Source organism: Orcinus orca, chromosome 13, assembly GCF_937001465.1.
Source record: "Orcinus orca chromosome 13, mOrcOrc1.1, whole genome shotgun sequence".
NCBI classification, from domain to species: domain Eukaryota; kingdom Metazoa; phylum Chordata; class Mammalia; order Artiodactyla; family Delphinidae; genus Orcinus; species Orcinus orca.
Window position 1 is genome coordinate 76,425,889 of NC_064571.1, and position 60,948 is coordinate 76,486,836.

Genomic DNA, 60,948 nt, shown 5'->3' on the forward strand with positions numbered 1-60,948 from the left:
TTCAGGTTTCTCATCTGTAAAAGTGGGGTGATACTCGCTAAAATAGTAAAGGATTAGATGGATCAATGTTTGCAGAATGCTTAGAACAAGGCCCACCACTATTTTCACTCTATGTTCTGTATTGGTTATTATTATCATTAGTACTTTCACTATCATTTCTCAACTCTGATTATGGTCATGGTTGTAGATTGAAGCTACCATGGGTCCCCAATTTCCCAGGAGCCAGGACTTAGGGGCCCAGAAGATGATGGCCTCCTTAGGCCCTGGGCTTAGGGATGGGTCAACACCCAGCTTGGCTGGAGAGCAGAAGAGGGACCCGCCCACTGCTGGGTCCCCCTGGAGGGGAAGTGTTGTTGCCCATCCACACCAGACAAGGGCACGAACTCTGGAGCTCAACAGATGTAGTTTCAAACGCTGACTCTCACTCAGCAGCCCGTGACCCTGGGTGAGCTACTTTCTGAACCTCAGTTTCCTCATCTCCAAATGGCGGGAAGAGCATTTTCCCCGTGGACACAGCTAAACTCCTGGCCCAGCACCCTGTTCAGTAAAAGCAGGTCCTTCACCTCCTGTCCTTTCCCTACCCTCTTAACTCTGCAATTTGGGGCTACAGAGGCTGTTGAGAGTTTTGGATTTAGGGAGCAGACACTCATTTCCCTTCACTTTGTCCCTCAGGACGAAAAGCTGCAGGTCAGAGTCACTTTGACGAAGTGAGGAGCCCTTTAACTTTCTTCATCAGGATCTCAGAATCCTGAGGAAAGGCATCTTTGCTGCGATGTGGAGTGTCTACGTCTGATATTCTGCTTTGTTTTTTACTTAACCCATGGATAAAGATATGCTGGTGGTATTTTTTGTCAAAGAATTCAAACAATACAGGAGTATTTTGCGTAAAAAGTGCAAGTCCCGTTTTACAATTACCCCCTTACAATTACTTACCTTTCTTATACCAGAAAGCACTGTTAATTATTTGAAGCACTTTCTCCTCTGCATTTGCAGGTATACGTAAGTATCATTCTACTAATACGGGTCCTACTGTGTATATTATTCTAAGACATCCTGGTTTTGCTCAATAATCTTCAGCCATGTGGAGCCGCTTCCTTCTTTCAAGGGCTGCCGATTATCCATTTCTGTGGATGGACAACTCATCGACCAGCCCCTCTATTTTGAGGCATCTAGGCATCTACACGTTTTGCTCTTATGAACATTTGTGCGTGTCTTCATGCACGCGTGTAAGCATTTCTGAGCGTTTCCTAGAAGTGGAATTCCTATGCGAAAGGACTGAAGGAGCCACAACTCACCCTACACCTGATCTCCATACTGGATTTATTTTTACTGATAGCATTTACTATAAATTATAGTATAGACTTACTCACTTATTGTCTGCTTTTCTCACTAAAATATAAGCTTCATGGGAGCAGATGTCTGCTGTCTGATTCACTTCTGTGCCCCCAACACTTAACTACAATAGTATCTGGCACGTAGCGGGACTCAGTAAATATTTGTTGAATGAAAGAACAGATGAAAAGACATGTACATTTTTTTTTTTTTTTTTTTTTTTTTTTTTTGCGGTACGCGGGCCTCTCACTGCTGTGGCCTCTCCCGTTGCAGACCACAGGCTCCGGAAGCGCAGGCTCAGCGGCCATGGCTCACGGGCCCAGCCGCTCCGCGGCACGTGGGATCTTCCCGGACCGGGGCACGAACCCGTGTCCCCTGCATCGGCAGGCGGACTCTCAACCACTGCGCCACCAGGGAAGCCCGACATGTACATTTTAAAATTTATTTATTTTATTTATTTATTTTTGGCTGCGTTGGGTCTTCGTTGCTGCATGCGGGCTTTCTCTAGTTGTGGTGAGTGGGGGCTACTCTTCGTTGTGGTGCACGGGCTTCTCATTGTGGTGGCTTCTCGTTGAGGAGCACGGGCTCGAGGCATGTGGGCTCAGTAGTTGTGGCTCGCGGGCTCTAGAGCACAGATTCAGTAGTTGTGGTGCACGGGCTTAGTTGCTCCACGGCATATGGGATCTTCCCGGACCAGGGATGGAACCCGTGTCCCCTGCATTGGCAGGCGGATTCTTAACCACTGCGCCACCAGGGAAGTCCAACATGTACATTTTTAATGTTGATAGGTGTTGCCAATTTATTTTCCAAAAGGCTGACGAATTTATACTCCACTGAGACAGCAAGCGGTTGCTTCCCCTCACCCTTGGCAACGCTGGAGGTTATCAACTTTTAAAGTAATTTTTCTCATCTATAGAGGACAATGTTGCCTCCTCTTTTCTACCGTTGCTTGCAAAGTTCCTCCTGAGTTCTGTTGGCCTCTCACCGTGAGCGGGTGTGAACTGCCAGACTGATTTGGGAAGCTCTGTTTGTTCGCAGTGAGCACGCACAGAGGCACAAGCCTGGAAGGTGCAGGGAGAGGTGGGGAAGGCTGGGGCAGGGAGCAGGGGGTAAGGGGAGCTGCAGCCCTACGCGCAGGGAGGAAGCGGTCTGGACAATGTCACAGCTGCTGCCACAGCAACTGTGGGTGGATGACGACAGCTGCTACACAACTGGAGACAGAAGAGAAGCTGCCCTGGGTAGGGGCCCTTTGGGAGCCAAAGGGCAGGGCCAAGCATCCGTCAAACGGGATTGTGTGTGGGCGGGAAGGGAGGCTGCCAGGCCCGGCCAGGCCCCTTCTCCCAGAGGGATCGGAGGTACCAGAGTGCCTGGCTTTGACAAGCTTTGAGTCATTGACCTTCATCTTCAAAGGTCCTTCCCAGAGAACTCAGTGTGACTCTTCCCTCCCAGAGGGATCTGGTGTGACTACGAATGTCTCAAAGCTTCATTCTCGGTCTGAGCCATCTTCCCTGGCCCCTTTTGCATGTCACAGTGGCTCCCCAAGGAAGGAGAGCTGCTCTGAGGATCTGGGCCTCAAAGCAGAAACACCTCAGGGCCACAAGGGACCCTGTACCTCTTCAGTGTGCTGTCTGCTGGGGACTCCCAGGTCCAGGAAGAAAGGAGCAGAGCCTCTCCCTCTCCAGCTCTGCCTGGGAATCTGCAGGTCATGAGACTGGGTTTGACCTGCACAGCTGACCTGGTTTCTTCAAACTGTCCATACCATGGGAAGGATGGTATAGACTTAGTTTAAAAGAGACTTAAGAGATATAATGACCTAATGCAAAGCATGGATCTGGCTTGAATTCTGATTTGAGTAAACCCGCCACAAAAGACGGTTTTGCTAGCATTGCAGAAATTTGAATGGGACAGGGTATTAGACAAATTAAGGAATTGTTAATTTTGATGGATGTGACAATGATACTACTATGTAACAACTCTTTGTTTTTTTTAGAGACGCAGAATGAAATATTTAGGGGTAAAATGCATGTCAGTAGTCTGCTTTAAAATACTTAAGCAAAAATGTATGTGAAGTGGGCTTCCCTGGTGGCGCAGTGGTTGAGAGTCTGCCTGCCGATGCAGGGGACACGGGTTTGTGCTCTGGTTTGGGAAGATCCCACATGCGGCGGAGCGGCTGGGCGCGTGAGCCATGGCCGCTGAGCCTGCGCGTCCGGAGCCTGTGCTCCGCAACGGGAGAGGCCACAACAGTGAGAGGCCCACGTACCGCAAAAAAAAAAAAAAAAAATGTATGTGAAGCAAATGTTGCAAAATGTTAATAATTGTTATATCTAGGGGGTGGGTATAAACTGTCCTCTCAACTTTCTGTATGTATGGTTAAGTACTTTGATCATAAAATTTTTAAAAAGAAGAAGAAGGAGTAGTTGGAGGACGGGAAAGGTGTGTGACTCTGGACGAGGCTGGAGCTTAGCATATAGAGCCTGGGGTCAACTCTGGCCACTGACCACTGTGAAGACCCAGCCGGAGAGCCCTAGACAGCAGTCTGACCCAAGAAGAGCCTCAGGGTGAGGCTGCCTATTTCTCCACGAGTCATGAGTAAGCACTTGGAATTTGGAAGGACCCCTCCACAGTGGGCCTGGTTTCCAGAGCTACGGAGCTGGGTTAAGGCATCACAGACTTCCAGTAGGGTCAGCCCTCTCCTGGGAACAGAGACGGACACCCCAAAGCCAGCCTTGGAACTTCCTGTCCTAAGGATCGGAGGTCCTCGTATTAACAGGCCGCTCCTGGTGCAGTCCTGCCTGGAGATGGCCCTCCCGCGCTCTCAGAGCTGGCGCCCAGCAGGAATGGAATCACAGTCCACGGCTTTGGGGGCCTCCTTTCCAGGAGCCCCAGCCAGGCACGTGATCAGCAATGGTGCCTTAAGAAGTAGCTCATCGATTCTGGGCAGAAACGCTGAGGGCCTGGCTCAGCAGGCCCCCCCAGGAAGCTGCAGCCCATGCCATCTGCAATACCGCCAAGCATGAGTTAGCCTGTCTGGGTTTGCAAAAATCAAGACCACACAGCCCCTCCCAGACGTCAGAACCGGCCCACGAGAGCACTGGGGAGTCATTCGCAGCCCCGGCGGCAGGAGCAGGCTGGCCAAGCTGGGTCTTCACAGGAATAGGACACTCCTCATCGGACTGCTGGCTTCGAGCCCTCCTGGAGAGAAGATAGGCACACTCCTGTTTGGGGGGCTTTTGGGGGTTTCTGATAAGACTTTTTAGAGAAGCTTTAGATTCACAGCAAAACTGAGAGGAAGGTGCAGAGTTCTCACGTATCCCCTGCCCCACACAGGCACATCCTCCCCGGCCATTGACGCCCCCCACCGGAGTGGGGCATTTGTCACAGTCGATGACATTATTATAGCCCAAAGTCCATAGTTGACATCAGGGCTCACTCTTGTGTTGTATATTCTGTGGAGTTTGACAGATGTAAATTGACGTGCATCCACCTTGTAGTATCGTACACAGTATTTTCTGCCCTAAACATCCTCTGTGCTCCAGCTTACATCACCCCTGCCAACCCCTGGGATCCTTTTACTAGCTCTATGGTTTTGCCTTTTCCAAAATGTCATAGAATTGGAGTCATACAGTGTGTAGTCTTTTCAGATTGGCTGCTTTCGCTTGGTAATATGCACTTAATTTCTCTCCATGTCTTTTCATGGTTTGATATTCCATTTCTCTCTAGCATTGAATAATAGTCCATTGTCTGGATGTACCAGTTTATGTATCCATTCATCTACTGAAGGACAGCTTAATGCACACCCCCTGTTCACCATCTCCTGTCCAACGCACCTGTAAGCTGGCATCAGCCCTGACGCCCTCAAGGTAGGTAGTGTGAGTTCCACGGGGATCTCCATACCAAGAGCCTGAAGGTTAGTGAGATTTCAGAGGTGAGGACACCGTATTCTATCCACTCAGTAAGCATTTACTGAGTGCCTACTTACTGCTGTGATCCTCCCGGTGTCAGGCTGAGGGCCACAGAGATGAATACATTGTGAGCTCTGGGGCTTCCCTGGTGGTCCAGTGGTTAAGAATCTGCCTTCCAATGCAGGGGACGCGGGTTCGATCCCTGGTCGGGGAACTGAGATCCCACATGCCACGGGGCAGCTAAGCCCATGTGCTCTGGAGCCCACACACCACAACTAGAGAGAAGCCCGTGTGCCACAATGAAGAGCCCGCGTGCCACAGCTAAGACCCAACGCAGCCAAAAATAAATAAATACTAAAACAAAAAAATACACTGTGGGCCCTGCCCAGGGAGGCCTACAGCCCATGGGGGAGTGGGTTTGGGGCAGAACGTTCCCAGCTCAGCGTGGGGGTCAAAGCACAGGATTCTGTTCTGTGGGGCTGAGCAGAGCGGGAGTACCTCTGCAGCCATGACCGGCAAGGCTAGTCGGCTCCTGGGGCGTGGAGCTCTAACAGAAGTTACAGAGCAGTTGTCCTCAAAGTGTGGTCCCCAGACCACCAGCAGCAGCATCCCCTGGGAACGTATTAAAAATGCAAACTCCTGGGACTTCCCTGGTGGCACAGTGGTTAAGAGTCCGCCTGCCAATGCAGGGGACATGGGTTCGAGCCCTGGTCCGGGAAGATCCCACATGCCACGGAGCAACTAAGCCCGCGCGTCACAACTACCGAGCCCACGCTCTAGAGCCCACGAGCCACAGCTATTGAGCCTGCGCTCTAGAGCCCGTGCTCTGCAACAAGAGAAGTCACCACAATGAGAAGCCTGTGCACACCACAAGGAAGAGTAGCCCCCGCTCGCCGCAAATAGAGAAAGCCCGTGCGCAGCAACGAAGACCCAACACAGTCCAAAATAAATAAATAAATAAATTTATTTTTTTTAAAAATGCAAACTCCCAGGCCTGGTCCCAAGCCTACTGAATCAGAAACTGTGGATGGAGCCTAGCCAACTGTGTGTTAACAAGCCCCCCAAGGGATTCAAATGCATGTTAAAGTTTGAGAACCACAATACAGAGAGATAGGAGAGTTCTAGGGATGAATTTCACCTCCTTGGGTTGGGAAATGAGGGAGTTTTGAGAAGCAGATTTCACTTCAAGGGGAAAATGAACTTTCTGACAGCTGCTCAGCAATGAACCCCAAAACCTCAATCATGGTGAATTCCCATTCCTATAAGTTTGGAACACATGCTGGGTATATTAGCCAGTATTTGGGGTTCCAGTAGCAATTTCAATGGCGGGAGGCTCTCCACTCCACCACCACCAGGCAATGCTCCAAACACCAGCTGTTCGTCCTACAATTCAACTCAATTCTGACACTAGCTACCTGTAGATAGCATCAGATTCCACAGGTTAAGGGCTCGGTCCCACGAGATTGTGCATCCCCTCCCCCCAACTTCAGACACCAGATGAAACCCAAACCTGTACTTCTGACCAACTGGCTATAGACCAGAGGTTTCAATAACTGCCCCCTTTGGGTTCGATTAATTTGCTAGAGCTGCTCACAGAACTCAGAACAACATTTTACTTACTAAATTACTGGTTTATTACAAAGTTATATAATTCAGGAACAGCCAGGTGGCAGAAACGTGTAGGGCAAGGTATGTGGGAAGGGGCGTGGAGCTTCCCTGCCCCCTCCGAGCGTACCACTCTTCCCGAATCTCCACGTATTCAACAAGCCAGAAGCTCTCTGAACCCTGTCCTTTTGGGTTTTTATGGAGGCTTCATTACATAGGCATGACTGATTACGTCATTGGCCATTGGTTACTGAACACAATCTCAAGTCCCTTACCCCTCCCCCAAGGTTGGGGGATGGGACAGAAAGTTCCAACCCTTTAATCCCCTGATTGGTTCTCCAGGCAACCAGTCCCCAACCTTAGACGGGGGTCCAAAAGTTGCCTCAATAACATAACAAAAGCCACCTTTTCAGCTTTCTGCATTTATGAAATTCCAAGGGACTTAGGAGCGCAGAGGGGCCAGGAATGGTGAGGAAGACCAAATATATATCTATTTCTTATTATAAATCACAATATCACAGCCAGGACAGGCTATGCTATACTGTGGTAACCAACGGCTTCCAAATCTCAACAAGTTTACCTCTAGCTCACATAAAGGCTGCTGGAGCTCTGGCCTTTCTCCAGGGCACTGTCCTCCATGCCGTGTCTTCATGACCCAGGTAGCTTTGATCTGTGGCCCTGCCATCTCAACACACACTTGGCTGCACCAATGCTGAGAGGGAAGAGGGACATCAGAGAAGATGACTTTTCGGGGCCTCTACTTAGAAGTGGAACACACGTTCCTTGTGCTCGGCCCTTCCAAACTGCAAGGGTGCTACAAAGTGTGGGATCCCACAGCTCCCAGAGGAAAGGAGAAGCTTGTCTACCACGAGGACAAGCTTCCTTTTAGAGGCAGCCGATGAGGAAAAAAGGAAGAAGATGGATGAGGAAGAAGAGGCCGCTGTGCTGGAAGAAGATATATTACTTTAATAATCTCTTCCAAATGTGAGGTCCTATTTTTCTCTGATGCTTTAAATGTTCTAAGAATGCTTTAAATTGCTAAGTGCTTCTGTTTCCATGAGGTTCCATGGCTCCTGGAAGGTTTACTCATAATTTAGCCTGTAACGCTACCACGGCAGCACCCACAGGTCCCAGGATGCTGGGCTTCCAGAAAGCAGGGTGCCGTGGGTGATGCTGGCAGGGAGAGCCTGAGCTCATAGGTCTGGCAAACCAGGTGAGGGGCTGGGGCTGTGACAATTCAGACAAGTCCAGGGCAGGAAGCAGCCTTGTCCCCAAGTTGAACTAGAAAGAGGAATGACAGTTATCTCCTCTGGAAAGAAAAAGAAGAATGGATTCAATTCCACATCCCTGGCCCTGTTCCAGCCCATGATTCAGTGACTGTGGAGCAGGGTAGCAGCTGCTACAGCGCCAAGTGCCTAGGTGCCAACGTAGTGCCAACCACAGGAATATTACCCCTCTACCCCGACCCCTATCCCCCTACTCCTTCAGAGCAGCCCCACAACTGCACTGAGGGCACAGAAAACCAGGGGAGTGAACGCCCCATGCCGGGGGGCACCCTTCTCCTTGCAGCAACCTAGAAGGAGACTCCAGGGTGCAAGAGAGGAAGAGGAAGAGGTTGAGCCAATCAGCACAGGCTCCTGAGGTGGACAGGTCCCCCCTTAGAAAGGAGAGGTGACCCCTTGCCCAGCTCTCAGCCCCGGGGGTCCACATGCATCCTTCCCCTGCCCGAGGCTCTGCGTTCTCTGAGCCCATTTCAGTTGAGTGTCACCATTAGGGGAGCACCTCCAGAGAAGTCCCTAATGGGGCCAGAGCCCCTGGTGCTGATGGGGAATTCTGCTTCTTTCTCATGGAGACAGATGGGACTGATGGCCATTGTTCTTAGGTTAAGTCACTGTGCACTTTGCTGAAAGATAAATTGCATATCCGCCCCGAGGGAGAATGAATCACATCAATAACTTCCTTGCTTAAAGCTCATTTATTTAGGATCCTGCTTGAGGTTGTTTTTTAATAGATAGATTAGGGAGTAATTTTTTTAAAAAGACGAAAGGGCACAGAAATTGGGTTTCCCTTTGGCTTAGAAGATTTTTCCTCGGAGAAAGTAATAGTAAAAAGGGCTAGGGTCCTCCTTGTTTGTTCAGACCGTGGCTTGGGAGTCCTAGTTGACAAGAGGTGGGGGAGGGAGGTGGGGAGAAGGGCAGGGAGGGAGAGGGAGAGAGAGATTGAAAGAAAGCGATACAGAGAGCAAGCAGCAGCCCTGCAGCCCAGTGTCAGGCCTTCGGGCATCCACTCAACCCCTTCACCAAGCAAACGGGTGCAGTGGGGGAGAAGATGCACCTTAGAAGATCTGCATGGCACAGCAGGGGATGAGCCCCTTTCCCGCGGCTGCCTGGGGCTCCATCCCCCAACTGCACTGCCCCTTTCACATTTCAGTGTTTTGCAGGCTCCCTGAGCCTCCACATCATGGGGCACCCACAACCCACACTCAAGAAGGAATGGACATGAGGATGACCATCTACGAGCCAGGACCCAGGCATCAGGCTGAGGCTCTGAGTTGCTGCTGTGGATGCTAAACCAGCAGCCCTCAGGCGCCTGTCCCACAGGCCCGGAGACCTGGACCAAGCCAGACACCCAAGAGGGGGCCACGGGCATGGAGGGGAGGGTCCATCAGAGCACAACCACCTAGCCTCAGCAGGAACAAGCCCTGCATCCTGCCCAGGAAGCTTAGGACCCAGGCAGGACCGTTCGCCTCTCCTGGCCTCGGTCCCCCCCGGCTGTACAACACACAGGGTGGGCGCTAGTGTGGCTAGGCCTGCTGGGACACCTCACCTGACTGGTAAAAGGCTGCACCAAGCAGTTTAAAATGCAGCCCAATCTGTCAGCACTCCCTGGGCATCTCGGAGGAGCAGGCTGTCAGATCTGATGAAGCTCGTCCTCCCTCACCTGGAAGCATGTCCAGAGCTGGACACTTCCCTCTGGCTGTGCTCCCGGGCAGGAGCCAAACAGGAGACAGGAAGTGGGTGTTTGTGGGGAGGCAGGCCGGCTGCAGGGCTGGGCAGAGGGACAGGAGCGAGGTTGCCTCTTGCCGATGCCTGAATTCTTAAGTGTCTTTCATTTCCTAAAAGGTACCAGAAAATGGAGTATCCAAACCAGCACCTCAAAAGCACAGAACTGGGGCTGCCCAGGTGTCCATAGCTCCGGGTTTGGGCAGATCCTTCTTAAATATCACCACCCTAGTCTACAACCTCCCTGCCTTACCCTCCCCCTCCCTCTTCCCAATCCTCCTTGCTGACCCACACCACCACCTGGTCAACTGTCCAAGGCAGGTTTAAAGAAGCTGCTCAGACTTCTAGAGCACAGAAAGCACCTTCAGGATGCAGATATAAGAGGAGCTGGAAATCACCTCCACTGAGCCCTTTCAAAGAGGAAGTTCAACCATATGACCCAGCAATCCCACTACTGGGCATACACCCAGAGAAAACCGTAATTCAAAAGACACACGTACCCCAACGTTCATTGCAGCACTATTTACACCAGCCAGGTCATGGAAGCAACCTAAACGCCCATCGACAGACGAATGGATAAAGAAGATGTGGTACATATGTACAATGGAATATTACTCAGCCATAAAAAGGAATGAAATTGGGTCATTTGTAGAGACGTGGATGGATCTAGAGACTGTCAGACAGAGTGAAGTAAGTCAGAAGGAGAAGAACAAAGATCGTATATTAACGCATATATGTGGAGCCTAGAAAAATGGTACAGATGAACTGGTTTGCAGGGCAGAAATAGAGACAGATGTAGAGAACAAACGTATGGACACCAAGTGGGGAAGGTGGTGGTGTGATGAATTGGGAGATTGGGATTGACATATATACACTAATATGTATAAAATGGGTAACTAATAAGAACCTGCTGTATTACAAAAAAATGAATAAAATTAAATTAAATTAAAATTAAAATAAATAAAAGAGGAAGCTTACAGAACACAGGGTTTTCCAGCTGGAAGGAACCTGTATGTTGACTCAGCGCAGAAATCTGGCCGTGGTCTCCCCATAGGCCGCAGGACCCGCCCCCCCGGGCTCTCCGCCCACCCAGGCTCCTTATTGATGGCCCTGTCCCGAAGTGCGTCCTTCCACAACCTCACATTGGGGACCAAGTCGGTACTCCGTCCGATACCATGTGAGGCCAAACCCTCCGTAGTCAGGAGGCCCTGGTCCCAGGCCCTTCACATTAGAAGGACTCATCGGCCAGAAATTCAGCAGGAGACCGGGGTGGGGGGCAGGGAGGGGCGGGGGAGGCTGGGCTCATCAGGAGAGTGCCGGAGGGAGGCCCTGCGCGCAGGTCTGAAGGCTCTATCCACCCAGGAGACTCAGTTATTTCTCCCCTACTACTCAGCTGCCCTAGGAGTAAAGCTCTGAGAGGGAGAATTCCCTCGGGAGGGGAGGGGCGGGGCGGGGAGGGGCGGGGAGGGGAGGTACCCGAGGTCAGCTGAGCCGCTACGTGGCCAGACACGGCCAAGCATCTCCACAGACAGAGAGCTGCGTGCCGGGCTCAGCTCCCCATTGCTGTTTATCCTTTAATTACACAGCGGGAGCTAAAGTGCACGTCTGGCCCAGGAGTCACTGCTTCGTCCAAAGCAGGTGTCTGAGGAAGTTACCTGTCTCAGCCAGCCCAGGCAGAAGGGGGGTGAGGGGCAGGCTGGCACGGCCAGACAAGAGTCTGGGTGCACTCCGAGTCCTATCGCCAGCCCGGTCTGCTTCACAGCCACCCTCCCCGACACACCCCCATCCCCCCACTGCTGGGAGCTCGTGCCTGCACCATTGTCTCAGTTTCCCCAGAACTCAGAGTGTAAGGTTAGCTCTGGCTGCCATAACAGAATATCATAGACAGGGTGGCTAAAACAACAGACATTTATTCCTCGCAGCTCTGGAGGCTGGGTGTCAGCATGGTCAGATTCTGGAAAGAGCCCTCTTCCTCCCTTGCAGATGCCCTCTCACTGTGTCCTCGTATGGTGGGGAGAAAGCTAGCTCCAGTCTCTACCTCGCCTTATAAGGACATTAATCCTACCGCAGGGGCCCTGACTTCATGGCCTCATCTAAACCTAGTTATCTCCCAAAGGCCCTACTTCCAAATACCATCTCCTATGGGGTTAGAGCTTCAGCATATAAATTTGGGGGACACCTACACTCAGGCCATAACAGCCTGTGGCTCTTTCTTCCCAAACGCACGTCTGTATCCTGGACCCCTCTCCTGAGTGCCAGGCCTTCTACTTGTTCTACCTGGTGGACACAGGGAATCCGAAGAAACAAGGGGCAGGGTCAGAGCAAGCCCAGATTCAGGGCCATCCCCAGAGCAACAGCCCTCCTGACACTGGCCACGCTGATAATTCCCTAGTGCACTTCCTACCAGTCCCATCCTCAAACTACGTCCTAACAGCCTGGCCTTGTATGATACACACACAACTTCTTTTTTGCTGTCGTGGCGGGTATGGAGGTCCTCTTAGATGCCACTCGGACATGGTCACAAGTGAGCAGGGGCATCCCTGGCCTCCCTCGGGCTTTGATCTCCCGGAGCCTGACTGCCCTGCTCCTTGCTTGGCTATCACAGCAGCAGTTGGATGAGATGGTGCATGTGTGGGCACCTCACACTGGGCTTGGCCCCTGGAGAGTTTGCTCAGAATAACTGTCCACCTCCTCTCTGACTGCCCCTGCCATGTGCCCATCTTCCCAGGTCCTGGGAGGAGCAGAGACAGAAGCAGAATTGGTGGGTTCCTCAGTCTGAGCCAAGCCCTTAGCAACCCCATCAAGTCTCTCTCCTGCGTTAAGTCCAAGTTTCCATGACTGGCTTGGGCTGGGGTGCTGTCGGGCACCACTCCCCCTCTTGGAGCCTCCTACCCCGCATGAGTGAAATGCTCCTCCCACCACCAGGTTTAGGGTTCTCAAGAGAAAATGTCAACAGACATGCCTCAAACTGATGGGCACTTCAGTTTCCTCTTGGCTGTCTTGGGAAGGTGAGGGACCAAACAGAGAGGCCAAAGCAGCCCCAGAGAAGAATGAACGAGTCCAGGGTCTGGGCTTGGTACCCAGACAGGCGGGCAGGAGGCCTTTCAGAAGTGTCTGGAGCCCAGGCCCTGGACCCTGCTGGGAGGAGGGGTGTTGTGGTTTCTGCTTTTACTGAAGCAGCAAAGGCCAAGGAGTAGTTTAGTTCAGGGCCCTCCCCGCCGCTGAGCCTGGCAGAGTGTGTCAGGGACTCCCCTTTGCCAGGACACACCCGTGGCCTTGGGAGGCAGAAAGAGCAGGGTGTAGTCCTGTGGGTTTCTGTGTCTGCCTTTTAAAAATAACAGCTTCGGCTGCAGCTGACACCCTGTGTCCCTTGTAAGTCCTTCTCTACTGTGGGTCTGCTTCCCGCCCTGTCCCATGAAGGCTGGGCCCGGGCATCCCTTGGAGCTGTAGGGACACCATTCCGGATCTGTTTCAACTTAAGAAAAGTTCAAGGGCATCATGACCAGATATTTGGACACACATACATCAGGACACATACCACACACCGGCAGGCACCCTCACACACACACACACACACACACACACACAGATCACAATTCACTTTTCTAAAAAAAAACTGAAATGGATCTCAAATGCGTAGGGCCACTAGCATTTTGAAAAACATTTTCTTTCCTCTTTTTGGGACTGAGGCCAGGGGACACTGTTCCCAGAGAACCAAGTTAGGGTCATATAAGTCTCTTTTTTCCCTTTCGATGTATTACTTTCCTTAAAAAGGAAAGGAAGTTGGATTAGTTTATTCTCAACAGTGAAAAATGCTATCTCTTTCCTCCAAAGTAGCTGGCTCGATTCTATTCAATATTTGGAGAAGCCAAATGTGCCAAATCTTCATGAAGAGATGAAGGGAGAAGCTTCTCGTTTCTAGCCTGGCCCTATAATTTACAGCACAGAGGACAGGCAATGCTGCTCCCCGAAGGGACACTTCTTGGGACACCAAGCCTGACCCTTCCAGCTTAGTTCTGGGGAGACATGTAGACTCCCGGAAGACTGAGAGAACACATCTAAATGACAGTTCAAGGGCAGAATGAAGGGCTATCACAGGACAATGGGGTTTCATTGTCCCATAAAGGGATAATGCAAGACCTCTCAGAAGTGACAGGTCACTTCAGGTTGGGATGTTTGGGGAAGACTTTACGGAGGAGATAAAATTCTGGCTGGCCTGAAATATGTGTGCTATTTGGACAGGTCAAGAGAAGTGAAGAGGACATCCCAGGAGAGAGGACTGGCCTGAGTAAAGGCAAGGAGACCAGGACACTTTGAAGGGTCCCCTGGGTTTGGAGTCCAGAGAGTGGACCAATTGGACCACAGAGGAACATTCTTGGGGAAATAATGGAAGAAGAGGGGTTGAACTTTATATCCAGGAGGCAAAGGGGGTGGAAGGAGAGGCATTAGAGATTTTTGAGTAGGAAAGAGATACAATCAATATTTTAGGACAATAACGCTTAAGACACCAGCAGGTGGCCTGAAGGGGACAAACTCATCAAGCACTTTCACACACAATTCAAGCTGAAGATTTCTCTTAAAGGTTCTGAGCAGCCCCAAAGTCAGCTTACAGCCGAGGCTTGCCTGGAGCTAGGGAGACAGATGAGCAAACTCCTAAATCATACTCCTCTTTGTAATAGCTCTGGACGACAGTTTCTTATCTGTCTCTTCATAACTTTTATTGAATTAGTATGGAAATACAATGTCCACTTTTTTTTTCATTCAACATTTTAAACGAGACTCTAGATCCACAAAACCATCATCATTGTATTTTTCATTATGACAGGTTTGATGTCAGCTCTCCTACTAGATGGTAGGCTCCTCCAAATGCAGAAACTTTCATCTGTGTCTCCCTGACTAGCCCCTAGCACAGAGGCCAGCAGAAAGAACTAAATAAGTAACCAATTGTGAAATCATGTAATGATATCTTTTTTTTAATTTAATTTACTTTACTTATTTTATTTTTTGGCTGTGTTGGGCCTTCATTGCTGCACTCAGGCTTTTCTCTCTAGTTGCGGCGAGCAGGGGCTTCTGTTCGTTGCGGTGCGCGGGCTTCTCATTGCGGTGGCTTCTCTTGTTGCGGAGTACGGGCTCTAGGTGCAAGGGTTTCAGTAGCCGTGGCACGCGGGCTCAGTAGTTGTGGCTCGTGGGCTCTAGAGCACAGGCTCAGTAGTTGTGGCGCAAGGGCTTAGTTGCTCCATGGCATGTAGGATCTTCCTGGACCAGGTATCGAACCCATGTCTCGAACCCATGTCCCCTGCATTGGCAGGCCGACACCAGGGAAGTCCCAGGTAATAATATCTTCATTACCACACTGTTTGCTCTGGTCAAGGCATTGTAAATCATTGATTGTGCTTTAGGGGTTAAACTATAAAAGAGGATATCCTTCATTTACCTTAAAAATAAACTTCGACTGTCAGGCCCTCTAATCTGCAAATTATTTTTTTAAAGAAAAGGCTAACTCTGGGCTTTCCTACTAAAAATATGTTTAGCAAAACTTTGTGGCAGAAAATGTCCTGTAAATGGGTCAGAGCCTACAGTCCATCAGATGGATCCCAGGATTCAAGCCATGCTGACTGACGCCAAGGACACAAGAATGCCTGTCATTCCTTCTGGGGACACCAGCCTCTTATAGACACTGAAAGTGCTTACGGAAGCCAGCGGGTAAATCTGCAACCCCCAGCTAATCTTGTAAAACATCTTTGTCACAGGGGGTGCCCCCCAGAAAGTGGACTCTGGGATGGAGAACAGTGTGCAGGAAGTTTCCCAGGGAGCGCCTTCAGGGTGACCACCTATGTGAGAAGGAAGGAAACAGGGCTGGGCAGGGGGAGAAGGTGGGCTGCACTGCAGTCCCAACAAGGCCTCAGCTGACCCCACAGGGAACTCTGAAGTTGGGGTAGCCGTCGGAGCTGTACCCAGCTGAGGCAAGAGCCAGGCCTGTCTACCTTCCCCCACTGATCAGTCACTGGATGTGGGCTGTGCCCTAGAAGGGGCACAGCCATCAGCAAGGCAGCTGCCTGCAGCAGAGGGCAATTCCCAAAGAGGCCGTCGGCCAGCTGCAGTCCCAGTAACCGGGGGTGAAGTCCTTCTGTCCTGAGCGGGGGTCGGGTGGAGCACAGCAACCACCGTGGTCTCGAATGATCTGTGCAGGCACCCGGGTGCAAGTAGGACAGCCGGATGCTCAGAGACCAGAGAGGAGGAAGCAGTAGAGTGGCTGGGAGACAGATCTCGAGCCACATCTTGGCCCTGCCACTTACGATCTGTCAGCTTAGATTAGTATCAAACTTTCTGAGTCTCAGCTTCTTCATCTGTAAAATCCACCTATAATATCCACCTTATAGGGTTTTTTATGAGGATCACAGAAGTATAAAAAATGTCCTGGCATAGTACTACAAATGGTGCTGGTGAATGGGGACCACAGTCATTGTCGTTATTTTAGCAGCTGCAGTGTCAAGGGTGATGCCCTGGTATTGGTACCAGATGCTCTCAGGTGGGAGCTATGCCAAAGTCTGGGTCAAGAGCCATCAAGTATACGGACCGTTGGGCTCTAGGGGTCTGTGAGGATGGCTAGTCATCTCCTTACATCTCAGGCCAGTGTCCTGCTGGGATCAAAGACACTGCTGTAGGCATCGTCAGGAACAAAGGACAATACTGGGAAGGGGTTTTGGCTGTCCTCACCAGCAGAGCACATGGCAGCCTCCATGTGTCAGGCACCACGAGGCTGGCCTTGGAGGCGGGTGGGGCATTCACTCTGCAGGCCGTGGGCGTCCCCCTTCTGTTGGCCTGTCCAAGGGGTATGACCACATGACAGGTTAGAAGTGTTTGCGTTCACTGTTTCCTCTTTCCAACAGTCAGCATGTAGAAAACCATCAAGCAGGGGTGATTCCTGCGCATATGGGAAGTTCAGGATGTCAAGGCCACCAGGAGTGGATGCCAGAGCTTTCATCCTCCATCTGATTGTGAGTTTCCCTTGAGAGCTGGAAGCACTCGACCGGGCTGAGATTACTCGTTCTCACCGCTCTCCTAGACTAGAAGTCCCATATGGTACTGCACAGGCTCTGGAATCAGAAAAGTCTGATTCCTCAGTTTAAATCCTGTCTTCATCCTTCATCAACTACGGGACCCTGGACAAGGGTCAGCGACCTCCAGGAAATCCACCAGGATCACACCTGTAGTTGAACAAGTTGGGTTTATTACTCATTGCAGCAAGAGAGAACGCACACCAGGGGTGTCCCAGTAAGAGGGTGTTAGAAAGAACCAATTACAGGGTTTGGATTTTGTTGGGCGGCTTGGGGTGTGGGGGGGTCTAAGGAAGTGGGAGTTTGGATGTTGTTAGAAAGTGGAACAAGTCTATGATTGGGTATCTCAGTAAATCTTTCTACAAGGAGGGCTACGTCGAGGATCACGCTGTCAAGAAGCTGCTGTCACTCTTTCGGGGCACAGGGGCAGAGGTATTTTGTGGGTGTCACAGCGGTGTTTTTGTCTGTGCTTAGACAAAACTACAAGGAGGTCTTGCTGGGTCCATCTTAGCCTGGTCTCAGGGTGCCCTGTGAGAGGCTGGTATCCTGTGAGATTGTTTATGTCCAACAGGAGAAGAACACCGCTGGCTGTGAATGGGAGTCTAGCTTCCAAATGTCAGGGGCTGCTCTGTTTCGACTTCTCGCCAGGTTACTAAATCTCTCCATGCCAAAGTTTCTCCATCCGTAAAATGGGGGTAAGAATATCTACCCAGAGGGTGGTTTTGAAGAACAAATAAGATAACGCAGAGCTGAGAGCAGGAGCCCACCGTGTGCGTCTCCGTGTCACCCCCTAGAATATCACAGCTGCTGTGTGGTAATATGGCAGCTGCTCAAACACTCGTTTTATAGATTAAGAAACTGAGACAGAAAAAGTCGGTGCTTTGGGGTGAAAATCAGAGGTGAAATAGCCATTCACCAAAGCTGCAACTGAGATTCCCACCTGGAGTCACGGCCCAGGCCATCGGCTCCGGCACCTGAAATGGATATCCTAACTAGCAGCAACTAACAGCTGAGTGTCAGGGTCGGCCCACACTGGGGCCGGAGCATTGCCCTGGGGAGGAAGGGGCGTGGCCACCGTGGGACCTGGAGAGCAGTGGTCACCATGGGGACGTGATGCCCGAGTTTCACTTGGCAGCTTTCACACTGAACTTAGGGAGAGTGAGTGGCCTCAGATGTGGAATCCGGGGGGTAGCCCGAGGAGCACAGAGTACGGCATGACCCTGAGCCAGGGACAGAGTCAAAACCAACTGCTTCTGGTTCCCACACGTAATCTTGTCTGATAATAGTAGAGTTAATCACAAGTGAGATTTCCAGAATAAAGACCACCCAGGCTGAGTTCCCCAAATTATACCCTCTCCCTGGTAACAGCCGAGCTGTTCGGGACCTGCCTTATAACAGCATTTCTATGAGGACCAGATTGAGTGCCGCCTCTCATCTGGTGGAGCAAAAAGAAAATTTTACACTCTGGTGGCCCGGCTTCCCCACCTTGGGGCAGTGGAAAGGCATCAGGCATGGAATCGCAGATCAGTGCCTTCTCAGCTACGTGGATTTGGAAATGCATTCAGCCTTCATGTGCTCAGCTGTAAGATGGGAATAACAAAATGTCACCGTCCTTCCTATCGCCCAAGACTGCTGCAAAGATCAAATGCCATATTCACATGTGAGCAAAGAGCTCTAAAAAGAATTATAAAATTTTAAAAAGTAAAACGTTTCCTATAAAATGACTTTTAACAGTATATAAAATGGATTTGAAGCAAAAATGAAAAGGTCATGTTTTAACTAGAATGTTCTATGGTGATATCATTAATGCTCTTCCACAATGTTTGCTAATGATGGTTATTTCAGGACCCCGGAATTTTATTTATCTTTTTTATTTATTTATTTATTTTTGGCTGCGTTGGGTCTTCGTTGCTGCTTCACATACTTTTTTTTTTTTTTTTTTTTTTTTTTGCTGTACGCGGGCCTCTCACCGTTGTGGCCTGTCCCATTGCGGAGCACAGGCTCCGGACACGCAGGCTCAGCGGCCATGGCTCACGGGCCCAGCCGCTCCGCGGCACGTGGGATCTTCCCAGACCAGGGCACGAACCCGTGTCCCCTGCATCGGCAGGCGGACTCTCAACCACTGCGCCACCAGGGAAGCCCTCTTTTTTTTTTTATTTCAACTCAAGAAACATTTATTGAACATCAACTTATGCAAAGTACTGTAAAGTAGGATGATCATTCCTGCCCTAAGAGAGCATACACTCTAGATTGTCTTTTTTTTTAATAGATCTTTATTGGAGTATAATTGCTTCACAATACTGTGTTAGTCTCTGTTGTACAACAAAGTGAATCAGCCATATGCATACATATATCCCCATATCCCCTCCCTCTTGAGCCTACCTCCCACCCTCCCTATCTCACCCCTCTAGGTGGTCACAAAGCACCAAGCTGATCTCCCTGTACTATGCTGCTGCTTCCCACTAGCTAACTATTTTACAGTTGGTAGTGTATGTATGTCAATGCTACTCTCACTTCGCCCCAGCTTCCCTGTCCCCTCCCAGTGTCCTCAAGTCCATTCTCTATGTCTACGTCTTTATTCCTGCCCTGCCACTAGGTTCATCAGTACCATTTTTTTTTTTAGATTCCATATATATGTGTTAGCATATGGTATTTGTTTTTCTCTTTCTGACTTACTTAACTATATATGACAGACTCGAGGTCCATCCGCCTCACTACAAATAACTCATTTTCATTTCTTTTTATGGCTGAGTAATATTCCATTGTATATATGTGCCACATCTTCTTTATCCATTCATCTGTTGATGGACACTTAGGTTGCTTCCACGTCCTGGCTATTGTAAATAGAGCTGCAATGAACATTGTGGTACATGACTCTTTTTGAATTATGGCTTTCTCAGGGTATATGCCCAGTAGTGGGATTGCTGGGTCATATAGTAGTTCTATTTTTAGTTTTTTAAGGAACCTCCATACTGTTCTCCATAGTGGTTGTATCAATCTACATTCCCACCAACAGTGCAGGAGGGCTCCCTTTTCACCACACCCTTTCCAGCATTTATAGTTTCTAGATTTTTTTTGATAATGGCCATTCTGACTGGTGTGAGGTGATAACTCATTGTAGTTTTGGTTTGCATTTCTCTAATAATTAGTGATGTTGAGCATCTTTTCCTGTGCCTTGTGGCCATCCATATGTCTTCTTTGGTAAAATGTCTATTTAGGTCTTCCACCCATTTTTTAATTGGATTGTTTTTTGATATTGAGCTCCATGAGATGTTTGTATATTTTGGAGATTAATCTTTTTTCTGTTGTTTCATTTGCAAATATTTTCTCCCATCTGAGGGTTTTCTTTTCATCTTGTTTATGGTTTCCTTTGCTGTGCAAAAGCTTTTAAGTTTAATTAAGTCCCATTTGTTTATTTTTGTTTTTATTTCCATTACTCTAGGAGATGGGTCAAAAAAGATCTTGCTGTGGTTTATGTCAAAGAGTGTTTTTCCTATGTTTTCCTCTAAGAGTTTTATAGTGTCTAGTTTTACATTTAGGTCTTTAATCCATTTGGAGTTTATTTTTGTGTATGGTGTTAGGGAGTGATCTAATCTCATACTTTTACATGTAGCTGTCCAGTTTTCCCAGCACCAGTTATTGAAGAAGCTGTCTTTTCTCCATTGCATGTTCTTGCCTCCTTTCTCATAAATTAGGTGACCATATATGCATGGGTTTATCTCTGGGTTTTCTATCCTGTACTATTGATCTATATTTCTGTTTTTGTGCCAGTACCATACTGTCTTTTTTTTTTAACATCTTTATTGGAGTATAATTATAATTATTTTATAAATTATAAAATTCTTTACTAATTTTAAGAATTCTGTATCAGTTTCAAATAAACTGCCTCCGAGTAAGCAGTATAAAGCAGTATATAGTCATCCTCGTCCCTTGGTATCTGAGGGGGATTGGGCACAGTAGCCAATGTCTCTGCTCCTCAGGGAGTAGGCCTGGTGACAGCAGCCTAGGTGGCAGCCTTGGGCTGAGAGGAGATGGAATCAAGACAGGGCGGTTGCTCCTAAAAGGGTCTCCCAATCACAAGAGGGTCCTCACCCCGAATGAGGCAGTGGCTGAGTTCGACGGGCTTTTCCGCTTCACACAGACCGAGGGCTGAACAGAGCTCAAGCTCAGATCCATGACTCTTCCTGAGAGCAACTCCAGAGTTCCACCGCTACAGAGTGGATCTCCCTCCCTGCTTGAGGGAAACCCCAAGCCATCTCCCTGAGTGGACACAATGTGGTCTGACCCTAGGATGATCTGCCTCTTCCACTTTCTTCTTTAGTTAAGTAATCTGGGCGACACCATAATCCTTCGCAGTCTACCTCCCAGGCTGAATTATTTAGTGTAACTGTAATCCAATGCCACTGTTGGCCTCGCAGGATAATTCAAGTCGGGCTGCGGCTCAGCAGGATAATTCACATCGGCCTTGGGCTTTGCGATACTACATTTGGGGTTTCTCCTAGGTCGTCTCTCCACCCATGTACAGGACAAATAGCCCCCTCATTCTTGTAGGTCATCAAATGAAGACACACACACACACACACACACACACACACACGGACACACACATTCTCCCAAGCACAAACATTAATTCCTAGAGTCATTACTGTGTGTTGATGGGAAGCGTAAACAGCATTTTTCTAAGTGCACAGGCCTGCGCAGCTACCTAGCCCACTGCAGAGCAGGTGAACTCCCCTTTGTTCTTTCTGCTTCTAGATGGTGCCCCTATTGGTGCATAAGAAACAGGACACAGGACAGAGTCATCCACCCACCCCTCACGCCCACCACTTAATCCCCAAAGACCTCACAGAAGCTTTCCTTATTTTCCCCTGTACTTACTAGGTCAGGTCACATTCTTGAGATCGTTTATACTCTTGTTCAAATAACCCCTAGGGGGTTTGCTCATCCAGTTAGGCAGGCAATCAAAGAGTCGTTTTCGCCAGGATTACTCTGCTGAATATAAACGTTGCTGAGTGGGTGAAAGGTGCCTGGGAGAGTTCATTAAGAAACAGTCCAGGGCTTCCCTGGTGGCGCAGTGGTTGAGAGTCCGCCTGCCGATGCAGGGGACACGGGTTCGTGCCCTGGTCCGGGAAGATCCCACATGCTGCGGAGCGGCTGGGCCCGTGAGCCATGGCCGCTGAGCCTGCGCGTCCAGAGCCTGTGCTCCACAACGGGAGAGGTCACAGCAGTGAGGGGCCGGCGTACCGCAAAAAACAAAAACAAAAACAGAAACAGTCCAGGCAAACACTGCCCAGTCCTCCAGGGTCACCTCTGGGACGTCAGGGTCACACTCTGTTCCGAGAGTTCCCCCAGATGCGCTGCAACCTGGCCCAGCCTTGGCCTCCGCCACTTACTTGATGTCAGCCAAATGGCCGGTGGTTAACCATCAAGTCTTACATGACACTGGAGCTGGGGTTCCTGCCCCAGCGCGCAGATCTCCACTCACTTCCACTGCTCCCTTGACCACGGGCTCCTGTGACCAGTGGCCCAGAACACAGTGCAGAGTGAGCCTGCAGTCTTGAATCCCCAAGCTGGAGCCCATAAAATCGACGACAGCAGGCAGTATAGTGGTTCGTACTCTGGCTATTTCTAAAACACCCAGAAAGCTCTCTGCCTCCAGCTAGAATTTATGCTGAGAGCGAGGATTCAGAGAGGAATAGAGGAGAGGCCGCAGCTCTGGGGCGTCTAACCGAGCTCCCGGGCTGAGAAGATGCACTTATGGCAGAGTTTGCAAGGTAGTGGGTAGGAAATCCCAATCGCTCTGCGGCTTCTATGTTCCATGTTGTTGAGAACCCTTGAGGCCAGGGAGACCACAGCCCTATTTATCTCTGATTTGGTCAGTCTGCAACTGGACTTTTTGGCTTTTGGTTTTCCAGCAGATCTGGAGCTCACTCTTTCAGGAGCCCCCTGTGCAGAGGAGGGCGAGGGTCTCACAGCCACGTCTAGGACGGGTGGCCAAGCACTGACCTGTGGATGACTGGCCTGGAGCACTATACACACTGGACTCAAACCTCCACAGGCAGCAGACAGCAGAGAGCAGGGTGAGCCCCCCGGCTGCAGGGCTGAGACCCCAGATCGACATTATAGGAAAGTGGCCTTTCCCCGTGAAAGCTGGAAACGGTGCTCTTGTAAAGGAGCACATGCCCTGTCTCTGGAGGAGTGCAAGCAGGAGCAGAATATTCTGGAAGGAACCCATCAGTGGGAACTTGTACTCAGTCGACTAGGATGTCTCTCCCACTCAAGGAGCCCTGGGTTCTGAGACTGTGGATGGGCTAACTTACTCACTGAGAGAAGGTCTGGCAGCGAAGTCTCCTGCCTCTGCAGGGCATACCTGAGAGGCTTTTATCACTGGGCTTTGAAGAGAGAACAATAATCCCATGCTTAAACCAAAACATCTTGTGGTGGGACCTGTGATGTGAACACATCCTTCATCCTTCCCGCCGCCCTGCCAGCTCCCCATAGGGACTCTATGGGCTGGAAGTGGGGGGAGATGGAAGCTTGCCCAGCACCTGCCCCAGCCCCAGCTGGGGTGTCTCAGGCCTCTGTCAGAGGGGGCAACTGGCATCTGGGACAGTCTGATGTGACTTCCAGTCGCTTGGAATCCTCCCTAACAGCTGTGACTTCCTGGGGTTCTATGAAGGAACTGCAGAGACCACGGCCGCCTTGATGTCTCTCCAAGATGTTATCTTAGGAGCAGTGACATTTCAGATGAAGTCACTTCTAAGAGAAACCCCTTCCCTTTTTCTAGTTCCTGAATAAACTAAAAGTTTAAATGGTTTAAGGAATCCACTAGCTATCTGGATTAACTAATTAGCAAGTTAAGCAAGTGGTTAAACTACTCTGGGTCTCAACTGTCTCATCTGACAAAGAAGAATCCTATAATCCAGAACTAAGAGTCTGCACTTCTAGGGCTCGTTCTGCGTGTGTGTGTGTGTGTGTGTGTGTGTGTGTGTGTGTGTGTGTGTGTGTGATCTCACATATGTTCGTGTCTAATCATTGGCACAGACGCCTCCATCAGCCAATGAGACAGCATGCTCAGGACCAGTGAATCCTCCTCCAGCTCTGGCTGGAAATAAAACACCTTTACCTAATGGGACACTGGGAATGTTAACTCCTCTGACTTTCAAAGTCACTGGACCAGAGCTATCGAAGCCAGTTTCCTAACTGGAAGGCAAAGTGATCTCTTGTAAAAGACACTATGGACGGGGCTTCTAGCTGGGGGCACACGCATCCACATGCACGAACACACACACACACACACACTTTTGGTACAAGTTGCCTTTGAGAGCTTAAACCGTATCTGATTCTACTTGGTATTCCTAGTACTGACCCCAAGACCTGGCACAAAGCATTTGCTCACGAAAGTGTTGGCGATAAATGATGAAATAAAAGAACGATACAGATCTTCCTCCACTTACCATGGGTTTGTGTCCCGATAAACCCATCATAAGTTGAAAATATTTTAAGTAGAAAGTGCATTTAATACACCAACCTACCAAATATCATAGCTAAGCCTAGCCCAGCTTAAACATGCTCAGACCATTTACATTAGCCTACAGTTGGGCAAAATCATCTAACACAAAGCTTATTTTATAACAAAGTGTTGACTGTCTCACCTGATTGGTTGAATACTGTATTGAAAGTGAAAAACAGGATGGGTCTGAGTACAGAGTGGTTGTAAGTGTGTCGGCTGTTCACCCTCATGAGCATACGGCTGACTGACAGCTGTGGCTGCCACTGTCCAGCATCATAAGAGGGTATCACTGCATATCACTAGCCCAGAAAAAAATCAGAATTCAAAGTATGGTTTCTACTGAATGTGTATCACTTTTACACCATCGTAAAAGTTGAAAAAGCCAAAGTCAAAGCGTGGTAAGCCAGGGACCATCTGTACTCATAAAATCCACTGAGGTTATACTGCCAATGGACTGAAAACATAGCATGCCCTGCTCCAGCAACTGCTCAGATCTTTAACTGTGAATGTTTAGTTAATAACTAAAATATCTTAAGAAACATGTTGGAGAGAGAGCAGGGGCCTGGGGGGTTGGAGGGGACCAGGGTTCTTACTTCTGCTCCTAATGAGCTGTGTGACCTTGGGCAGCCCCCCACACTCCATGGACCTCAGTTTTCCATCTTTAAAATGAAGGGGTTGGGGCTTCCCTGGTGGCGCAGTGGTTGAGGGTCCGCCTGCCGATGCTGCCGATACAGGGGACGTGGGTTCATGCCCCGGTCTGGGAAGATCCCACATGCCGGGGAGCGGCTGGGCCCGTGAGCCATGGCCGCTGAGCCTGCGCATCCGGAGCCTGTGCTCTGCAACGGGAGAGGCCACAACAGTGAGAGGCCCGCGTACAGCAAAAAAAAAAAAAAAAAAAAAAAAAATGAAGGGATTGGACTGAATAACCTGTGGTCTCCCTCCCACTTCTGGCAGTGTATAGAAATTTAAGGGACTTCCCCGGTGGTCCAGTGGCAAAGGATCCACCTTCCAATGCAGGGGACTCCGGTTGGATCCCTGGTCAGGAAACCAGGATCCCGAATGCCGCGGGGCAATTAAGCCCCCAAGCCGCAGCTAGAGAAAAGCCCGTGTGCCTCAACTAAGACCCGAAGCAGCCAAATAAATAAATAATTTTTTTTAATTTTAAAAAAAGGAAATTTAAAACAATAGTAACTTACGGGAAAAAATCTTAATTCTAGTAACGGCATTGACTTTGAAATTGTAAAAATCTACCTTCACAATCTTTGTTTTCTTTTCATGAACTTGAATTCCCATTTTTCTGTTTTCTAAGTAGCAAACGTTAAGAAGTACTCTGGGGCAAATTTAAACGTCTGGCATGCACCTGTCCTGTTAGTGAGCCTTGACTACAGCCAGAAAAGTTCATGATAAAACAATGCCAGGGACACACACTCATGACTGCTCACTGGACAACCAGAGCATATCTGGAAACTCACCAAAGCAGCCTTTCAGGGACGTCATGAACCTGCTGGTTCCATTCCGGGCCCTGCCCCACAGCAGCAGGAGACAGTGGGCAACAGGGGCTGGGCAGCTTGGGTATGGCTCTTGGGATCCCCTTTTCAAAGCCCAGTCACCCTAACTGTCTTGTGTTCTAGGGACAGAGGGTGGCTTTTCTCAGGATCAAGTGTGACTCTACCAGTGGCCAGCTCATCCCGCTAGACCACCAGGTACGGATCCCTGGGACAGAAGGTGCTCATCCTGTGAAACTCTGCCACCACGTGCCTTATAACCATGACAACTCGGTGGTGTCCCTAAGAGAAATGAGCAGGGCTCTGGGCATTGCAGGAGGGCTCCAGCCCAGCAAGAATCAAAGACCTTGAACGAGAGGGAGAGAAAAATCACCCCCACCCTGAGATGGTGCTCCAGTTGTCCGTAAACTCATTCTTAGCTAGAAGATTCCTTGGATTCACCCCTAAAGAGCTGGAAAGTGATACTCTGGGGGTGCCACTCAATGTCCTCCAACCCAGGAGGCAAAATGCCCCAAATTCCTTGAAAGGGTAGGGTGGGGAGTTCCTGTTAGAACCCTACTGGTGAGGCCACTGTTTATGAAGTGTACCATAAAAGGGTCCGACTGGTAGGGAGAGAGTCCTCCCCATGGCAGTGACAGCACAATGGACTGACAGGAGGTGTGAGTCACTGGCTGTGGCTGCTCTGCCACTCCCTGAGGTCACTTCAGGGCAGATGGAACAAAACAACAGCAACAGCTGCAGATTCGGACCAGGCAGAAAAGAGGAGACAGCACCTGAACGGCTGCCCAGAGCCCCCGTGAGCTGCCCAGAGTCCACAGGGCAAGTCAGTTTGCCAGGTGAGTGCCCAGAGCCAAAGAGTCTTCCTTGCTTCCGCCAGCCCAGGCTATGGATTGATAGTATCTCCTTCTGTGGACAGAATCGGCTACATAACTTGTGGATCCAATGCAAAATTAAAACAGGGGCTCCCTGTTCAAAAATTGAGAATTTCGAGATGGCAACAGCATCACATTATCTAAGATCAGGGCTCCTCTGAGCGCTGGCTCTGTGTGACTGCACAGGTCATGTGCCATGACGCCAGCGCTTTCTGCAGGGATGTTCTGATTCTGTGTATTTCCTATTGGAGTTCACCTTCATAGTCTGAGGACAAGTTAATCGTCAACACCATTTCTATCTGCTTTAAGAAAACTAAACTATAATAACTAAAGTGCCTCCAATCCGTGAATATTTATTGAGCACCTACTTCGTGCCAGGCACCCAGCAGTGAGCAAAGGCCGTGCCCGCGTGGCGCTCACATTCTAGCAGGGGAAGAAGCATCTTGCTTCCGTCCCTCCCCAGACCTTTCAGACATGGCTGGCAGGCCAGCGGACTCTGAGCTATCTCCTTCATGAACCAACCGCTGGGGCAGAAAGCCATACAGTTCAATATTAAATTGTTCCTTGAATTCTTTGCACATGTGCTATTTTTGCCTCCCCAGTAGGGCCACAAGCTCTTTGTCTTACACGAAAGGTCCTCATGCAGTCCGTCATTCAACAAATGTTTACTCAGCACCTGTGCCAGGCCCAGGTCTATATGCCCAGGATACAAGTCATTATAAGTAAGACACGGTCCCCATACTCTAGGAGATCCCATCGAAAATGAATGAGAGGGACTTCCCTGGTGGTCCAGTGGCTAAGACTCCATGCTCCCAATGCAGTGGGTCCGGGTTCGATCCCTGGTCAGGGAACTAGATCCCACATGCCGCAACTAAAGATCCCACACGCAGCAACGGAGATCCCACGTGCTGCAGTGAAGACCCAGTGCAACCAAATAAATAAATAAATAAAAATAAAATAAAATAAAATAAAACGGATAAGAAATGGTAGGAAAGGAACAATGTGTTTTGAGCAGAAGAGGAAGATAGAGGAAGTCAGGGAAGGCAGATGACGTCTGAGCCCTGCTTTGAAGACTTAGTGGGAACAAAACTCAGGCTTGTCTCTTCATGGGGACCTCTGCAAGGAGCACCCCTAGCTAACGCCCCTCATCCTGTTCTTCTCCAGCACCTGGGAGCATCTTCAGCAGGCCTTGCCTCCTGAGAGCTCCGCAATCTGATACTTGAATTCCCTCTATGACATTTTGAACTGGGGTCATCCAGCTGCGGCAAGAACATGTTCAGTGATGCAGAGTTCATGACCTTTGACTCATGTTCTGACCGCTATAGTATCTTTCTTTCTTTTGAGCCAAAATCTGCCCCTTGAACGTCTCCTGTTGGTTCTTCCCTTGAAGCCCCACATAGACTGGACCAATCAACTCGTTCACCCACCAGACCGTCCGTGTCCCAGCCAGCATGCTAGGCATGGTCTCGGCCCTCCAGGGCTCACAGTCTTCTGGTGGCTTCTGGAATACGATGGTAAGTGTTGGGATAAGGGGAAGGCAAGGCACTGGAGAGCATGTAGGTGGGCTATCCCACCCAGTCTTGAGAGGTCAAGGGAAGGCTTCCCCAAGGAAGTGATATTTACCGCAAAGCCTACAGAGCAAACCTGTCTAGGCCCCAGAGGCACAGAGCAGCCACTACCCACGAGAAATGGAAAGACAATTACCCTTTAAATACCACGTTTATTCCCAAGACACAAATAATAGAGGATTCTAATTTTGGCAGCCCTGCCCTCTATTCTGTTTATTGAAATACTCGGATGGTGAAGGAAGCACTACCACAGAGAGCTCCTAGAGATGGGAATTTCGCCCGGGGCTCGCCCAGGCCTGGCACACAGTAGGTGTACAAACCATGTGTGTGGAATGGACCAGGCGGCCTTTGGGTGATTTCCCCCACCTGGTCCTGACGCTCTCCAGCCAGCTTTGCTGTGAAAGGCTGGTGAAGCCAGGGTAAGGGCAAAGACACAAGGGGACGACAGGGTGGGCACCAGACCTTCGTTCTGGGAAGCAGGGAAAGGAGGGTGCGGCTTCCCACCTTCCTCCTCCCACCAGCTCTGGGCCCAGAAGCATGAGCTAGATCAAGATGGGGTTTATCACTTGAAGGTACAGCAGCTGTGTTTGAGAAGCGGCAGGAGGTCTCCCCCAGAGAGGAAGCCCAGCTCTCCTTGCGGAAGAGCTCTCGAGGGTCCTAGCCCCGAGCCCGGAGCCCATCCTACTGCTCTCACCCCAAGCCTGCTGCCTCAGCTCGCTCGTTAGCTTAGCAGCCTTCACCAGCCACGCACACAGGCAGGTCGCAGGGCCCATTATGATGGGGGGACCATACTAATTAGCAGGGATCAGGGGTCCAGATGTGAGCTGGATCAAATCCCACATGTAGATCTTTATCCTGTCTGCCCTTGTGAGGGAGCCCTCAAAATTTTTCATCAGGGCCTGACCCCATTCCTGGTAGCCCTAACTGGTTGAGTTTCTCGCTCTCTGATTCCTGGACTGCCAGGGTCTGATGGGCCATCCCATCATATGGGCTAGTCTAGCGCCCTTCAGAAAGCGAGTTCAGATCCAGTGTCAGTCCTGCCTCCTTGAACTCAGATGGCATTTCAGCCTTTGGCCTACTGACCAAGGAGGGGCCTCACAAATCTTAGTGTGGTTTGAAGAGGGTGCGCCATGAGCCAGCTCATCCCGATGGCTGCTTCCAGCCCAGTCTCTGAAATTAGACCTTGCTTCCACAAATGACAAGGCAAGTGACCATCCCTGACATCGCCTTCTACCACTGACTGCCAGAGTGCAACCTCCCCAGGCCTGGGGGTCACCAGACCACAAACCTCCAGATTTGGCCCAGACTCCTCAGAACCTGGAAGTTGGCACAGCTGAGCCGATTTAAGCATCTATTTCCAAGTCACCTGGAGAAAACCTGCCAAAGTGAGATGGGAACAAACAAGTCTCCGTTCAGCAACCAGCCCTCCCCAGGACACTAACCCAGATCCCATCAAGGTCAGGCATTACCAGGAACTCAAGTTCAAGGTCAGCTTTCTGAAAAAGCCAAAAGATGGGAAGGGTGAACAGGGAGCGATTCATATTTGAATGGGAATTTCCATGCTGTACCCCTCCTCCTGTACTTCTATCCCTGACGATACAATTTTTGTTGTTGTTCTTATTTAATGAGAAAGTAAAAAAACAAACAAAATTGGAGCTAACTCTGAACAAAGGCCTCTGCTCCAGCCTAATCCCGCAGTCTAATTAAGCTGGGCTCCTACCTCCGTGCCAGGAGAACCAGTTTGCCCAGACTTAAAGCACTTACTGTACCAGCTCACTTGTGGTAAGCTTGGTAAAACTCCCACAGAAATAAAGCTGTGGGCTCTTGCTGTCAGAGGCGCTGTGATCAGATGATCAAGTCTCCTCATTTCTTTGTTTTCCCTTTCATGGTGGGGTGTGGGGTCTGCCGGTTTTGCTGAGCTGCATAACAGGCAGGGACTCTCTTTCTCGGGTTACAAATGCAACAGCTGAGCCCTGGGTCTTGCACGCACAGATCATGGCTGGATCTTTCTAGCATACGTTTCTCCATCACTTAGAGGTTGTCAGCATTTTTCCTGGTATTTGCTTCGCCTGGAGAAATTGCTGATTCTCCTTCACTCTGTGGCCACGTCAGCAAGGGGAGGGTGTGCAGGCTCTGCTGGGCTCTGCGCCCTGTCCACCCTGCTCCTCCCTATGTGTCACTGGGCCAACAGACTGGTATAGTGCCCGTACAACCTCTGCTGAGGACACATGAGCACCGTGCTCCTAGGAAGAAAGCCTGCTGCTCCCCAGACCCCATAGCCTTCCCTTTGGCACTCAGATGGCTCAGATTCTACCACCACATCCTCTGGGACCGGCACACTGCGCACTTCTTCCCTGAGTGCGAAATTCATCCTATGCAACCCTGAGAATCTCCAGTTTATCAAGGACCCTCTGAACTCGAGCTTTTATTCAGTAACTTAGTAGTTACTAAGTACCTACCACGTGTCAGACCCCGCGCTGGATGCTAGGGCTTTAAAAATGAGTATAATGTGATACCCTGAGGAGCTTATAGTTGAAAAAGCCCCTGACAAACAAAAGAGTGGTTATTACTATACGCTCATTTATCCAGTAAAGTTTAATCCACCTCTACTTGTGCTTAAGGTGCTAAGATGAGTCCAACAGAGGGAAGGGAATCAAGATTTATTGAGGACTTAGAATGAGCTGGGTCTGTGCTGAGTACTTGGTTTGATCTTGTTTAATCTTCAGAATTATTTCCATTGTACAAATAAAGAAGCTAAGGCAGTGGAGAGTAAAAATAATTGGATCAAGAATGTCCAGACAGTGAAGGAGAGAGTGAGGGCTGCTGCCTGTAAGCCTTGATTTTCCCACCACGCACACTGCCTTTACTGCAGGTGACAAAGATGAACAATACAGGGGGAGAAGTGACGTGACAGAACGGGGGACACATCTGCACTGCTCCACCCCTGTTCCTTTTTCTTGAGGTCTCCGGCAAACTCCCAGAGCTGCAATTTCTTCCCACACCCGTGATTTCTTCCCACACCCAGCTGAGGATGAGAGGGTTACACTCACCCAGAGTCGGGCCTCTTCTGCACCCCACTCATGGTAGTGCTGGGCCTTCTGAATTCCCTCGGCTAACTGGTGAGACAGCTTACTAGTTGGTCACTAGGTCATGGACGGAGGTTGGATCCTATCAGCCTGCTAGAGAACTCGTGGCATTTTAAGCCCCATTAGTACTCTTTTTCCCTTTGAATTGTTTATGCCTTCACTGCATTTCAGATTTGTTCTTTCAGATTTGGCAGGTAACCAACTATACAGTCTGTAATTTCTACCATTACCCATGAAGTAAAAACTTTGAACAATTCTCCCTTGGCACAGATAAGAACAGCTTCAGAGATCCCGGGCTGGCTCGTTTATGTTCGTGTTTTCTTATGCGTGTAGGCTGGGTCTCCATTTGGCCTACAGTGCTCGACTTTCTAGGAGGAAATCTGTAGCCACAAAATTGCTCAACCAAGAGGAAGAGGATGGATGGACAGAACGTCCCATTTACAGAGCCAGCCTGGTTATGCGACCAGATCTCACACTTTCCCATATTTGGCCGCTACGGACAAGTGTGTATTTTACAAGTGACTTTTTTTAGCACTCACATAAATAATACTTTTTATTCTGTCAGAGTCCCATTTATAAGCTCTCCAGAATTAAATAGCACATGCATTCCTGCACTCCTCTTAGGTGCCTCCAGAAGGTTTCGATTGTTTATCCAAAGGTTAAACAAGTTCTGGAATCAAATGAAATCAATCATTAACAAAGTAATGAGAAACTTGCTTCTGGGAACATTTGTTTCTTCCCTTTTCAGGATTGAAGGGAGAAGAAAAATAGCTCCAAATGACAGCCAGAGGACAGAGGTCACACAGAGTGATAAAAACCCAAAGCCTAGTTGCAGAGCCCTTAGAATTGTGCTTTCAGTGTTGTATGAAAGGAGAGAAGGTTAGAACTCCCCTTGACAAGGATGGAAGAGGCCCTTGGGACTGACAACACACATACGATTAAGGCACTGCCACCTACTTTGTGGCATCTAACTACTGCTTTGTGAATTGGGAGATTGGGATTGACATACATACACTATTGATACTATGTATAAAATACATAACTAATGAGAACCTGCTGAAGAACACAGGGAACTTTACACAATGCTCTGTGGTGACCTAAATGGGAAGGAAATCCAAAAACGAGGGGATCTGTGTCTACGTAGAGCAGGTACGCTTTGCTGGACAGTAGAAACTAACACAACATTGTAAAGCAACTCTACTCCGATAAAAATTAAAAAAAATATATATATATAAAGAGATCCTGAAAAGAAAGAAAAATAGAAGAAAAGAATTGTGTGTTTGGATCATGGTTTCTAAAATGAAAAACATGGCCAATTGTGCCAGGCTCCCAACCCAGAAGCCAAAACTGCCCAGCTTCCTCTGATGCTCGAAGCTCAGCCCCGGCATCCACAAACCGCTGAGCACTGCTAGTCCCCCAGGTGACCCTGCAGAGGGTGGCCTGCGGCCCCAGACATGTGCTTTCACTGCCTGCTCATCTCAGGATCACTGGGAGGACTTCCCCAGAGATCTCTCCGGGCCTGAGTACCTTGTGATTTCGGCAGGGGTGGGGTCCAGAGAAGGCTTTCCCTCAGCTGGTGTTGTCAGCGCCCAAAGCCTGGCCTCACAGGAGCACTTTCTTAACTTCCCTGGACTCAGCCCCTGCACCAAAAACAGCTGGTTACTTGTCATTGCTGTGTCACACGTAGCTCATGTCAAAACAGAGTGATTTACCTGCTTGATTCCACGCATGCGGTATCGGAGGACTGTTGGACCCTCCATGCAGCCCAGTCTTTTTTTTTTTTTTTTTTTTTTGCGGTACACAGGCCTCTCACTGCTGTGGCCTCTCCTGTTGCGGAGCACAGGCTCCGGACGCGCAGGCTCAGCGGCCATGGCTCACGGGCCCAGCCGCTCCGCGGCATGTGGGATCTTCCTGGACCGGGGCGCGAACCCGTGTCCCATGCATCGGCAGGCAGACTCTCAACCACTGCGCCACCAGGGAAGCCCCTCACTGATCTTTGACCTCTGGTTTTCCCCTCTCCATCCAATCCATCCTCCACACTGCATTCAGGGTGATTTTTCTCAAATCATCATCCCACCACATATGTAAGTTTGTTGTGCTGGAGCCAGACTGCCTGGGTTTCCAAATCCATATGAGTTTTGTGACCCTGAGCAAGTTATCCAACCTCTTACGGCTCAGTTTCCTCATCAGTAATTGAGAATAATAGCACTGACCTCAAAGTCATCATGGACGATTGTGGTAGGCAGCTTCGAAAATGGCTCCAACGACCCCACCTTCTGCCATGAATGCCCTTGGGTAATGCCCTCCCATTGAGTGTGGGCTGGACCCCGTTACTTGCTTCTAATAAAAAGAATACAACAAAAGCAATGGGATGTTACTTCCAAGATTAAGTTAGGAAAGATTTTGACTTCTGCCTTGCCCACACTGTCTCTCTCTGGCTCTTCTCTCTCGTTTGCTGTGATGAAGCAAGCTTCCATGTTGGACTGCCCAACGGAGAGGCCCACGTGGCAAGGAGCTCAAAGGAGGCCTTGGCCAGTGAGGAACTGAATCCTACCAGCAACCATATGAGAGGGCTGGGGAGCAGACCCTTCCCCAGTCAAGCCTGGAGATCGATCGAGCCACAGCCAACACCTTGACTACAGTTTCAGGAGAGACCCTGAGCCAGAGGACTCAGCTAAGGGGTGCCTGGATTCCTGACTCACAGAAATGGTGAAGAAATAAATGTTCTAAACCACTAAGTTTGGGGATAATTTGTTAGACAATGATAGATAATTAATACACACATAAAACAATACAGATGAAGAGCTTAGAACAGTGCCTGATGCCTACATTAGCTATTGTCATCATCATCATTATTATTACTTGTGCAGACACACATAGAGATTGAAAGCTCTGTGAGGGGAGGGACCATGCCTGCCTATTTGTCTACTGAGTCCCAAGCTCCTAGCACAGTGCCAGGCACAGAGTCCTTTAGTCAACAATAAATATTTGGAAGGAATGAACTGGGGTCCTCTAGCCAGCTCTTACCTCCCAGCCCAGGAAAGGGGCTGCTGAGAGTTGAAGGAGCTGCCTGAGTACCCACTTTCTCCCCCCAGCTAGAAGATGGACCAAGTAAAGTGGCTAAGGTCTGTCCCCCAACAAGCTGGAGTACGAGGTCCCTTTGTGGTGTCACAGCCTCCTTGAGCCCAGGCTGCATGTTTCCCAGGAACAGTTATCACAAAGCTAGCCCTGTGTCTGCCCCCCATCCCTGGGAGGCACAGAGAAAACAATGAAACCGTCATCACCAACCTTCTCTCCCGGCCTGTGTGTGAACAGGGAGGGCCGGGGAGAGGCTGTTTGACTTGGCTGGGTAACATCATTTTTCTTGACTGAAGAAATGTATACCAGAAGGGCTACAAGTAGAAGGTAGTTCTCACCCAAGAGAGCTTTATTCCCCAGAGGCCAGGCCCCACAGTAATATAAAGAAGCTGTATCTTTCATCTGCACATCGCCCACTCCTGCTTTAAGACTTAGGTCAAATGTCTCCTCTTCCATGACACCCTCCCCACCTTCCCCTGGGCTCCTGTTGTGCCCTGGGCCTAACGCCCCCATTTGAGCATGCTCAGTGGATGCATTCCCAGAACTGCCTGGCCCACCAGGGCAAGGATTGTGTCCTGTTTGCTTTTGTATCCCTTGTCTCAGCAGAGCAGAGTGCTGTTGCGTTCTGAATTCGGAATGGCAGAAAGAAATCTCTAGAAGGGCATTAAACTCCCTGTTGCACAAGAATGTGGAGAAGAGAAGATAGGGGTTATGTATGGGTCATCCTGGGAGGGAAATTCTCTGAAAGTGCTGTGCTCTTTAAGGTAGGGCAGTCGGGACTACGGGGCACTACACCCTCAGCCTCGGGAATGTGATTTACTTTCCTGCTGAAATGACCTCCCTCCTCTGTGCAATGACATGAACTCTCCTTTATTCTAAGCCAGTGGTTCTCGAAGTGTGGTCCCCAGACCAGCAGCATCAGCATCACTTGGTCCCCACCCCGGACATACTGATCAGAGACTCTGGAAGATAGGCCCAGCCATCTGTGTTTTAACCAGCCCTCCATGTGATTCTAATGCACGCTTAAGTTTGAAAACCACTGTTCTAAGTACGCTGAAACACATGTGAAAAAGACCCTAGAAATACAGTCCAGATTGATTTCAAATTAAGATTAAACAAGAACCCAAGCCAATGCCCCTTGCTACGAAATGCCCAGGATCAATGAAACACCCCACTATTCTCCACGAAACCATTCAACAGGCAATTAAATGAACTCAGCACATTTATTTTAAATGTGCAAAATGAATTTTCATATCCTAAGAGTAACACCAGATGTTTTACCTCTTTTTTCCTAATTGATTTTCCAGCCTACAGCAATTCGTCTTTATATTTTCCAGTTGGATCTAATGCAGCAAGAAGAGTGTGTTCCGGCAGGATTATTAAATGCCATGCATTTTAAAACAAGCATAACCCAGGCTGCCATGTGTCACCTGGCTTGTTGTCTTCCTAAAATTAAAAAAAAAAAAAAAAAAGGCAGCTATAGGTACCAGGCAGATTTGAGCAGGCAGGAAACCCAGAAAAGGCCCTTTCGGGGGCTGGGACTCCAGGCTCTTGGCTGGTTGCAAAGCTGAGTACTGGGCATTGAGCCCAAGCTTGAGCTCTTCACAGAGTCCTGCACTCCCTGGTACCAAAGGATTTGCAAGCTGTAAAACTTGCAAATCAACATTTTGTTTTTCTGTGGAAATTTTTGCCTTTGAAAGAAGAAAAAGTACGCTGAGGGCTAGAGGTGAGTGAGGCCAGGAGCTGAGGAAAGGATGAGGCAGTGGCTTAGAGAAGCCAACCTGGGTGGACCCTCTCCTTGCTCTGTGCCTGGAGCTGCCCAGACAATTCCCCTCTGTCAGCCAATGAGCCTGGCTGTGCAGGAGGCCCTGTTAATGTTTTGTTTTGTTTTGTTTTGTTTTTTAAGTGGGTGAAAAGTCACCAGCAACCAGGCTTGCCTCACTCAACAAAAGCTCTTGGGAGTCTAGGGAAAGACAGGGAAACAGAAGCCTCAAGTTTTAAAGCAAAGGGCTTCAAAAGGGGCCTTCTCTGCTTCTGCCTGGAGGAGGTGAGCTGGTGGGGGCGGGGGTGGGGGAGGGGGGCGGGGGTGGGCAGTGGCAGCAGGCAACTAAGGGCTAGAAACCCAGAAAGTGTTGATTCCAAAAACAAAAACCACGTCTTTGGTAGTTGGGAGAGGTTGGCAGTATCTGCTACCTTTCCTCGAAGCTGCTGAGGCTGGCAGATTTGAGCCATCATACCTGTAGCGGGATTTTAATACGGTCTCTGAAGATAAATCTGCCTGTCTGGTTCTGGGACCCACTGCAGCAGGCTAACTGTCTGAAATTAGAGCTCATCAAGATTCCACGTCAAAGTGTGCCTGCCCCAACTTTCAATAACAGTCACCCAAAGCCTCGTGTTCTGTCTGTAATGCGGCCACTCCTGGCATTTAGAATAAAGCATTTTAGGCTACATATAGACCTTCAGATGAATCTTCAACGATAGAAGAATCAGCTTCTGATCTGGGCTCTCCCCAACTTCCACCCAGGAGCTCAGGCCAGAGATAAGACCCTACAATCGTGGGGTTATTGTGTAACCCCACGAGGATCTGAAGGGAACCCAGGAACCAGTCTTTTGGACAGAGAGCCTGGTCCCACACTGGTGATTAACAACAACAACAAAAAAGTCATCTAAATTTTAAATGCACAAATGACACCTTTCCAAGTTTCAAAGAATAGGCAGCAAAGGCCCCATAATGGACTTCGACACAAGTGCTTAAGACATACAAACAGTACATGTTAGGTCAAAGGTTTGGGCACTGGGTGCCGGGGTAACCTCCGGGACTGGGACGGGAGGAACCTGGTCCCCCATGGCCACGCAACCCCACACGTCCTCGAAGGGATTTCATCCCCATTTCTTACAAACACTATGAGGGAAACTGAGTTGGTGGGAACTCCACTGCAGAATTCTGCCCTTGCCCCCAAATTCACAAGAATATTTTTACACATTATTAAACCACAAGAGCCATTTTATAAATGTCATCATCATAGTCTTTTAATATTTTACATAAAAAAACTGTATACACAGCTTATAGAACTTTTATGTAAACATCATAAGCTCACCACTTTGTCATTTGTCAGTTTATTTAAAAAATAAAAAACAAGACAACAATTTAGTAGAAGTACCACTGGATGGGGAAGGGAGGGGGAGAAAAGAGACACTAGGGGCAGGTTTACTCTCTGTACAGAGATGCAGAGAAAATTTCACACAGCTTTAGAGACTGACTTGTGGGGGTAAAAAAAAAAAGGTTTTAGATAGGCTCTAACACTTGTTACTGCCCTTTCTCAAAAGAGTGCGCATACCTGCACAAATAAAATCGCAAAACAGAACAGTGTTGCCACTTTTTTCAAAAGAAAAAAAATTAGTGGTTTCTTTTTCTTCTCCTTTTTTTTAAAAGTCATCATTTTTTTAAAAACGTCAGAAGTAGATGAGGTTACAGTGTACAAGTGTGGTCAGAATGCTACTGTCTTATGCAAATGACAAGTGCATTAAATGTCAAACAATGAAACAATTGTGCAAAGAATTCTTCCACCCCCCCCAAAAAAAACCACCCAAGTTTTAGCCTTTAAATAAATCAAATAACATCAGTTTCTTGGACTGAACGATTTTCACTTGTAGGACAGGCACAAAGTTCGCTTATGGCAAAAACGACCTGCAGCACACTTTCCCTCCTCCTGCCTGTGTCTGGTGAGGGGGTTCGCGGGGGGGGGGGGGGGGGGCGGCTGGCCCGCAGGAGCCATGAGTCTAGAAGCTGTGTCCTCTCATCCCCAAGTCGGCTGCAAACGTCTTCCCAGGGTTTGGAAAGATGGCCAAGTCTTGTTCGTGCTGGGATGGACGCCTGACCCAGGCTGGGCCGGAGCTGTTCCAGCGCCCCGTCACTCCACCCCCCACCACCATTAAATAACACCATCCTACCTCCGAAAATAAAATTATATCTATATTTATATAACACCCCATCCTCCCCAGCCCTCCCCTCCCGCAGTTCCCGAGGTCTATGTTACAGACAGGGGATAGCAGGCGCTCGCTGGTTATGGACGAACATCTGATGGGGCGCGGCCGCACCCCGGTGCCAAGCTTGTCTCCGGGAGGCAGAGGCGGGCATGGGGTGAAAACCCGGCGGCGGGGAGTCGAACATACACACAGCCACACACTCTGAAGAGGCTTGACTCTTCTCTAAAGGGTGGTCAGGGGACCCTTGGCACTCAGCGGGGCGGCCAGGCCTGTGCAACACAGCCGGACGCACAGATACTTGGAAAGCAGGCGCCCGGTGCCTACCACGCGGATTCCCGGCGCCAGAGCCTGAGCCGCCGGGCCACGTCGGCCGGGGCTGAAGGCAGACACCAGGCAGTCCGGTGGGGTCCTTGGGCACGCGGGTCTCCCCTTCCCCGGGCTCGTGGGGGCTGGGCCCGGGAGGGGGAGGCGCGCCGGCAGGGGAAGGCGGGGCGGGCGCGGCCCTCATAGCACCTTGCAGCAGTTGATGCAGCCGTTCTGGGAGCCGTAGCGCTTCTGCAGCGCGGCGCGCGTGGCCGTCTCGAAGACCTCGCGCACGCCCTCCTTGGTCTTGGCCGAGCACTCGAGGTAGTCGTAGGCTTGGATGCGCACGGCCATGGCGCGGCCGTCATCCGTGCGCACCGGTTCCTGCTTCATGCGCGCCAGCTCTGTGCGGACGTGCTCGTCGCTGCGTAGGTCTTTCTTGTTGGCCACCAGGATGATGGGCACATTAGGGCAGAAGTGCTTCACCTCGGGCACCCACTTCTCGGGGATGTTCTCCAGCGAATCCGGGCTGTCCACCGAGAAGCACATGAGGATCACGTCGGTGTCCGGGTAGGAGAGTGGCCGCAGGCGGTCGTAGTCCTCCTGGCCCGCCGTGTCCCACAGCGCCAGCTCCACCTGCTTGCCGTCCACCTCGATGTCGGCCACATAGTTCTCGAAGACGGTGGGCACGTACACCTCGGGGAACTCGTCCTTACTGAACACGATCAGCAGGCACGTCTTGCCGCACGCGCCGTCGCCCACCACCACCAGCTTCTTACGTATGGCCGCCATGAGCGGGCCGGGCCCGGGCAGCAGGAGGGGGCCCGCGAGCGCCTCGCTGCCGTCCCGCTCGCCGCTCACTGCTCACCTCGGGCTGCGCGCTAGGGGAAAGGGTTGCTAGCTGCACCCAGGCCCCGGGGTGGCGCGTTCTCTCGCTGTGCTCGGGCTGCCGCGGCGGGGTAGGTGGGGGCGCCGGGGCATAGGGCGCGCCGTGCGTCTCCGCGCTGCTCCGGAGCGGTGGCCGCTCGCCTCGTCCCGGGCCTGGGGTCGGCGCCTTTGTGCGCAAAAAGTGGCTAGAGCAGCGGACCCGGCCTAGCTCCCTCCCGGGTCTCTCTAGGCCTCAGCAAATGTACAAGAGAACACTCGAGTGCAGCCAGACTGCGGTGGCAGATGCGGGCTGCGGCCCCAGCGCCCACTATTTAAAGAGTTCGGCGACTTTCTTAATATAGCCGCCCAATGGGAAGCAAGCCGACTGAGCTCATCGCTGCGGAGCTTGGCTCTGATTGGCCGTCCGCTGCAGCCCAGGGGCGGGGCCGGGCGAGCTTGATTGACGGCCCAGACCGCCGGGCTGGGAGAGGCGGCGACTGGGCAGTCAACGCCGCGGCGGCTGGCCCTGCGGGGCTCGGGCGGCACCTGGGTTCCCGTCTTCGCCGCAGCTTGTGCGCGCGAAGCGGGAGGGCTGGAGCTAGCTGCCCGGAGCCCGCGGAGCCTGGACGAGCGGTTCCGAGAGAGGCGGCACTTTGCGGGCCGTTGATGACTCCCTCCCACTCAAAATTGCCCTCTTGCTTCTCAAACTCCCAGCGGGTGGTCGGACCTGTGGGGGAGGGAGCGGCTCCTTTAATGTGGTTTTGTTTTTAAATACACACACACGCACACGCACACACACAGAGACACTCATATACACACACACACGTTTGATTCCAAGCAAGGCTGTCGGGGTTTTTTGTTTTTAATTCAGAAGCGGCCCCTCCCTTGGTCGAGACCGCCGCCCCCATCCCTCCACCCGGTACTCGCCCTGAGCCCTGGGTTTGGATCTCCGAGAGGGTGGCTGTAAGTTGGGTAGGCCTGGGCCCAGCCTCTGGCTCTAACAAGTCCTGCCTCCTACCCCCTTCTCGGCACCCAGCCTAGGTCCCTAGGTGAAGATTGGGGGAAGGGGGGGCAGTGAAAAGCGAAGGTCGAGGCTGGTTGCAGAACTTCAGGTCCACTTGGAGGAAGTTACCAGGCAGAAAAAGGCAGACTCAGCCCTGGTTTGGCAGGATTAATTAGGATCCTGGTCATAAGGTAGAGAACTGTCTGGAGTAAATAGTACAATAAAATCCAGCCACCCCACACCCCATTGGGCAAGAATAGGCTGCGGCCCCAGGGAGTGGGAGGAGAAACTTGCAGGCTGGGACACAGCAAATCAGTGTGTGGTGGGGTGCTAGATCCCCAGTCTTCTGCTCCCACCAGGACTTAATTCATCTATTCCTTGAATTCTGCAGGAGATGACACCTATGTCTGAGCTAGAAGAACCTAAGCCAATGGATCTCAATGGACAGAAGAGGTGGGAAGGGGGAGGGAGGGAGGGAGGATCTCCCAGGAAGGAGGAACAGCTTGAACAAAAGCAGAGATGTGGGAAAGAGTAGGACAAGTTCTAGGAACAGGGAATATCTTAGTGTGGCTGCCCTCGGTGGAGAGAGAGAGAGGTGAAACTCAGGATGGAGGCCAGTCATGGAGGAACCAACTACTCAGGTTGGGCCATATCTATTCTGGAGGCCGTGGGATGCTTACTGGGTTTTCAGAAAGGAGAGACCCACTACATCATGATGAGGTTATTGCCTCATATTTTTGCCTCCCCCTCTGACTGGAAGCTGTTGGAGGGCCTGGATTCTGTCTTATCTCAGCATCTTGAAGCCCTAGCATAATGCCTGACCCTATGCAAGAATCAGTAAACGACTGTGGAGAATTCGCCTAAATGCTCAGGAACTCAGTTGGAACTTTCTGGAGTCTCTTACCTCAGACTCCAGAATGCTTTACCAACCATCCACCCAAACCCGGGCAGCCAGCTGTAGCTGAGCCATGGTGTTTTCACACATGATTCATATGTTGAGATGTAGGTCCCCAAATGGATGCCGCAGATATAATCAGGTCAAATACGACATTAGTGCCACTAACCCCCAGAGCCCATCCTCATTCAAGTGACCAAAACTGCTTCCCTCACATTGGATTATCTACACTACAATGCCTAATGTTTTTGTTTTTTTGATTTTGTTTTTCAGATCTAAGGAACTGAACTGTCAGTAAGTAAATAATTTCTCCAAGTGGAATCCCATGGGAGAAAGGAAGGGTTTTTTTTTTTTTCTTTTTTTTTTTGGATCATTTGTTTAGGGCTCCAATCTAGCAACTTTTTCTTTTCTTTTAATTTCAGTTTGCCTGTTAGAAAAATCTAAATTTTTCTTCCTTTAATCAAAACCTTTTATAGCTGTATTGTTAACACTGCTTTCCTTTATCTTAATATAGCTTGGGAATCTTGGCTATGTCCTTAAGCTTCAAATATTAAGAAAGTATCAAACAATTAAAGTTTTGTACCATGTATTTTTTTTAAAACTGGAATACAAAGAATCAGGAAGAGGGATTCAATTCACTCATTTCCTGACTCTCAGACATATTATATGAGGTGTTCCAAGCTTGAATCTCAATATTGCAGTAATTTCTAAAAATATTCAGTTGGTAAATTATTCCAAAGTAAACAAGTAGAAAAATCCGTATTCTGCAGCAGCTTCTTTTCATGGTCTTCATTTTCATGTCCAGGATCCTTTGACAAGCTCTGTGAAGACTGGCTACTTCAAATACTGTACCACTCACGGGATAAACTCTCCCAAACTAGGGGATGTGCCTAATGGCCTCCTCACTGCCGCTGCTCTCCCATCACAATACACTGGCAAACGGCAAGGATAAAACTGACTTGTCAAGGAGAGCAAATCATTTTAATAGTTAACTTTAGTAACCTATAGATTCATTGTATGACAGATACCCACACTAATGAGAGAGGGAAGTTATCCTTCAGACAAAAGGGAGATGTTAATCTACCTCCAATCTTCCTTCAGCCTTATTTATTTGGCCTTTTTTGTCCACTGCCTCCTACAGATCTCCTGTAAATCACCCCCCAACTCTTCGGAGACAAGACCAGCCAGAGACTGGAGTGTTCATTAGATTTTAGTGCCATCTTGTGGCAATATTTACAGGGTTTTTTTTAACATATATATATATATATATATATATATATAATTATATTTAAATATTTTCTATATATTTTATATATATGATTATATAAAAACTTATCTAGCCAAAAAGCATGCATTTTATGACTATTTTTATTTTAAGATGTTTCACAGGATGTAAAACCCCTATTTGTTTCACAAGCAGCTTCTTTAGAAATTCTTCACATATATATATATTTGTACACACATAGAACTTCTTTCATATACACTTAAAAATTAATTAATTCCTTCCTAGTTAAATAGTAACTTCTAAAAGAGATTAGAAGAGATAACAGCTGTGGAATCTTACTAATTTATATAACAATGGACTTTCTTTTAACCTAATTACAGAAATTTGTAATTACAGAAAGTTGTAAAACAACTTGAACTGCAAAAATCATCTGCTTTCTTCCCCCCAGTTAAGAAAGCCATTATTGGATAATCTGGTATAACTGGAAGTAATAATAATTCACTTACCAATAAGCATTTACTGGAAACCAGCAATACCATAGACATTCCTGACACTCATTCAATTTTTAAATTATTTCTAATTTGAGCAAGTAGTTTAGGGTCTCTAGGAAAATTGTCAACCTTCCTTCTCAATGCGATGAGTTTTAAAAAGGGAAAGCCTCTTCTAGGCCTAACCATACTATTTCATATGGAAAAACAGAAGTGGTCCCATATGGTCCGTTTGGGCCCATTCAGCCATGAGTTACATAGCTGAGCCTTCAAACTGCTTTCTGGGGTCTTCAAGCTATAAGTAACAGCAATTCAAACACCCCTCCCCTGTTCCAAGATTGTGACCCAGTTTGACCCAGGCCTAAGACAGAGAGGCTGTGCTCACAGGAGAATCACCATAGCTAGAATGTTAAACTTTGGAATGTAGGCATTGACCTCTGATCAGACTCCCTGTCTGTCCAGCCCAGGGTCATGCTAAGGGGAATTGGCAGTGGGCAACAGGGCCTAGCTCCTGAGCACTCTAAAATTGCACCATCCAATCCAGTAACCGATAGCCATGTGTAAAATCCTGCTGATACCACTAAAGAACCATTTTCAATGTTATATAATTTTAATAAATTTAAATTTAAAAGCTGATATTCATGGTAGAGGAAAAGGGAAATGTTGGTCAAAGAGTATAAACTTCCAGTTAGAAGATGAATAAGTTCTAAGGATCTAATGTCTAGCATGGTGATTTTAGTTAATAATACTATATTATATACTTGACAGTTGCCAAGAGAGTAGTTCCTAAATGTTCTCAGCACAGGTTGGGGATTCTCTGGTGGTGCAGTGGTTAAGGCTCTGAGCTCCCAATGCAGGGAACTTGGGTTCAATCCCAGGTCAGGGAACTAGATCCCACATGTGTGCCACAACTAAGAGTTTGCATGCCACAACTAAGGAGCTGGCAAGCCACAACTAAGACCCAGTGCAATCAAATAAAAATAAATATTAAAAAAAAAGAAATGGTAATGATGTGATGTGATGGAGGTGTTAGCTATTGCTATAGTGGTAATCGTTTTGCAATATGTAAGTGTATCAAATCAACACCACTGTTGTACACCTTAAACCTATACAATGTTATATGTCAATTATATCTCAATAAAGCTGGAGAAATAATTGATTCAATACTGATATGGCACTCAGAAAACTATAAAACACTGTTGAAAAAAATCAAAGATGACATAAACAGATGGAGAAATATACCATTTTCTTGGATGGGAAGAATCAATGTTGTGAAAATGACTATACTACCCAAAGCAATCTACAGATTCAATGCAATCCCTATCAAACTACCAATGGCATTCTTCACAGAATTAGAACAAAAAATTTTACATTTCGTATGGAAACACAAAAGACCCCGAATAGCCAAAGCAATCTTGAGAAAGAAAAACAGAGCTGGAGGAATCAGGCTCCCTGACTTCAAACTATACCACAAAACTACAGTAATCAAGACAGTATGGTATTGGCACAAAAACAGAAATACAGATCAATGGTACAGGATAGAATGCCCAGAGATAAACCCACACACATATGGTCACCTAATTTACGACAAAGTAGGCAAGAACGCACAGTGGAGAAAAGATAGTCTCTTCAATAAGTGGTGCTGGGAAAACTGGACAGCTATGTGTAAAAGGATGAAATTAGAACACTACCTAACACCATACACAAAAATAAACTCCAAATGGATTAAAGACCTAAATGTAAGACCAGACACTATAAAACTCTTAGAGGAAAACATAGGAAAAGCACTCTTTGACATAAACCAAGCAAGATCTTTTTTGATCCATCTCCTAGAGAAATGGAAGTAAAAAGAAAAATAAACAAATGGGACTTAATTAAACTTAAAAGCTTTTGCACAGCAAAAGAAACCATAAACAAGATGAAAAGACAACCCTCAGAATGGGAGAGAATATTTGCAAATGAAATAATGGACTAAGGATTAATCTCCAAAATATACAGACAGCTCATGGAGCTCAATATCAAAAAGACAAACAATCCAATTAAAAAAATGGGCAGAAAACCTAAATAGACATTTCACCAAGGAAGACGTACAGATGGCTAAGAGGCACATGAAAAGATGGCTCAACATCTCTAGTTATTGGAGAGATGCAAATCAAAACTGCAATGAGCTATCACCTCACACTGGTCAGAATGGCCATTATCAAAAAATCTAGAAACAACAAATGTTGGAAAGGGTGTGGTGAAAAGGGAACCCTCCTGCACTGTTGGTGGGAATGTAGATTGATACAACCACTATGGAAAACAGTATGGAGGTTCCTTAAAAACTAAAAATAGAACTACCATATGACCCAGCAATCCCACTACTGGGCATATACCCTGAGAAAGCCATAATTCAAAAAGAGTCATGTACCACAATGTTCATTGCAGCTCTATTTACAATAGCCAGGACATGGAAGCAACCTAAATGTCCATTGACAGGCGAATGGATAAAGAAGATGTGGCACATATATACAATGGAATATTACTCAGCCATAAAAAGAAACGAAATTGAGTTATTTGCAGTGAGGTGGATGGACCTAGAGTCTGTCATACAGAGTGAGGTGACTCAGAGAAAAGCATATACTGTATGCTAACGCATATATATGCAATCTTAAGAAAAAAATGGTACTGATGAACCTAGTTGCAGGGCAGGAACAGAGACATAGACCTAGAGAATGGACTTGAGGACACGGGATAGGAGGGGGAAGCTGGGGCGAAGTGAGAGTAGCATCGACATATATACACTACCAAATGTAAAATAGCTAGTGGGAAGCAGCATCATAGCACGGGGAGATCAGCTTGGTGTTTGCGACCACCTAGAGGGGTGGGATAGGGAGGATGGGAGGAAGGCTCAAGAAGGAGGGGATTTGGGGACATATGTATGCCTATGGCTGATTCACTTTGTTGTACAACAGGAACTAACACAGTATTGTGAAGCAATTATCCTCCAATAAAGACCTATTAAAAAAAATACTGATATGGACCACCAAAAAGTTTTTTAAATAAAAAATTAATAAAAACTGATATTCGATTCAGTTATTGGGAAATGTTTATGTATGTTTGAAGCAACTTGAGTATATGAAGCTACTTTTTCTTACCGGAAATTTTTTGAAATGTAAATACAGATTGAGCATCTTTGATGAAAATTTAGCATCTGAATTGAGATGTGCTGTAACTGTACAATAAACACTAGAATTTAAAGGCTTAGATTGAAAAACATGTAATATAGTCCACGAAATATTTTTATATTAATTACATGTTGACATGATATTTTGGATATAGTGAATTTTTTTTAAATATGAGATTTAATATGTTAGATATATTTGGATATATAATTCAAATAAATTTTACCTTTTTCTGTTTGCTACTGTGACAACTAGAACATTTTAAATTACATATGTAGGTTACATTGCATTTCTCTTGGATAGTACCGCTCTAAGATGTCTACAAGCTCAGGTGGCTTCCTGGCAACTCCCTCCCTCACCGCCCTTTTGGGGAGTCACCTTTATATGAACCCCCTGGATCCCCTTAATCTTCCTGAGGGGGTTAGAGGTAGGATTTCCGTTTGTTTGTTCTAAACTCACTGCTGGATTTCAGACAGGCTCAGACACTTAGATAAACAGTGTGGTTTGGGGCCATCTGGGACCTCCCTGTCCACTTTCCATCACTGCTTTCCAGGCCAGACACCTCTAGGAATTTTCATCTGTCCCCCTAAACAGCAGCCCCCTCCCTAGTCTGTCCAGCTCTCACCCCAGCACTAGGCGATGTTTTCTTGAACAGGTGAGGCTATTTGGGCCTTTTTGCACGCGTCTTATTTTCCTTTCCAGAAAAGGGAATCAACATCTAGTCCTTGTCTGATTCTGGTAGAAAAATGGGAGGTGTAGATTGTTTTCTGGAACTCTCATATCAACCTCAATTCTCTCAATTCAATTCAGTAAATGCAGATTGAAAGGAGAGTGGATGGGAAGGTGAAGACACAAAAGATAAGTAAGCTTAGGACTAACAGGTAGTGAAGTCTTGTCCCTCCCGCACCATGGGAGAAGACCTCACTAATATGTAAATGAAGGATGGAGTCAGCTTCACACTGGTGTTCACGGCTGAGCAAGGCTTTGGGTAAGCAGTAGGATTTTTCCAGAAGAGGTGCCCATTTGCACCATGTGAAACATTTACTGCGTGTATTATGTGGAGAAATGTTCCAATCAGAGCCATTTGTTGAGAGGGAGAAGTAGGAAAATGTTCCTCTTTCCACGCCTGAGTTTGTCTGAAGACATTGCAGGGTGAGGTTTGTCTCACCCTGAGGAATGGGAAGGCAGAAAGGAAAGAGGAAGGTCACAAGAACTCACCCTTACATAAGTGTTCTTACAAAATCCACCCCAGCAATGCTTGCTGTTTCTGTGACAGACGCTGAAATTTCACACAGATTTGTTAACTTCCCCAAAGCTACCGGAAAGTGATGGGGAGATGTAGTAAGCAGAAGAGAGAGAGCCTCGTACCCGGAACCTGGAAACTTACTTTTTAGGTCTTCCAATTCCTAGCTGTACAGCCTTGGGCAAATCAACCTCTCCAGGTCTCAGTTCCCCCATCTGTAAAATGAGAGAGAGAACTCAGAGGTTGGAAACTCAAATGTCCACAGGGGTCCTGCAGTTAACTGTGTGTGAGACATAATGGCAGTGGTGGAAACTGTGGGGAACCAGAGAACATGCCCTATCTAAGCAATAAAAGTTCCGAATTTAAAAACCAACTACTGGGCTTCCCTGGTGGCGCAGTGATTGAAAGTCCGCCTGCCAAGGCAGGGGACGCGGGTTCGTGCCCCAGTCCGGGAAGATCCCACATGCCGCAGAGCGGCTGGGCCCGTGAGCCATGGCCGCTGAACCTGCGCGTCCAAAGCCTGTGCTCCGCAACGGGAGAGGCCACAACAGTGAGAGGCCCGTGTACCGCAAAAAAAAAAAAAAAACCAACTACTGTGCTGTCCAAAAAAGGCACAAACAGAACAGGTTGGATTTGGCCAGGCAGAAAAGTCTGTGGCCCCTGACTAGATGAATTTCATTTTTTACAGATCAAGAGAGCTCACCTGTAGAAAATAATATTGTTAATCCTTTCATAAACTGAAAAAATAATTTTATAAAACAAAAAATCCTTTTTCTTGAATTTTATTTTTCAAAACTTTCTTTTATTTGAGTTACTTATACCGAGGTCCGAAAGATGAAATATTCCAAAGGATGGGAACTAGAGAAACATAGTCTTAAGTAAGAATAAGTTATTCTCGGACTTCCCTGGTGGCGCAGTGGTTAAGAATCTGCCTGCCAATGAGGGTTCGAGCCCTGGTCCGGGAAGGTCCCACATGCCACGGAGCAGCTAAGCCCGTGGGCCACAACTACTGAGCCTGTGCTCTAGAGCCCGCGAGCCACAGCTACCGAGCCTGCGTGCCACAACTACTGAAGCCCGCACCCTAGAGCCCATGCTCCGCAACAAGAGAAGCCACCACAATGAGAATCCCGCACACCGCAACGAAGAGTAGCCTCCACTCACCACAACTAGAGAAAGCCCACGCACAGCAATGAAGACCCAACGCAGCCAAAAATAAATAACTAAATTTATTAAAAACAGAAAAAGGAATAAGTTGTTCTCACAGCTACCTCAGGGTTAGCATTGAGCAGGGTGGGAGATGTTACACCCTTATGTCAGTCCAGAGGGCAATAACACCAAGATTTTTTCTCTTCCCATTTTTTTTTAGTCTTGAAAGCAAATGATCTAATCAAAGTATTTATACAGGGATGGATGATTCACTCCTTTTATTCTCTGATGATGTCAGAATTTTGCAATAGGGAGGAGTTGAATACACAATGGGTTTCCACACTCCAGTGTGTTATCACTGAAGATGGCTCTGTGACTATTTATAGCACGAGACAGAGCCTCTATTAGGAGCCACTGCTCAGGACCAGGCAATCTAGGGAGCAGACGTCACAGTCGTGGGGAGACTATGAAGGATACAGTTCACCCCACCATTCCAGGACCTCTGCTTCTGCTCCAGCCACACAGGATGGTGGAACATGGCTCAGCAAAAAAGACTGTTCTTCATGAGGGTCCTCAATCAGAAAGGAGAACACTGAAAAGTCTCTCTTTTCCACAATTCTCACATGGAACTGTTTCATCTCTGGAAAGTGGAGTTGTGTGATTTCTGATCAGCTTGGTCACAATGTATGTTTAAGAAAGAAGTTGATGCATTTGTAGCTTGGAAATCTCAGTGATATGCCTAGGAAATCCACTCACGCATTCATTCATCCATTAATTCCACTAACATGTGTTAGGTGCCTCCTGTATGCCTCGGTATAGGGCTAGCTGCCATGCTTTAAGGCACTCAAGGACCTGACATAGTTGGCGTCTCACAGCTGTTGAACTTCCTATGTCTAAACTGAGGTAGGGACAGGGCTTAAACCAGGCAGATATGAAAGAGGTAATGACAGTTGCTGCTCTCATTCAATCATTTATTCTGCAGACATACTCTGTGCCAGGGAGCAATTTGACAGAGTCCCAGCCCTCAGAGCAGCTTCAGTCCATAAATACAAGTGGCAATACAGTACAATAATCATAACAAACTATTTCAATCTAGTGTGGTGAGTGCCATAAATGGGTAGGCACAGGGGAGGGGCCAGAGTAGGCTTGAAGGAAGAGCTATGTTGGTACTTTGGTGGCCCTCAATAAACCACACACCCCCAGTATTCATCTCCTTGTGTGGTCCCTTCCCATGATGAGTCTGAGCTTGACCATGTGACTAGCTTAAGCCAATGGAACATCAGCAAGAATGATGCAAGCTACAGCTTGATAAGTACTTGCATATTGGGGCTTGCCCTTTTGGAGTGCTTCTTCCTGGAACCCGGCTGCCATGCTTTATGGAAACTCAATTAGCCAAGTGGAGAAACCCAAATGGAAAAGAATTGGGTCCCTGGCCAATAGCCACAGCTAAACTACAAGCCGGTGGCCAGCACCAACCCTTCTTAACATTCCAGCCAACACCATGGGAAAGAGAAGAACTGCTTGAGTCAACCCACAGAATCATAAGAAATAATACATTGTTGCTGTCTTAAGCCACTATGTTTCAGCGTGGTTTGTTCCACAGGAATGGATAACCAAACAGGCTGTCCTGATGGCTGCATACAAGTTAGCCAGACCAAGAAAGGAAAAGAAGGGCCTTCTAGAGTATGGAGGCATGAGATAGCATAGCATATTCAGGTACTAGATAGATCCGTATGGCGGGAATGTGGGGTATACGGTGGAGAGAAGCAGGGGCTGGAACTGAGGAGGCTGGCCAGGCCCAGATAAGAGCATCTGAGGATGGGCCGGGAATCCCCAAGGCGACGATTCACTAAGAGGACTCACAGGACTCAGTGGGTAGCTGTACTCACAGCTGTGATTTATTAGAACAACAGGAGGCAAAACAAGGTCAGCAAAGGGAAGGCACATGAGGCGAAGTCAGGGGACAGCAGGTGCAGGGGAAATTGTTCTTGAGAGTATGCAGTCAGAGTCCTCTCCCAGGGAACCACACAGGACACACCTACTTCCCCCAGCAATGAGTTATGACAACGCGCATAAAACACTGCCAACCAAAGAAGCTCCTTAGAGACTCAGGGCCGGGGATTTTTACTGGGAGCTGTGATGGTTAATTTTTTTTTTTTTTTTTTTTTTTTTGCGGTACGCGGGCCTCTCACAGTCGCGGCCCCTCCCACTGCGGAGCACAGGCTCCGGACGCGCAGGCTCAGTGGCCATGGCTCACGGGCCCAGCCGCTCCGCGGCATGTGGGATCTTCCCGGACCGGGGCACGAACCCGTGTCCCCTGCAGCGGCAGGCGGACTCGCAACCACTGCGCCACCAGGGAAGCCCGGTTAACTTTTTATGTCAACTTGGCCAGGCTACCATGCCCAGTTTGGTCAAACACCAGTCTAGATGTTGCTGGTGAAGGTATTTTTTAGAAGAGATTAGCATATAAATCAGTGGACTTTGAGTAAAGCTGATTATTCTCCATAATATCGATGGGCTTCATGCACACAGTTGAAGACCTTAAGAACAGAGACTGCGATTTCCGTAAGAAGGTACTAGACACTTTAGGTACTCCTAAAGACTGCAGCGTAGACATCCTGCCTGTCGCCCTGAGAATTTGGGCTCAAATGCCTCAACATCAACTCTGAATTTCCAGCCTGCCAGACTCCCCTACAGAGTTCAAACATGCCAACCCCACACCTGCATGAGCCAATTCCTTAAAATGAATCGCTTGCCCCCTCTCCATAAATATATCCTATTGGTTCTGTTTCTCTAGAGGACTCTGACTAATACAGGGCTGACCCCAGAGGCACCCTCTGCCTGGCACGTACCCAAATTCCAGACTCCTAGAAGGAAAGCAGGGGTTCAACATGAATCGTATTGGCTGTTTCTACAGACAGTTTAGGAACAGGGAGCCACTCTTCTCAGTTAATGTGTAGGAACCCCCCCACCCCCGACTCGAAATCTCTGTTCCCAGATGCCAGACAAGGGCCAGCCTGGTAAACAGGCCTTTTTAAGGATAAGCAGTCAGACCTAACTCCTTTCCGTATGGAAAGTAAGTAGCTTATACTGTCGACAATAAAAAGTCTTTGAATTTTTTTTTTGGCCGTGCCACGTGGCTTGTGGGATCATGGTACCCTGACCAGAGGTTGAACCCATGCCCCCTGCATTGGAAGCATGGAGTCTTAACCACTGGACCGCCAGGGAAGTCCCTGAGTTTTTTTTTTTTTAATGTAAATATGTTATTCCATTAGAGATTTTTAAAGCGTGGGTGGCATGTTATGTTCTGTGTCATAAGGCCGTGCTAACTGCATATGGGAGCCAGCCCAAGTAGGGGAAGTAGAGAAGCAGGCTTCGGATGAGGAGGCCCCTCTGGTCATCCAGGCAGAGTAAGGATGGAGTAGAAGGGGGAGGTTTGGGAAAACAACAGGACCTGTGAGAGGTGTCACTTCCCAGTCTGTCACCTCCTCTCCCGGTCAGTGGGAGCCTTGGAGAAAGGCCTTCTGCAGGTGAGGTTGCCATGTGCACTCTGTCTAGTCCCTGGAGAGATCTGGCTTGCCAGGCCCAGCAGGGGTTGGGTGTGTGTCTGTATTTATGTGTCTATGTCTATCTGTATATGTGTGTCTGTGTGTCTATTTGTGTCTGTGTCTGTGTGTGTCTGTGTATGTCTGTGTCTGTCTGCATATGTGTGTCTATATCTGTGTGTCTGTGTGTATCTGTGTGTGTGTGTGTTTGTATGTGTCTGTGGTGTGTCTATGTGTGTGTCTATCTATGTATGAGTGGCTGTCTGTGTCTGTGTCAATCTGTGCCTGTGTGTCTTCTGTATCTGCGTGTCTATGTGTCTGTGTGTTGGGGCCGGCTCACCTCCCACGCCCACCCTCCTGGGAGAGGTATGCCCTAAACAGGGCACCTGCTGTGGCTATGAGAGGAGGGGAGGGGAAGGCTGGCTCTGTGTCCGTCTAGGAGGAGGGGGAGCCCACTCTCTGGAGACCTGATGCCCCAGGGCCCTTGCCCTGCTCTCTTCCCTCCCACCACAATCCAGACAGGGCTCCAGCTCTCCTGGGTGCCCACAGGGCCTGAGGGCACACATGATCCTTACAGCTGTGAAGGATTCTGTGGGCTTCAAGGTTTTTGCTACTCACAGTGTGGTCAGGCACCAGTAACGTTAGCATTTCTTGGAAGCTTGTTGGAAACAGAGAATCTCAGGCCCCAACCCAGCCCAGGCCCCTACAGACTCAGAATCCAGGGGTCAACACGATCTCCAGGTGATTTGTTTGAACATAAAGTCCGAGAAGCACTGCTTGTCCTCACCTTATGTTGGAGGAAGGATGGTGGCCATGGGTTGATGGAACGTGTGCTGTAGCCAGGTTACAGCTTTCCCCGGCCTCTGCTGACCATCGTGTGGTCTGGGCAGCGTCTCCCTCTGCCTCAGTTTCTCATCTATGCATCGGGGCATTAGCACTGCCTCCGTCACTGGGGTATTGCGAGTTAAGTGAGCTGTCGCGTGTCAAGTGTTTACAACAGAACCTGGCACGTGGTAAGTACCTGGAAACTCTTAGCTGTCATTCCTAAGTGAAGGGTCGTCCAGCCTCGCCTTGCCCCACCCCTCCCAGCAACACGCGTGCACGCAGGACGGGGGAACAGCATCTCATGCTGAGACTGTCCTGAGGGAGAGCGCCCTCTTGTGGCTCCTGGAAGCTGGGTCTGAGGTGACACAGGAGTCTCTCCCTTGTCACAGAACAGCCTTCAGTTCTTGGAAATTACTCTCTGACCAAGTTTTCCTGTATTCAGGCTGTTCTAGTCCCCAGAACCCCATAATTTCTGCAGGTCCCGGCTGCCTTCCTGAGAGCCGGCCTCTCAGCGCACATGGGTTTGCCTAAGCCCTTCTTAAGGGACACTCCCAAGGCCAGGACGCTGAGCCAGGGGTGGTCTTCAGTCCTGCTGGTTCTGCGGCCAGGCCAGTCAGATGGCTGCAGGGTAAGGCCCTCTGCAAAGGTGCTGCCACCAAGGTGTCTCAGGTCCAATGGATGCTGAGCTGCCCAAGATGGTCCATACAGCATGGTGAGGGTGTAAAGCACCCTGGCATCCTGGCCAGCACGCGAGGGGAGACCAGGGGAAGGCAAAGCCCTTCAGCGGGATCCCCAGAACCATGAGAGGGTGGCCCAGCAGACCCCTCGCATCTCCATGAACCAACAACAGCCAATGTCCCTGGTGACGGGTAGGAGAGGGCAGATGGTGGCGGCTCATCCCCAATGGAGAACGTTCCACAACGTCTTGACTGCAATTGGATTTTTTAAACTTTTGGCTAAAGTTCTTGGAATTCAAGCAAAGTAACTAAGTCCTTAGAAATAATAATACCAATGACAGGGATTATAATAATAGGATTAATAAGTAACCGTTTGAGGACTTATGTGTTAGTTACTATTAAGTTCTTGACATGCATTACCTCATCCAATTCTCACAAAAAGCCTGAGCAAGGTGTGATTGTGGCGGAGACAAAAGGTGTCTGTTACTGAGAGTCTTATCCAGATGCCACCTCCCCTTCACCCCTTTCCGGAGCAATTCTGGGTTTGCCCACTGGACCGCAGACTCTTCTTTGTGATCATTAGTGGAGAGGAGAATTGAAAGGAGCCAAAAGGCTAAGTTGATTTACATTTTAAAAAGTCCTGAAGCTTCTCCCAGAAGAAAACAACTTGTCCAGAAGGACAGAGGAGAGGTCCAGAGAGAAGCGGGTATGAGAGGAGATTGAGAGAAGAGAGATTTGAGAGAGGAGCTACCACGAGGACAGGGCTCTGGGGAATCTGCTGGGGAAAGAGGATCTTCAGGGAATTTTTCTTGTGTTTTGCACTATTGCTCCCTTTTGCCACCTCTCTGGGGGATTTATGTACATATTGACATTTCCTTTCAAGATTTTTTTGAGCTGGAGTTATCCATCTTCTAGAGGCAACCCAGAACTGAGCTAGAAGTGAGTCGGCCCACTTTTGTTTGCATTACACTATGACTAGCTCCACCACTCAGAGATAAGGACACAGAGATTAGAGAGTTTAAGTAAAGGGCCTAGGGTGACACTGCCAGTAAATGTTGAAACCAGCATCTAGTGAACACTCTGTGCTGGAGACAGCAGCCACCTACCACACTGGCTCAGAGGAGCCTGAAAACTCGGTGCTATTTCCAGGGTCCTCCAGCGGAGGGTCTTCTAATTGCCCAGGTCACACAGAGAAGTGACTCCAGAACCCTTGGGCTGTGAATACTGTGTTGTTCACTCCCTTCCTTGAAGTGGGTTTCCCAAATTGTCCCCTCATCCCCTTGTCCCTCCTCAGTGAATCACCTGCTCCCTTCTAGAAGCAGGCCTCTGCGTGAGCTTCTCTAACCAGGCAGTATCTGTCTTTAAAGCCAGCAGGTGCCTGCCGTGGCTAATGAGGGGCCAGCAGGCCTGGCAGAGCGCTGTCGGAACAGGAAGTACTGCCAAAATCATTCACTCCCTCCGCAGTCATTTCTTGAGCTCACACTGGGAAAACAGCACTCCCTGGAGGCGACTTCCCTTTCCCTCTGAAACTCTCCGTGACTTAAAGTTCTAGTGTCATAAAATAAAACTAAGCAGGTCATTGACACCTTTACGTTTTTACTTTATCCCAAGTGGCAGAAGGGCTGCCAGCAAAGCAATATTGAAAACCTTGGACTGTAGGAAAGATGTACCTGACCAGAAAGAAGTGGGGGGGTGAGGGTGGGAGCTGGGTGCTTTATATTTTTTGTCACATAATGATTCAAACATAAGAAAAATATAGAGAGAATAATATCTGCCACCAGCTTTGCCAATCTTTGAATACCCCGTGTTTAGTTCAAATTATTTTAGTTCAGATGAAACTCCTGTGTACCCCTCCCCAATCCTGTTCCCCACCCTCCCTCCCTCAGATATGATGTACTTACAAATTTACTACGTATGAATGTGTCCTAAAGAATAGTTGGTGGAGTTTTGCATGTTTTAAATTTTTACACGAATAGTATTATACTTTACATAACTTCGGCAACTTGCTGTTCTCACTCAATGATATGTCTTTTGAGACATAGCTATTGATCATTCACTTTACCTGTATAATATTCCACTGTGTAAATATTTACCCGTTGTCCTGTTGTTGGGCATTTGGTTTATTTCAAGTTTTTTCTGATACAAACCATGCTGCAGTGACAAGTGCTGCAATTGGACAGGCTGATGTGTTCACGTGGAAGGGTGTCTAGGATGTCCACCTGTGTCATGGGAAAGAGCTTTCCATATGACAAAAATCCTGGGTTTCATTTCAAGTTTCGAAATTGCAGCCAAGGGCAAATGAAGTGTGCACCGTGACTCTGCCTCCTGTTTCTGCCTGGGGAGCTCCATGTCCTAGGTGAGTGACTGTGGCCCCCTTTCCAAGAATATGGTCCTGACAACACCCTACATCCAGACTCATATACGGACCCCACATATATAGAACCCAGTGTGAATCACTTATCTTGTCTGTTTTCCCTTTTGGATTTATAGTTGGAAATATTGACATTCTGGAGTGTTCTGATGATTCATACTTAGTGTGATGGTGAGAGAGTCCGGAGGGAGGGCACGACTGTTTAGAGAAGGAGAAATGGAATTATTAGGTGGAAGTCAGGAGGACTGACATTCCATTCAGCCATTTCTGGGTAATAAACTACCCAGCAAAGATTTATTATTCTCTCAGTTCTGTGGGTTCCTCTGTTGGCGTCTCCTGGGCTTGCTCATGTGGTTAATTTCATCTGGAAGATTCGCTGAGCAGAAAGAGCTTCTTGATTGCATGTCTAGAGGTTGGTGCCGGTTGTCGACTGGGTTGCCTTGATTCCCCTTCACTTGCTCTTTCACCCTCCAAGAGGCTAACCCAGCCAATTTGCACGGTGGTCCTGGGGCAGCATTCCAAGAGCGTGGAAGCAGATGCTGTAAGGACTATTGTGGGCGGGGCCAAAAACTCACGTAGCATCACTTCTGCCAAATTCTACTGGCCAAAGCAAGTCACGGGGCCGATCCAGATTTAAGGAGAGGACTAGTTGTCACTCCCTCTTGTTAGAAGGGAGAGCAAGCCATGGGATATTGCAAAATCACATGGGACAAATTGCTTCAACTGTCTTCGAAAATGATCTTGCATGATTGAGCAACATGGGCAGATTAGAAATCTAACGTTGAGGTTTTAGCCAGAGTCTTCTGTGTAATTTCCAAAATAGGCCAAGATGGTATAATTCTCATCACCCTGGCTTTCCTGACTAGAAAGAGGTTCACTGAGGGAGAGTTTTTAAATTATTGATGCTTCTGGCATTTCTCTTCACCTGAAAATCCAATAAAGAATCTACCTTCAACCTTTGTGAATTAATTATTTAAAGAATTTGTTTTTAAGGTCTCAGTGTGGATGGTGCATTATGCTAGGTGCTGGGGATACAGCACTGGACAAAACAGATATAGTCCCTAAGTATTTTGGAACTTTCATCCCATGGAAGGGAGACAGGTATTAAACAATTAATTATACAGTTAAAGATTTAATTACAATGGTATTAAGTGTCCTAAGAGAAGTAAGTCATGCGAGGAAGAAATATAAGTTGGGGGCCCTGGCCTGGTGTTGGAGTCATGGGAAACTTCCTTGAGTAAGACATGTGAGCTAATTTTTGAGGAATAAGTAGGCATTATATAGGGTAAGGGCATGGGGGAGGGTGGTAAAAAGGAATATTTCAAGCAGAAGAAACAGTGTACTAAGGCCCTAGAAAGGGAAGAAGCCTGCATGTCTGAGGAACTGAGAAATAAATAGAAGACAGGGGAGAGTTGATCACATGAGACAGGAGAACAAACAAGAGCCAGGAGATCATGCAGGACCTTGAAGACCATATAAAGGATTTTCCTGGACTGAATTGTGTCCCCTGCCAATTCATATACTGAAACCCTAATCTCCCCAATGTGACTGTATTTGGAAATAGGGCCTTTAAGTAGGTAATTAAGGTTAAATGAGGTAACATGCGTGGGGCCCTAATCCAACGTGATTGGTGTTCTTATATAAGATGAGGAAGAGACACCAGGAGACAGCATGGGCTTGTACAAGGAAAGGCCAAGTGAGGACGCACAGCAAGAAGACAGCCACCTCCAGGTCAAGGAGAAAATCCTCACTAGGAACCAAACCTGCCAACACCTTGATCTTGGACTTGCAGCCTCCAGAACTGTGAAAAAATTAATTTATGTTGTTTAAGCCCCCCAGTCTGTGGTATTTTGATATGGTAACCCTAGCAGACAAATAAAGCATATGAAATACTGAGATTTATGTTCTTAAAAGACCATCCTGATTGTTGTGTGCCTGATAGACCCAAGGAATACAAAACGTTATTTGGGGACGTCCCTGGCCATCCAACGGTTAAGACTCTGCACTGTCAACGCAGGGGATACGGGTTCAGTCCCTGGTCGGGGAAGTAAGATCCTGCATGCAGCATGGTGCAGCAGTTAAGAATCCGCCTGCCAATGCAGGGAACATGGGTTTGATCCCTGGTCCAGGAAGATCCCACATGCCGTGGAGCAACTAAGCCTATGCGCCACAACTACTGAGCCTGTGCTCTAGAGCCCACGAGCCACAACTACTGAGCCTGCATGCCACAATTACTGAAGGCCACGTGCCTAGAGCCCGTGCTCTGCAACAAGAGAAGCCACCACAATGAGAAGCCCACGCACCGCAACAAAGAGTAGCCCCCGCTCACCTCACTAGAGAAAGCCCATGGGCAGCAACAAACACTCAACACAGCCAAAATAAATAATTAATTTTTTAAAAGAAAACTTTAAAAAAGAAATTCAGCCATAAAGAGGAGAAGAGAGATGGGCAATAGACATAGAGGGAAAGGGGGTGAAGTTTTGTTTCTTTGGTCTTTTTTTTCCAAGAAAGTCTAAGTTTGGGGTTCTTAAAGTGAAAGAAACGTAAACATTTTAAAACTCTGATGGAAAGGGTCCCACATAAAGGTAAGTGCTAGAGATGTGCTAGAGAGAAGACCTGAGTAAAAGCATCAGGTCCTACCGGAAGAGGCAGGAGGCACTGGGGCCAACCCACAGGTGCTTTATGAAAGAGAACGAATGGATGAAATTAATGTATAGATGAGAAAATGAATTAATGAAAATCAACACCCGTGATGCTCTAACCTATGTTATTTAGAGTCTGTAGGGTGGCTGCCATCCATTTCCAGCTCACACCCACATAACCAAGGGAATCTATCCAGAAAGCAAGCTTGTTTTTCATTCTCCTCCTTCTGCTGGTCACTTAGCGTCCTCCCTACAGCCACTGGTGCAACTGTGCTGGGAGCCGTGGGGTTTCTTTCTGGGCTACCCACTTTCTGTGCCCTCTGGTCCTGCTTGCACTCAGAGATGCCCCCTCCCATCTCACTGTGGAGTGCTGCTGGCCTGCTCAACCTTATGATCTGGTGATTCTGATAGGACTCAGTTCACGATGGGCAGTGTCAGCCACATCGTCACTTGATGTCCTGTGCTCAGAAATCCTGTCTGTTCCAGGGCCCAGAAACATACCAGAAGTTGTTTCTCAAAAGGCATTTAGTTCTCTGGCCCAGAGGGCATGGCCTCGCTCCAGAGCTGCAAGGATCTTCACTGTGATTCTCCCACTGGGACCAGCCACAACTCTACATGACATGTTTTCCCACCACCGATACTTCCATCACCACGGGGCCTACTGGACCATATGGCCCAAGTGGCAGGAGGTGCTTGTGGCTGCAGCCAGGGCCCGCTGCAGAGCCCTTCATGTTATCCAGTGCACAGGCCTGGTGCAACCCAGCCAGTCTTTCCATCCCTCTGGTGACACATGATGCCCAATGTAAGTGGCCGCAAGAAGGGGGTGAACATGGAATTTTAACAGCTCCCCCACCTCACGTGCTCAATCCTCAGAAGCTTGCTAAACCCTTACCACTTCCCTGTGAAGTAAGGCTCAACCTCCTTGTCTTACAGATGAGGAGACTGAGGCACACAGAGCTGAAGAAACTTGTTCAAAAATGCTCCACAGTGCGAGACAGAACCAACAAGAATACTGACCAGATGCCTCAGACCAGGCAAGAGAATCTTTTAGAAACAGGGTGAGTGGAGTAGAGAGGAGTAGAGAATGATCGTGGGTGCCTGTGATGGTTAATTTCATGTGTCAACTTGGCTGGACTGTGGGATGCCCAACAGCTGGTAAAGTATTATTTCTGGGTGTGTCTGTGAGGGTGTTTCTGGAAGAGATCTGCATCTGAATCTCAGTAGACTGAGTGAAGGAGGTCACCCTCACTAACGTGGCATCATCCAATCTGTTGAGTGTCTAAATGGAATATATATGTGTGTGTGTGTGTGTGTGTGTGTGTGTATACACACTATTGGGGGTCTAAATGGAATATATATACTATATATATAGAATATAGAATATATAAAAATAATATATATAGTATATAGAATATATATACTATACTATATATATATACTATTGAGGGTCTAAATGGAATATATATATATATATATATATAGAGAGAGAGAGAGAGAGAGAGAGAGAGAGTTGGGTCACGTGATTATGAAGGCTGAGGATACATATAATAGATAGTCTAATTTGGGTTAGATGTATCACTACGCAGCTTTATCTTTTGAAGTGTTTTCCTAACAGGACCCTGCTCAATGCTGTAAGCTTTAGATGTTATCACTGTGCAGCAGTTGCTATCTATGTGTGGTTTAGAGGTGACCTTAGTCCTGAGATCAGCAGCCAGCAGGCTGGAGACCCAGGAGAGCAATGATGTAATTCCAGTCTGAAGGTCAGCAGGCTTGATACCCAGGAAAAGCTAATATTTCAGTTTGAGTCCAAAGGCAGGACAAACGGATGTCCCAGCTCGAAAGCAGTCAGGCAGGAGGAGTTCCCCCTTATTTGCAGGAGGGTCAACCTTTTCGTTATATTCAGGCCTTCACCTGACTAGATGAGGCCCACCCCCATTGGGGAGGGCACTCTGCTTTACTCAGCCTAAGGATTGCAATGTTAATCTCATCCAGAAACAGCCTCACAGACACACCCAGAATAATATTTGACCAAATGTCTGGGCACCA

At 48.4% G+C, this 60,948-nt stretch overlaps 1 protein-coding gene, 1 long non-coding RNA gene and 1 other non-coding gene across 3 annotated transcripts; 2 read left to right on the forward strand and 1 right to left on the reverse strand.

Moving 5' to 3' along the window:
- Window positions 1–32,300: 32,300 nt before the first annotated feature.
- Window positions 32,301–32,426, forward strand: LOC117203293 (U6atac minor spliceosomal RNA). Its single transcript, XR_004485991.1, has one exon. It is a non-coding gene; the product is annotated as a U6atac minor spliceosomal RNA (small nuclear RNA).
- Window positions 32,427–37,524: 5,098 nt separating this feature from the next.
- RHOB (ras homolog family member B) lies at window positions 37,525–39,996 on the reverse strand. Its single transcript, XM_004274853.4, has one exon. The coding sequence runs from the start codon at window positions 39,601–39,603 to the stop codon at window positions 39,013–39,015; it is 591 nt and encodes a 196-aa protein (XP_004274901.1). The 5' UTR covers window positions 39,604–39,996; the 3' UTR covers window positions 37,525–39,012.
- A 237-nt stretch (window positions 39,997–40,233) lies between these two features.
- On the forward strand, window positions 40,234–42,912 carry LOC117203239 (uncharacterized). The gene is made up of 3 exons (XR_004485928.2): window positions 40,234–41,134; window positions 41,850–41,870; window positions 42,718–42,912. It is a non-coding gene; the product is annotated as an uncharacterized LOC117203239 (long non-coding RNA).
- The last annotated feature ends 18,036 nt before the right edge of the window (window positions 42,913–60,948 follow it).

Coding starts and splice junctions, on each gene's coding strand:
- RHOB (XM_004274853.4), bottom strand. CDS start 39,603: ATGGCGGCCATACGTAAGAAGCTGGTGGTGGTGGGCGACGGCGCGTGC.